At 33.8% G+C, this 72,089-nt stretch overlaps 4 protein-coding genes and 1 long non-coding RNA gene across 6 annotated transcripts; 1 reads left to right on the forward strand and 4 right to left on the reverse strand.

Moving 5' to 3' along the window:
- Nucleotides 1–5,363: 5,363 nt before the first annotated feature.
- Nucleotides 5,364–9,308, forward strand: LOC120121972 (homeobox-leucine zipper protein HDG2-like). Of its 2 annotated transcripts, XM_039141232.1 has the most exons (12): nucleotides 5,364–5,414; nucleotides 5,451–5,606; nucleotides 6,030–6,256; nucleotides 6,348–6,465; nucleotides 6,542–6,730; nucleotides 6,818–7,243; nucleotides 7,331–7,432; nucleotides 7,518–7,893; nucleotides 7,993–8,264; nucleotides 8,340–8,435; nucleotides 8,534–8,929; nucleotides 9,035–9,308. In XM_039141232.1, exons 2-11 carry the CDS (start codon nucleotides 5,502–5,504, stop codon nucleotides 8,891–8,893), a joined length of 2,271 nt encoding a protein of 756 aa, XP_038997163.1. In that variant the 5' UTR covers nucleotides 5,364–5,414; nucleotides 5,451–5,501; the 3' UTR covers nucleotides 8,894–8,929; nucleotides 9,035–9,308. The 2 variants fall into 2 exon arrangements, with proteins under 2 accessions (XP_038997163.1, XP_038997164.1); XM_039141233.1 differs by lacking the exon at nucleotides 5,364–5,414 and having other exon boundaries at nucleotides 5,454–5,606; nucleotides 6,016–6,256.
- A 1,716-nt stretch (nucleotides 9,309–11,024) lies between these two features.
- LOC120121973 (sigma intracellular receptor 2-like) lies at nucleotides 11,025–12,091 on the reverse strand. The gene is made up of 3 exons (XM_039141235.1): nucleotides 11,749–12,091; nucleotides 11,284–11,460; nucleotides 11,025–11,122 (listed from the first exon to the last, which is right to left on the reverse strand). Exons 1-2 carry the CDS (start codon nucleotides 12,070–12,072, stop codon nucleotides 11,284–11,286), a joined length of 501 nt encoding a protein of 166 aa, XP_038997166.1. The 5' UTR covers nucleotides 12,073–12,091; the 3' UTR covers nucleotides 11,025–11,122.
- Nucleotides 12,092–33,862: 21,771 nt separating this feature from the next.
- Nucleotides 33,863–34,549, reverse strand: LOC120122210. Its single transcript, XR_005516059.1, has 2 exons — nucleotides 34,189–34,549; nucleotides 33,863–33,987 (listed from the first exon to the last, which is right to left on the reverse strand). It is a non-coding gene; the product is annotated as an uncharacterized LOC120122210 (long non-coding RNA).
- A 1,997-nt stretch (nucleotides 34,550–36,546) lies between these two features.
- LOC120122042 (septum-promoting GTP-binding protein 1-like) lies at nucleotides 36,547–38,185 on the reverse strand. The gene is made up of 6 exons (XM_039141294.1): nucleotides 37,819–38,185; nucleotides 37,601–37,724; nucleotides 37,396–37,492; nucleotides 37,134–37,173; nucleotides 36,963–37,046; nucleotides 36,547–36,808 (listed from the first exon to the last, which is right to left on the reverse strand). Exons 1-6 carry the CDS (start codon nucleotides 38,059–38,061, stop codon nucleotides 36,644–36,646), a joined length of 753 nt encoding a protein of 250 aa, XP_038997225.1. The 5' UTR covers nucleotides 38,062–38,185; the 3' UTR covers nucleotides 36,547–36,643.
- A 15,052-nt stretch (nucleotides 38,186–53,237) lies between these two features.
- On the reverse strand, nucleotides 53,238–54,077 carry LOC120122219. The gene has a single exon (XM_039141415.1). It carries the CDS (start codon nucleotides 54,075–54,077, stop codon nucleotides 53,238–53,240), a length of 840 nt encoding a protein of 279 aa, XP_038997346.1.
- Between the last annotated feature and the right edge of the window lie 18,012 nt (nucleotides 54,078–72,089).

Raw genomic sequence — 72,089 nt, forward strand, 5'->3', positions numbered from 1 at the left:
TCCTATGACCACATTACTATGCCTATCTCATGTTTGTTGATTTACTTTCACATATTCATGACTTTACACACGGGCATGTAATGAATGCATCTAGTATTGGATAGTTATTATCGTGGCATTGAGCTTGTGAGCTCAACGTATGGAATGCTTTCATGAGCATGTCAGTAAATGATCGATGAGGAGTCTATTGTGCATATATATTCCAGACCCGACGTTTCTCAAAGTATGTCTTGAGTTATTTAGAGGGCATATATTTATGTGAACATTTATCAATGTTTTGCAAATGCTTTAAAGAAATTTTCGAGTTGACCATTTCGGTGGTCCCATGTGACATCGTAATCCATAGATCTTCGGGTCAGATTGGATTAAGGTGTTACAAGAATATTTTTCGATTATACTATAACCTTTTACAACAGTAAATTGATTCCCACCATAGGCCCAGGCAACCACTTAGCCATATGAGCAACCATAATCTTAGTAACACACTTATACAAGACCTGACAACAAGAGATATGCATATATTCTTTACACAACTAGAATTAGTTTTCTTCGGCACAAGAGCAATTGTGGTGGCATTGAACCCCTTCAAAAGAGCAAGTGACCGAAAGTAGTGGATAAAAGACTCACTCATTCCTCTCCCATAATATTTTATGCCCTTTGGAAGAAACAAGACGTGTACCCATCCGGACATGGTACTTGCTTACCATTCAGTGAAAACATAGTAGCCTTAACCTCACCCCTTGTTACCTCCCTTCCAAGATCCTTTCGCCTTATCAACAAGGTCATCCCCTACTAACTCCTTTAATAAAACAACCGTAGGAACAACAATCAAGTTATCCTTAATGCCCAACTGCTTCTGAAAAATGAATTTTTTTCTCATACAACTGTTGCTTAGTTTTCAGCTTGAATCCTATTATTTTTTATAAAAAACCTTGATCAAGTCCTAAAAGAGATTTATACTCTCATTGGCCACCAAAATATATTTATACTCTGTAAGCAAATGACATTCCTTGGTCATATCCTCCTTAGTAGCCAACCACCCAAATTAATAGTTAAAGAACCTAAGTGGATTATGAATGGAAGACTCAACGTTCTTCGAAGAAATAAGCATCAAACAATGATCTTAAACCTCTGGAGCCAGGAACTCCACAAAAGAATGAGGAAACCTAAGATACCAAGGACATCATTACTATATCAAGTTTAATATACAAAGGCTTACCCACCTAATGGTTCGACCAAATAAACAAAGGCCTCGTAAAAGAATGATAATGAATATCCAACAAATTAATACAATCTGGAAAGTGTTGCATATCCCTAGACATATGCATGTCTCTGTTAAAATTAAAGCTCTCCTGAAGATTTAACACAACGTTAAAATCTCCAGCCAAGAACCAAAGAACATCCCTCACCTACAACTCCTACAAAGGACTCCATAAATGCCTTCGACTAATGCCATCAGTGAAACTATAGATAGTCCTAAAAAAACTCAGAATCATCATTGCAACCATATAATAGGATTTTTATTTTAACAAAATAATGATTACTTTTATATGTGATTAATTTTAACAATTTTTTTGTTGAATCTACACATATATGCATATTGTTCACCTAAATTCTCAAACATAATTCATCAACAAGAAATTTTGTAAATGTAAAATATGATGACTCGTCTACTTAATCTTATTCCTTTCACTCATTTACTTTTTCCTTTTGTATTTTCCAATTGTTTTCATCATATTTTTCAAAATAATTATTCTATATATGATCATAGAAATTTTTAGGGTTCGTTTGATACTACAAAATATATGTTATTTTTATTTTCTTAGAAAATAAAAAATGTTGGAGAAAATGTGTGTTTGTGTTGTTGTAAAATTAGAAAATGGTTTTTGGAAAATGAAAACAAAAATAAGTGAAAATATGAAAATATAAAAAGTTGTTTTCAACATTTTCATTAAAATTATTTTGGAAATTTAAAAATGGGAAGCACAAGATCTAAAATTTTAACTTAACTTACATAGGTTCAAATCCTTCTAAAAATATTTTTTTATAATGGGTATAAAAAACCCTCAAACTTTTACAAAAAAAAAAAATCAACGTGGTCCCTAAATTTTTGTATTTTCAATGAGGTCCTTAAACTAAATTTTTTAATAATTTAAATTTTTTTGTATTTTTATATTTAATGTATTAAATATCTTAATAATTGTTTATGTCTTATATTTTATATTTTAATACTTTTTATTTTAAAAAAATTAAATAAGCCCTCAAACTTTCTAAAAAAATCAATTAGAACCTTGCACTTAGCTAAAAAATTAATTAAATCAATCTATCACATCATCATCCATCTTGTATTATCACAACAACATCGTGAATTGCCACAACTAAATATATTTTTTATTTTAATGACACTTTTGTGTGTCTTGCTAACAACAATTTTTTTGTGTATTTTTAATGTAATTAATGTCCAATATGCATTAACATTATATTTTTATTATAGATTAAAATGATTTTTATTTGTGAAATTTCTTATCAATTTTATTATTTTATATTTATAACTCACATGTTCAATTTGTGTAATGAAATAATTATTTATTCATCTATATTTTTAAAAATTAGATAAAAATATATATTTCACTATTTTTATTTCCGAATTCAAATTTTCATTTATATTAACCAAACATATTTTTTAATTTAAAAAAACTGAAAATGAAAATTATTTTCTAAATAAATAAATAACAGAAACAAAAAATATTTTCAAAAAATAAACGGACACTTATTGTTTCACAAATTATCTTACTAATTTATTGATTATTTATTTAAATATCATTTAAGAATATTTAATGATAAAATAAAATAAACTAAGCCGCTAATAATTCTATTTTTCATATATTTTTATTTATACTCAATGCTCGTTTTTGGAAAAATAAAAAGGTTGTTGGCAATAGTCAACAAACTAAGTATTTGGTTTGTAAGATTAATATGCAAGAACAAACTATTTGATCGTATACGATAAGTTAAGAAAGCACATCCATTATTCAATAATATTTATTTAATTTTTAATAAAATGATATTGAGAATTATTATGTATCATTAATTGATATTTTAAAAAAATGATTATATTTTAATTTTTGGGAAATTAAAAAATTCTACTACTTATCTACATATAATAATCCTTGTCTAATTATGATCTAGCTAGAAAAAAATCTTTTTATCTAATAAAGTATTTCATTAAATTCAGTGAAAATAATTTAAAAGAAATTATAATTAATAAAAAAAATTATAATATGAAATGATTACAATATAACATCAGCTAAATTTTTTAACAGTTAATAATGTATACACATCCTACAAATACAACTATTCGAATTTAAGATCTTTAAAGAGAACAAAATTCTCTTTAACCACTGAGATCACTTGATGTGTTCATTAGATTCTTTGTAATATAAGTCTTTCTACAAAGTTTTCTATTATTTAAATCCCTTCCCACACATAAATCATATGATATTGAATATCTAAACATATTTAATTTTACGTATTTTTATATAATATTTCAATAATATATCTGTCGACCTAAACTCAATCAATTATTTATCTAAAATCAAATGAATTCACCATTAAGGATGTGATATTCAAAATACATTAGTATTAAAGGCAATAATTCTCACGTGCATGTGATATATTCAAGACATAAATTAAGCTTACCTAGGCCTCAATCATAATCCATTTTTAGTTTATTTATTGAAAGAAGCATTTCGATAAAAAGAATGTGTCGAGTTATGTTATATAAATTTTTGGGTTAAGTACACAAATGGTCCTCTGACTATAGGGTATTGTTTTATTAAGTCTCTCGACTATTAAAGTTACAATACGGTCCTTTGACTATACAATATTGCTTTGTTGAGTCCCTCGACTATTAAAAGTTACAAAATGGTCACCCGACTATTTATTACGTTTCAAATATGTTCTTTTCTATTAGAAATTAACGGTATTCTCAGCTGAAAGTTAACATACTACTGTGATATGATAAAATTTGATCCCAGAATCTCAAACGACTATCATATCTCAGTGGTCATATTAACGTCGAGCTTAGACGACCACCAATGTTTTAACAGAAAATGACGAGTTTGAAATATAATGAATAGTTGGAGGACTATTTTGTAACTTTAATAGTTGAAGGACTTAATAAATCAACATTCTATAGTCGAAGGACTTTTTTATAACTTTTAATGGTCGGCGAACTTAATAAAGTAGTATCATATAGTCGAGGGATCATTTATGTACTTTACCGTAATTTTTTTTTATATTTTTAAGTTTAGTTCAATTAGATCATTAAGTTTCGATTTCAAATTCATAACCACTTCAATCTATTTCAACAGTGACGAAGTTAGGGTTTGGACTTGAGTCCCTTGATTAAATGGGAGAATTGTATCTTTAATTATTTTAAAAAATAAAAGATGGATTTAAACTTTTTTAGTCGTTGGTTGATTGAAATTTTTACATTTTGATCACTTTTAAAAACAATAATTCAATTATATCCATTTTGATACATTTTTACTTTTAGTCCTTGCAAAATTTAATATTTATATCTCGATCCCTCACCAAAAATACCTAAACTACCTACAACTTTCAAGCCTAAACTATCTATAATCATAGATTGACCTCTAAACTAGGAATAATTGCACTTAAAGACATTGATTTACTAAATGTTAACAATCACAACCTCAAGTAAACTAACCCTAAATCAGCAAGGTGAGAAGAGTAATAGAAATTGAAGGTAAGGGGAGATGAAAAAATAATGAAGTTTGGTAGCCGTTATTCGTTGCACCAAACAATAAATCTCTTCTCTAAGAGAAAAAAATATTAAAGCTTTGAAGACCAAATTCTCTCTCTCTCTCTCTCTCTCTCTCTCACACACACAATAGCATTTACAGCTTACCTCCCCCACCCATTAAATGCAATTGCACCCTCGCAATACGCTCTGCAATAATAACCCTCTTCTTCTTCTTCTTTGTTTCTCCATCTTCTTCTTCTTGATATCTGTCACTTTCTTGCTTGTCCTAAGCACCTACTTCTTACGCCATTAAAGCTCGAGTCCGAAACAGCTCGTTCTATACCTCTTTCTGAGCACCCTTTAGTTGTTTACAGGCAATCGACTCCTTTCTAGAACAGATCCCAAATCCCTTGTCTTGTTTCTGGGGGGAGCTTTTTAGGGTTCTCTGGTAGGTCAATAAGGTAACCTGCAAGATCGAAACTTGAGTTTAAACTTAGTTATATAGATATTAGCACTCAAGAATCAGATGTTGTTCAAGGGTAAATAAAGCTAAAAGAGAAACCCGGGTCAACTTTCGTTCTCTCACATTTAGAGAATCGGAAGAGTCAAATCAAATTATCGAAGAAGACGAAAAAGCTATCTCTCTCTCTCTCTCTCTCTCTCTCTCTATATATATATATATATATATATATATATGAATAGATATCGTTTGGGGCTTTTGAGCTTCTGAAATATGCCGGTCGGAGTAATGATTCCGGCGAGAAACCTTCCGTCGATGATCAGTGGGAACGGGAATGTTGTTGGTTTTGGATCAATCTCAGCACTTACCCTTGGTCAGGTTAGAAATTGAGTTTTATAATCTTGTTTTGATTTTTATGATCAATTTGTTACCCAGATTTTTACCAATTTTTTCACACTCTTTGACCTTCATAGATTAATGGGTCTTTTCTCAAATTTCCATTTCTTCAAATACTCTAAAGCTAAAACAACAGATCTCTCTCTCCTTATACAGTGTTTGGAACTCGAGTAAATGCGTTTTGTAAAGTAATTTTGGTCTTTGTTAGGGTCTTATTTGACTCTTCGAAGCAAAATCCTTCTCGATATTTGAGAAACGTGTATTATTTAGTCAAACTACTATAAATCCCAACACTCAAATGGTTTTCATGGGGTTTGCTTGTTCATTTTGGCGTAGTGGAAAACAAATTTTCCATTAAAACCATAAGCTTTGGAATCTTAAAGATCTGTAGATATAATGTTCCAGCAGCCTAACAACAACATGATGGAAGGTCAACTTCACCCTTTTGAGATGACCCAAAACACTTCGGAAAGTGAAATTGCCCGATTGAGAGACGAAGAATTCGACAGTACGATCAAATCCGGCAGCGAGAATCATGAAGGTATCTATGGGGACGACGATCAAGATCCTAGACCCAACAAAAAGAAGCGTTACCATCGACATACCCAGCACCAGATTCAAGAAATGGAGGCGTAAGCTTAAAAAAAAACCCCATTTGATTTCAACATTTTAATTCAATAAAGAAGCTTATTGTTTGGTAAATTTGTGTTCATTGGGTTTTAGGTTTTTCATTGAGTGCCCTCACCCAGATGACAAGCAAAGGAAGGAACTTGGGCGTGTGTTAGGGTTAGAGCCTTTGCAAGTGAAGTTTTGGTTCCAAAACAAACGCACCCAGATGAAGGTTTTTCTTTAATCTTCTAACCGACCTAGCTTAGCTCATTTATTGTGTTTAAACGTCTGTGTTTCATCTTCTACAGACCCAGCATGAACGCCAAGAGAACTCTCAGCTTCGAGCTGAGAACGAAAAGCTTAGGGCTGATAATATGAGATATAGGGAAGCTCTTAGCACAGCTTCATGCCCTAATTGTGGAGGTCCTACTGCAGTAGGACAAATGTCCTTTGATGAACATCATCTCCGACTTGAAAATGCTCGATTAAGAGAAGAGGTACTATCAAGTTATTGGTGTATAAATATGTGTTTGTGTGTGTTTGTATGTATTCGTAATGGTAATGGTTCTTGAGTACCATTGTAGATTGATCGTATATCAGCAATAGCTGCAAAGTACGTTGGGAAACCAGTGGTGAGCTATCCTCTTCTTTCTTCTCCCATGACTCCTCCTCGACTACTCGAATTCAGTTCACAAGCCGGCTCCGGGGAGATGTACAGTGGCGGGGAACTTCTTCGGTCGATAAATGCACCGGCCGAGGCCGATAAGCCGATGATTATCGAGCTCACGGTTGCAGCTATGGAGGAACTCGTTAGAATGGCTCAAATGGGTGAGCCCTTATGGATGGCTAGTCTTGATGGCTCAACCTCTGTGCTTAATGAAGAAGAGTATAATAGAACTTTTCCTAGGGGAATGGGACCGAAGCCTACCAGCTTCAAGTGTGAAGCTTCGAAAGAAACTTGCGTTGTAATCATGAATCACATTAGCCTCGTCGAGATTCTCATGGATGTGGTAAGATCTTTATGATAATACGCCATTAAAAGGGAGTGTTAGCTCTTTTTTTAGAACTAATTTATGGGTTTTCGAATTGGAATTCAGCACCAGTGGCAAACTGTGTTTGCTGCCATAGTTTCAAAGGCTTCCACTTTGGATGTTCTATCAACAGGGATTGCAGGGAATTATAATGGAGCTCTTCAAGTGGTAAGTATTCAATATTAACTTTCCCAATTTGCTAATTTACTCCATTTTTTTTTCATTTAAATTTCTATGATGTTTAATTTCACAGATGACAGCTGAATTCCAAGTTCCTTCACCACTTGTTCCAACTCGTGAGATTTATTACGTAAGATACTGCAAACAACATGCAGAAGGAACATGGGCTGTGGTTGATGTTTCATTGGATCATTTACGCCCTAATCCGACGGTGAGATGCCGACGAAGACCATCTGGATGCTTGATTCAAGAAATGCCCAACGGGTACTCAAAGGTTACGTGGATCGAACATGTCGAAGTCGACGATAGAGGTGTCCACAATCTGTACAAGCAGCTCGTAAGTTCCGGCCATGCTTTCGGAGCCCGACGTTGGATTGCTACATTGGAGCGACAATGCGAGAGGCTCGCAAGTTTCATGGCTACTAACATTCCAACTGTTGATGCTGGGGGTAACGCTAATCATATAATTCTACAACCAAATATTTAAAATCTCTATGAATAAGTATAAATATTGAGTGCTAGTTCTTAATGGTATGATATTTGGTTAGTGATAACAAATCAAGATGGGAGGAAGAGCATGCTGAAGCTAGCTGAGCGTATGGTGATCAGTTTCTGTGCTGGAGTGAGTGCCTCAACCGCTCACACATGGACCACTTTATCGGGAACCGGGGCCGATGATGTAAGGGTAATGACCCGAAAGAGTGTTGATGATCCCGGCAGACCTCCCGGGATTGTGCTGAGTGCTGCAACTTCCTTCTGGCTTCCTGTTCCGCCGAAGAGGGTATTCGATTTCCTCAGAGATGAGAATTCTAGAAATGAGGTACTACAATGCTTTTAAAAGAGCTTTATATATGATTTTGTATATATTACATGTTGTGGTCTCTCCTGGATGCAGTGGGATATTCTTTCTAATGGTGGAGTTGTCCAAGAAATGGCGCACATTGCTAACGGCAGAGATACAGGCAATTGTGTTTCACTACTTCGAGTCAATGTACGTCGATTTCTCGATTAAATTTATCGGTAATTTAGGTATTTTAACTCGGAATATTATACATTAATCTTCAAAATGTATGGAATAATTAAATGCAGAGTGCAAATTCAAGCCAAACCAACATGCTGATTCTACAAGAGAGTTGCACTGATGCAACAGCTTCGTTTGTAATCTATGCTCCGGTCGACATTGTCGCAATGAATGTGGTTTTAAACGGTGGCGACCCAGACTATGTTGCTCTTCTTCCATCCGGTTTCGCTATCCTCCCCGATGGAACCTCTGGCATGACGGATGCCGTTAGTGGCTCCGGTGGATCTCTTCTAACTGTTGCATTTCAGATTTTGGTGGACTCGGTACCTACGGCAAAACTCTCTCTCGGATCTGTTGCAACAGTTAACAACTTGATCGCTTGCACCGTCGAAAGGATAAAGGCTTCTCTTCCATGCGAGAATGCATGAACTAGCTCAAGCTTTATAATTTAGATAGCAAGGTATGTTAACTCAAAAGTACGACCAGTTCACTGTCCATATTCAATGCGAAAATTCGAGATATCTAATATTATTTGATTTTGTCTTTCTTCTCTTTTCTTTTTGATGCAGTTGAGTAACAGAAGGAAAAAGGGGGAATGTACTTAAATTTAAGAAGAATTTTGGAACTATAGAAGATGGGGGAGAAGTCAAGAGCGCACCTTGCAGAACGTTTTGTTTGGTTGCCTAGAAAATTAAGCTGACCTAAGCAAAATTCATCAAGTGTTCAAGAGTTAGAGGTTCGGGAATTGACTTCCCCAAGAAAAAAATATATTATTTTCGTAAATGAGTGCAAGACTTTTACGTGTTTTAATTACAAGTAAACAAGGATTGTAGTTCCCCTTTATTCCTTTGTGTCTTGTAATTTTCTAGCAGACAATTCCTTTTCTTTTAGCCGATCCTTTTTCAATGGATATTTGCTTCTAAATTATCCCTACTCTCTTTGTTTCCTTTCTATCTATATTTCAACGCCTTATATAGATTTGTCATCTGAATTAACTGATAAAATGTTATTCTCTTGATAGATTTCAGATTTGAATAACTATATTCGTAAGATATGCGCATTAATAATTAATTTTCTTTGAACAAATATTAGGTTTTTAATCACTAAAAGACGGTTAAATTCCTCTACGAAGATTCTTAAAGCACCCATCTTTGATATGTTAGTATCATAATAATTATTGCACAATGATAATGTTTCCAACACATAAATGCAAAGATGGATTCAGATATATACAATTGTTTTCCTGCAAAAACATGAAAATAAAATTAATGGAACATGATATTTATGTTGTTTTCGACATAAATACAACTCTCTAAATATTAAGTACTTGTTTTTGGTTCATCGCTTCATTATTTGTTGACATTTCCAACGACCAAAAACATTGATATATCTCATTGTTTTGTCCCACGATATATTAAGTTAATTGTGCTTGTTTGATTATCCAAGTAAAAATCTGCATAAGTACCTTTAATAACCTCACAAGTTTATATTAAATGAATGATTTCAATATTCCCTATTCTAAAATATAGAAAACTTGTAGACCTTGTGTTTGTCTATTCTCTCTTTCAACATTTTCAAACGTAAACACACAATTTATGAATAAGATTAGTGCCCATAATAGTAACGAGATTAAAGTTGGATGTCAAATTAAAACTTTTCAAGTTTAGTGACTAAAATATAAATATGATAAAAGTTGAGTTCTAAGATTTATAGTTTACCCGTTAATATTTGATAATTTGATTAGTAGTTGGTGAAGACTGAATGATCGATTATGACTAAAATTAATCAGGAAAAATCCGCCAAAATTTACGAAACGAATATTGAATTTATTTGTTTTTTAAATGGTTTTCAAATTTGGGGTACGTATTTTTTTTTCTTTATTTGGTGAACCTTTCAATAAAAATAATTTCTTGGTCTCGGTAGCTTAATCAGTCAGTAGTCGAGAGGGAGATGTTAACAGTAAAAAGTAATTAAAATAATTAATTTTTTAGAGTTTGTATTGAATAAATTGTAAATATTTAAATTTAAAATCTATATTCATTTGCACGAACCAACTTACCTCAGTGGTTTAAGAAATTGTTGTTGTTTTTATAGATCACGAGTTCGACCACTAGCGGCAGTAACATGATGATTGAGCGTTCATTATTTAATGGTTGAGATTATTCATTTATTATGATAATGAATAATTTATTGAGATGATACCGTATATTAATCCATATTGAATTAATACAAACAATATTTAATAATTTAATTGCTAAAATATTAATCGAAATTATTTTCAATGAAAACATATAAGATTTGTGGAAGTTTTTTCTTAGAAAAATTATTTGACTTTAGTATTTCAAGTTCAATTAATTTTATCGTGTAAATTGGATTGATCCTAGATTTATTAAAAGAAATTATTTCACAATTATAATTTAGAAAAGAGAAATGAAAAAAAAAGACAGTGCATTCTCTCAAGTAAACCTTATTATTTTAAATTTGATACAGAAGGTAAAACATTGTCAACATGACAAAGGAACGCTTACAGATATCAATAGATTGATGATACATATGTAAATTTTGTACTTGGAAATTTCAATCCTTATTGAGCTTGCCTTGTCTACATAGACATAAACAGAGTAAAATCCCAGCTCCCACGCTATTGTTTCACCCAAGAAGATGACCATCTTTTCTACGTCGATTCAATCTCATAATGAGACGGACACTGATTTTATATTAAGGAGACGAAAATAGATAGTTTAATGAAAATTATTAAGAAAATATTTAACATATATCAGGGGTCGACTGTCCGATACGCCTTGGTCTGCTCTTGTCCTCAAACTCTCTTTTTCAAAGCCGACGTCAGTCCGTTGGCAAAGGAGGCCTTGGTCGACGGCAAAAGCAGCCCTCGCAACACGGCGAGGAACCCGAGTGCGATGAAAGGCGAGTACATCATGGCTAGTTTATCGGCCATAGGCTTCTGGGATCCAAGCATGTCTCCCACCATAGCCGTCTGAGAATTTCAGCAGAGTGGAACAAATTGTAATTAGTAGAATTGAGGTTTTAAAAACCAAAGCATCCATCGACAAGGGTTGGTTCAAGTGGTGAGCAGCTTGATATCAGTTAAGCAAAATTTTAAGTTTGAGCTATTGTGTATACAAAAAATCCCTACCAAAAGACTCCCTCACCAAAATTAAATGTGCGACGCAGATCAGTCCGGATTAATCAAGACGAAGCCTTGGAACTGGGAGTATACCCCACAAAAAAACCAAAGGATCCAAAGAGTTAGAGATTAATTTACCGTGGAGGTAAGAAGAGCGGAACCGAAGATGAGGCAGGTGGACTTGAACCAAGGCTTGGAGTTCAACAACCCATAAAGGTTGATGACAGCGAGCGGCCAAGTGAAAACAAGCTCGAGCTTCATGAGTGCCATGAAAAAAGCAGGCTGCTCCAGCAGCAAATAATCTTGGTGCTCCACCGTGTACCATTTGTACAGACGAACTAGGACGTCCGGCACGACAGACTCCGGCAAAAGAGCTTGGGCGTCCAACAACGGTGGAACCAGCGACATGGACAAGAATGTTAGCAACAGAATCACATCCACCACTTTACCTATGAATCCCATCTTTCTTCTTTTTCCAGCTGTGCTGATCGACTCCTCTTGCTTCTCCTGGTTTCATGTATTAATAATTTGATTTGCCGAAGAGTGCCATGTTTGACGAGACCAATAAAAAAAAAAACATTGACATATGTGGGGATTCTCTTCCTTTTTCGGCGATGCCGTTTCAATCAAAATACTCGCCAATTTTGATTTCTTGCTCCTACTTCTGACTTCTGCAAAATTATTGTTATTTTTTCAATCAAATTTAATTACTAATCGTTTACAATAAATTAATTTATTTTTTAACCAAAAATAGTAGTAACTAAATATAGATTGTTTATTTATACAAAAAATATAGATTGTTTATGACTTTGAAGTGACAACTCTCGTTATAATTTATATATGACACCATTTATTTTATATGACATATTAATCAATAAATTAAAATTATAAAAATATCAATATAAATTACACGAAGTATACATGGATTATTATCGATAGTGACAAATCCAAGATTTTAATTTGGGAGAAATAAAGTATGACTTTTTAAAAAGTAAGAAGAACAATTTTATAATTATATCATAAATCTTTAAATTTTATATATAAACTAAATGTAAAAAAAAGTTTGTCAAACTGGGGGTCACCGGTCACAGCCCTCCTCTATACTTAAGGGTTGTTTGATTTAAAGAATGTGGGATTCCCATGAGAATGAAATCCACATTCCCATGTTTGGTTGGTCGGAAATCTCATTCCCGGTAATGTTTTATTACCAATAGTATATTGGTTGGGGTATATTACCGGAAATGTCATTACCTCCATTTCCTTAGATATTATTGGATTACCAGCGTTTTGGACTAAAATGCATTTAAAAAAAAATTTCTTCAAAAATATTCTTCTTCTATCATTGAATAATAAAAATTCTACGAAAGTTAAATTACATGGTTAAATTACAAATTTATCCTTAAACTATTTTAGATTTACAAAAAAAGTCTATAATTAAAATTTTATATGAAGTTCATGGGTTAAAATAAAATTTTACCCTTTCATTAATGCTTTTTATATTTTCAATTTTGTAAAAAATATATATATAAATTTTATGAATTTAATTTTTTAAAAGAAAATATATAAATATTTTTCAACTTGTTAAAAAAACAAATATTTAATAAGGACAATTTGGTCAAATATACATTCCAATAATCTTTTATTCCTTTAACAAAATACGGTAATCTTACATTCCTGCTAAACCAACCAAATACAAAATACAACATTCCCAGTAATCCTATTCCCTGGTAATCTTACATTACGTGAACCAAACACACCCTAATAGATCTGTCTCTGATTGCGAGAGATGTTTTGACAGATTTTTTTCTTAAATTTTTATTTAAATTTCAATTTTTTCAATTAAGACAATTGAGTAATTGAATAGCATCGAAAGGGTAATTTGAGGGTGTTCATCCTTCATCGATTGTAAACGACTCTCGAATCTGACAAACTACTAGTAAGATGCAGATATGATAAATGATAAGTTCAAGGTGCCTAATCCACATAATTCGAAAGAGAACGGTGACGACTTTATCACATATCCCAAGTTGAAGCACGAATCTAGGACCACCCAAAGGACCGTTGTGACAGATATCAATATTGAATGGTGGGTATCAATATTAAAAGACATAGTATAGATACCATTGTATTGAATTAGGCTAGAAACCCAACTTTAGCTTAAGGACTTGAGAAGGGGGTCTAGGACCACTAGAACTTCTCCAATAAACCCACAAGTAAGAACATCTAATGAATACAATAAAAACTTAAAAATTTTATGTAGTAAGATTCCATAAGACTTGCACTTGTGTGACGCCCGGGAAACAGTTAGGTCACCCGATTTACTCGTGTACACTGATAACATTCTAAAGAAGGAATGAGCTAGATGGAAGCGAGTGAAGATCAAATGAACTTACAAGTGAGAACATCTAATGAATACAACAAAAGCTTAAGAATCTTATGTAGTAAGATTCCATAAGACCTGTTCTTGTGTGACGCTTGGGAAACAACCAAGTCACCCGAGTTACTTGTGTATGTCGATAACGTTCTAAAGAAGGAAGAAGCGAGATAAAAAGCGAGTGAGGGGATGACTTCCCCTGGTTATGTTGAGTTATGATAGCGAGTGGTCGAACTACCATGTTTGCTCTTGTGTAGCATTGATTGATATGTGTGACCTATGGGAACCCAAGCATAGTTGTGTACATGATGATTGTTTTATTTGCTAGAAATATCCGAATATATCAAAGTCAGTGTCAAGGCACTTAAAATGCTAGTTGGGCATAGACTCTGATATTATGTGATCCCAAAGACGTCTCAAATACTACGGAGGAGTAGATTAGTAGGACGTTGGCTCTGATACTATACGACCCTAGAGACATCCTATGTTCTAGGTCACGAGGGAAGAACTCGGAGGAAAATATTCTAGAAAATCACCTTAATTTTGCTCTAAATTAACTGTTAACATAGATAAAATAATCACTGCAAAATTACAAAAACAACTCAGACAATGACTGGAAATCAACAATCAACAAAACGCTCTAATAATTTTGATAACAAACTCTTAAATCACTAAAACGTTAAAACTAAAAGTAATATATAAATATGAGAGAAATTATTCCATTTGAGTTTGAAAATTTTGGTAAAACACCTTGATTAAAAAAAAAGATTATATACGTGTTATACGCATCAAAGACACGTAATTATCACAAACTATAAATTGGTTGAATGGGCGACGACAATGCAACGTGCGCGTGCTAAGAACATATCCACCAATGATCAACAAATAATGGAGAAAAGGATAGTATGTAAACTACTGCCAAACCCTTTTTTTTCTTGGTTATGAGATTCTCTCTTTGCATTTAACATTCCCCCACAATTGCTCAAGGATTTTATAAAGATAATTGAGAACAAATTTTAAGATAAAAAGTGAGAAGAGCAATAGAGAAATCAATCACTTAAGTACTAATGAACGTTTCTAGAATCAATATACAGTGAAATGAGTGATTCTTTTCTTAAAATAATGAATAAATTTGAAAAATGTTAAGATAAGAGTAACCGTAACAATCAACGTTATTCAAAGAGTGATTGATGCTATTAAATAAGTTTAAAGATAAATTTGATACAAGTAAAATGTACAGATAAAACTATTGATTCAAATTCAAATTATCCCTTGGACCTTAAAGAGATGTGTTTTATGAACTTTGATTGGGTATAATTGTATACATAAAGTTTTAATTTGATTTATGTTTTTACAAATCACTAAACCCATTAACGTTATAACAACATTTTGTCACTTTGTTTTTACACATTGCATACATAAATAATTATATTTATACAACATTAAATTAAATGAATACATTTAATCTTTAAAATCTATACAATTAAATCAAAATTTTATATATACAATTGAACTATATTAATGTTTCACATGGATAATTACACTAAATCGAAATTAGTGTATTGCATTACACGTTTCATCAGAGTTAATGTGTAATTTCTTTACAAAATTAGAGAAAAAAATCCAAAATCCAAAATCCAAAAACAAAAATAGAGAAATAGTATAAAATAAAAATGCAAAGTGTTGAGTGATGAGTTTGAGAGTACTGAGGCGAAATCATTAGTTTATTTTACTAATTTATTATGACAAAAGAAGATATGTAGGATGGTTGAGTCCCCGAGTGGATCAAACCCTCTTCTTCCTGTCCAAGCCAGCCGCTGATCTTTTGCCCAGGGTCGGAACCTTGCAAGATTGTGGAAGAAAAAATCATGGCTAAGGCTCCCACTCCCATGAACACTGCATTCGTTTGCACCAACTTCTCTGATCCCTTGTGCGATGCAATCAACTCTCATAGTACTGTGTAATTACCATTCCATATATATATATATAAAAGGTAATCCCTCAATATCCGAGGCATTATTGCAGTCTGTTACACAGCAACCCCAAGCCATCCCGCTGCCACAGTCACTGTGTCGCCAACTGATCCCAGCTCAGCCACAGCAGATCACATGCAGACAAAAAAATAAAATTTGTAATTTGGGGTTATATAAACCCACAACAGATTGTAAACATTGAGCTTTTCCTTATTTTTTTTATTGAAAGCAGTGCAATGTAAAAAGGATTCCCATTTTTTGAAGAATGAAATACAAACAACATTTTTCATTTTTTTTTAATTTGAAACTAGTAAAGAAACCAGAAGGAAATCGTACGAAAAATAAAATGAGAGACCTCACCTCTCGGTCAGAGCCTCACCGATGATCGGGGCTTCGACTGGTCAATCTGAACGGTGAAAGGCTGCAGTGTATCCCCAAGAGCAACATACTCCAAAGGCAGCTCGATCCAATGGCTGACGGACGACATCGGAGGTAGAAACCGGAACGTTCTCGGCCATTTTAATGGAGTTAGACGTTGGTTTTCGCAAAACCGAGGCCAGATTTGAGAGGCCATTTTCATGGCTCTTATTTGTGTTCTTTCACTTTTTATTTTGGCTTAAATATAAAAAAGGAGTCCAATGTATGACTTTGGTTCCAATTTAATGACTAACGTTTATTTTATTCCAGTTTGATGCCTAAGGTTTCATTTTGTAACTTAGTTTGGGTCACGCAGTAACGGACCATTAATTTCGACCGTTAAATGCCACCTGACATTTTTTTAATATTAAAAAATGAATTTTGTAATTAAAATAACAAGAAATTAATTAATTGAAATTGAAAAAAAAAAAAGTTAAAAACCTTTTTAAACTTTTTAGCATTTTTCCTCTCTTCCCCTTCACTACTCTCTTCCTATTCCTTCTCCACCCTTTTTCAGTAAAGCTAATGCCAGAAACGATGGGTTTTATGGAATGCTAAACATTCCTCTTCTCCTAGAAATAAGCACCTTTAATGGCACCATTTTTCTTAAAGATATTTGTATCAGTTTGACCATAACTCTCATCCATGGCTCTTTCTCCTTAAATTATCCTTTACCTTCTCCTCATTCACTTGAAAGAGGAAAAATGAGAGTTTCAAGAGAGTTTTTGGGTACCTTGGTTCTTTTTTTGGTGCCTTTTCCCACCCTATAGAAGAGATATTACTCACAGGTCAACTGGAAGATTCTGCAATGGAAAACTATCCATGGACTTCACTGGTAAGAACCCATCCTTGTTATTCCCCATTCATTTAGGCTCTTTCTCTGATGGAACTTATCTACTCATGCATGCAAAGCTAAGTACCTTGGGTTCACTTCTTACCCGCTGGCTTAACTCTGTCAAGATCAGAATTTACCTTTCTACAACACCTATAAATTTTCTTTCCTTCACTACACGGCTTATTAGAAATGCAAATGAGTTCTTTCCTTCACTACACGGCTTATTAGAAATGCAAATGAGAGCTTTCATTCCACAATGACATTCCATGGCCTTTGATCAGTAACGAGACATTGGATTTTCACTTAACATCCTTCACTCTCTGCCCGTAGATTCTTGAATTCAAGAGAGTGACGAGAAAGAAAAGGAAATTTATTTAAGGTTAAAGAGTAAAAAGTTAAAAAAAAGATTTTAAATTTTTTAATTTTTCAATTTTTATTAATTAATTTCTTATTATTTTAATTACAAAATTTATTGTTTAATATTAAACAAATGTCAGGTGATATTTAAAAGTCGAAATTAACGGTTCATCATGGCTTGACTCAAACTGAATTACGAAATGAAACGTTAGGCGTCAAACTGAAACGAAATAAACATTGGGTACTAAACTAAAACCAAAAGTATACATTGGGCACCTGTTTTATATGTAAGCCTTTTATTTATCTAGATAGACATAGGGGATTAGTAGGGTTGTTTTTCTTAAAATTTTATATTTTTTATTTAATTTATATATTTTTATATTGTTTATTGAAAAATTTTCGTCCCAAAATTTTTTAAGTTAATTTCTTTAAATTTTATAAGTTTATCTCTTAATATAAAATCTTGAGTCCCTCCTTAAACCATACTTACTACAAAGTCTAAACAATGGCAGATATAGATGGAGTTTAGGCTGGGCCGGTGCTCACTATGAAATATGAGTTTATTTATATTAATTGTATATTTTATTAGTGGTGTCCACCTTAAAATTTTAGATGTACTCACTATATGCAAAAATTTTATCATTAATATATATGTACTTACCCTAAAAAAAATTCTAAATCCCCCCTGACTCTCCGAATGCATGCCAATGAAAATATGAAACGCATTGTTAAAACAAAATCCCTTAAAACAATAGATAAACTATACATTTAGTACCTAGCTATCACTTTTTTTTTCCATTTTGTCTACTCAACTATTTTTTATTTTAAAATCATACTTAATGTTACGCTTTGATTTCATTTTGATCATCCGCCGTTAAAAATTAACGGAATTGCCGATGTACTTTTCTAAAAACATTTAGTGGTGATGTGGCATTATCTTATTGTGAGACATCAGTACTATCGTTAATTTTTTAAAGGTTCATGACTAAAATAAAATCAAAATGTATCATTAGATATGATTTTGAAATAAACAATACTTCAGTGACCAAAAAAAATAAAAGTGATAATTGAGACACTAAACATGCAATTTACCCTAAGATACTTTGAGATAAAAATTATATGCAAGCATTGAACTTTAAAACCCCATCGTTAAAAAGAAAAGAAAAGGCACTTAAATTTCAATATAGATACACTTATGTATACGTTATATTAGGAGTGTTCATGGTCGGTTAATCGTATCGATTAGCCTAAACAGTCAATTAATTGTTATAATAATTATTATATTTTATTAATTATAACCAAACAATTAAGAAATGATTAGCCGCTAATTATTTTTAAACAAAACACAATTTAAAATTTTCAAAATTTTATAAAATTTACGATAATAAAACATATATATTTGTAAATATATTATTTATTTGTAAATATATTTTATTTTATAAAAATATATATTATGAGATATATTATTCTTTAAAGTTTAAAATCTTACGTGTATATTTATTTTTTGACAATTTAAAATAATGTATTTCTTTCATCCATGTTTGATTTAATGTGCTCTTATATAAGATAAACATGATAACTAAAAAATAGAAGGACCCATTTTGATTTTATTTACAATTCTATTTTCTAAAAAAGTATAATTAATTAATTATAATTTATTAACAGTTAACCGATGGTTAACTATTTCTCAAAATTTATTAATCGTAATTGTTAACTGCTATTTTTAGTGGGTCGATTAAAAAAACCCGTTAAACCTTAAAGGTTCAGTTAATTAACTTATAAAATATAATAATTATATCAATTAATGGTTACGGTTAACTGTAACGGATTCATTTAAACACTCCTAACTTTTATATATATATATATATATGAAGAGCACAAATTTTGTTAATATTTACCTTGGAGGTGATAGCAGAGACGCCATAGATAAGGCAAGTGGTGTTAAACCAAAGCTTGGATGCTAAAATCGCATAAATGTTAAGCCAAAGGCCATTGGAAAGTCAGCTCTATGCATACCAACGCCACGAAGAAATGAGGCTTCTCCAACATCAGATAATCTTGGCACTCCGCGTAGCTTTGTTTCAGCCCAACTAACGACTCCGGGAAAACTGCTTCCGGGAAAACCGTCTGAGCGCAGATCAGAGGTGCCGTTACGAACGACGCCGTGAACGCCACCAATAGCAGCCCGTCAACTATCTTGCACAGATTTCCCATTTCATTCAATTCAATTTGTTGTTGTTTTTTTTTATGAAGATTTTTAGTAGAAGAAAAGAATGGGTGAAAAATGGTGGATTTTTTTTATGTAATTTTGTGAAATATTTAGAAGGTTTGAAATGGTACTCGACGGTGCCTTAGATTAGTGCCCATTGCCTCCGATTCCCCGATAATTTCTATGCTATTAAAAGTTAAAATGTTCAGATAATTAAAGTCCATGAATACTATATGTCTGGATCTGCAATTTCCATTCATAATATCTACAAAAAAATATAATTTCGTAAATAATTTCTTGTATACCTGTGGTGGGTTTGTGTTTTCCCTTATGGTGCATTTGGTTCACGGAATGAAATATTATTTTTTAGAATAACTGTCGTAACCGTCCTTTGGGTGGGCCCAGAATTGGGCTTCGACTTAAATTGATCATGTTAGAGCTGCTACTAATCATTTTATTTTTAAAATTAGGTTGACCGGATACCTCAATCGATCATCTTAACTAATATGCGTTTTACCAGAAATATGTCGGGTTCGGGAGTCGGTTACAGTCAAGGAAGGATTAGCGCCCTTGCACTGCCCTTTCGGTACCAATTTCAATTTTTCGATTATCTTAATTTCGAAAATTGAAATTGAAATTGAAATTTAAATATTCGATTCAAATTACTTACCTTTGACGAGCATTAACGATTTAATTGAAGTCCTAAAAAAGTATTTAAAATAATAATAACAATAACAATAACAATAATACTAAAATAAATAATTTTAAAAAATATATATAAAAAAATAATCCAAAAAATAAAACAAAATTAGGGCACCAAAGTAAAAATGAATAAGAATAATAAAAAGGATAAAATTGAAATTAAATTAAAATTAGGAGGTTAAATTACAAATGGTGATCGAATTGAACTATGCTTCAAAACTTGGAAGACTGCGGAAATGATTTAAACTTGTAATTGCACACAAGTCCCTCATATATAAATGCTTACCCCCCCAATTCCCATCTCATTTTCTCATTTCCCTCAAAATTACTCTCCCCTCCTCTCTCAAACACTCTCCCCACCGGTCGAAGCTCCCTCGCCGAACCACCGTCGTTGCCACCTCTCTGGCCACCGCGTACTATGGTTCGAGATCCCTAAGATACCTAGAAATGCTTGTCTCACTCCCAAGAACCAAATCCGAACACCGAATCACCAAAACAAATCCCCTCGATGTAGATCTAGACCCAAATGACTCGTTTTTACCTTTTATCTCTGGCGACCCTTCGGATCTTAAGCGGCCGTTTGCTTTCCTTGACGGTGACTCTTCCCCTCCTCAGCAACGAAGCTAAGTTTTCCTCATCTTTATGCTTTCTTCGGTTTTTATGTTTTTTCCAATTGGTTTCGAATATTGACCTCCTAAAAAACCTCCCCTTTCTGATTGTTTGATGCAGGTATATATAGCCCCTCGACGGGGATTGTTTCCCTCATTCCCGATTTGCTCAGGTTCGTTGTTGTTCATGTTGACCGGGAATCTCGGGAAAATAATTACTCCCAATTTTATTTCGATTTGAGTGTGCTGTCTATTTTTGTGTTAATTGTTGCTTCGGTCAGTGTTTTCGGAAGTTTCCCCTGAAATCACGGTTTGAAAAAAAATATATGGGAATGATATTCTTATCGGCGTGTGGTCTTCACGTGTTGTCCGAGTGCTTGTTGTGGAATTTTGTATTCTAGAATATTCTGGGGCCTTTCTGGCAGTTGGATTGGGTCAGATCCAACGAACCAGATTGATATGCGCATGTATCACATATTTTTGGGGTTTTAAGAAACCATATTTCCTTTGGTTTCTATCGTTGATATGTGCCTTGATCTGAAGATTTCCTATTATGCGGTGCTAGACTTAATGACGAAACCCTAGTGTGGCTTGGGCCTCCCGGGTTGACTGGTTGGGTCAAGTCTGTCTACCCGGTTGGGCTTCTCATTGGACCAGATTGGACTCTTGGACCTGAAAAACAAAAATCGGGAGAGAAAAGAAAAATAATAATAATAAAATAATAAATAAAAATAAATAATATTAATACAATATATAAAAACTAAAAATAATATGTTTTTGAAAAATCATTTTTAAAACTATATATTATATATGCTTTCAAAAATTATTTTCAAAACTATATAATATATATGTTTTCAAAATTTGTTTTTCAAAACTATATAATATATATATTTTTCAAAAATTGTTTTCAAAAGTATATAATATATATTTTCAAAAATTGTTTTCGAAACTATATAATATATGTTTTCAAAAATTGGTTTTCAAAACCATATTATATATATTTTCAAAAACCAATTTTTTAAAAAAGTATATATAATATGTTTTCAAAAACCGTTTTCTAAAAATTATATATTGTATTTTTTAAAAATATTTTCAAAAACTATATTATATTATCATATATACTAAATAAACCCCGGACAAAAATAGGTGTCTACAGCTGCCACTCTTTGTCCATTTTTCGTGTAAGAAAAAATATGACAAAAATAAAAGGACACAAATTTTCGTTCGATATGAAGGGGTCCCTGAGTCTAATACCCTCCCTTGTGGAGTTGAAATTTGATTCTAATATCGCAGTTAGGAATAGCTCATTGTTAAATAGAGTTACGGATGAATCCTCCCCGGAGAAATTGAGTCAGTCTTGAAATGATATCCTTCGTCATGAAATTGAGTCAATCTTGGATGTTTCGAGCATGATATCCTTCACTGTGAAGTTGAAATCTAATTCAAATATGAACTAGAAAGTGGTTTCTTATTGTCAAATCATAGTCAGCATTGCTCTTCTTCTTGGCTTAAAGACATCGGTTTAACCGAAAAGTAGTTCCTTGCTACTACTATACGGTTGATAAGCCCTTGAACTAAATATAATCGAACTCGAAAGTCTTTTTGTCGACAGACAGTTTTTCTCGACTTAAGCTATGCCGTAAATTAGACTGAGAGGTAGTTCCTTGTTGCTAAATCACAGCCAATCTAGGTCTTCTTCTTGACTTAAAGACCTCAGTTTAAACTTTAACTGGAAAGTAGTTCCTCGATACTACCTTGTAGTTGATATGCCCTTGAGCTGAATGGAATCGAACTCAAAATTTCATTGACAGGTAACTTTTCTCGACTTAAGCTATGCTGTAAATTAGGTTGTACGATAGTTCCTTGTTGCAAAATTACAGCCAACCTAGGTCTTCTTCTTAGCTTAAAGATGTCAGTTTAAAATTTAACCGGAAAGTAGTTCCTGGCTGCTACCATGCGATTGATCGAGCTGAATGAAATCAGACTCAAAAGTTTTCATTGATAGATAGCCCTTCTTGCCTTGAGCTATGCTATTAACAGTGCCTTTAAGTGAGGGATACATCTCCTTCGTGGGTCTATGCCAGTCATAATTCCTTAGATGACACCTCTTCGCAAGAAAGCCAAGTGATATGTTCTTCAGGTGAGACGACTCCCCTTCTCAGCTTAAGTCGATCTTGATTCTTTGGATAACTCCACTTCGCGGGCAAGCCAAGTGGCACATTATACAGGTGATTCTCATTTGCGGGTCTGAACAAGGTGAGATGATCTTTTGATGGCTCACTTCGTGAGAAAGTCATATGAGGCGTTCTTTGTGAGAAAGCCAAGTTAGGTAGTCTGTCGGTCGGATATCAACCATCGTGGAGTTAAAATCTGGCTTGAAAGCTTTAACTAGCCATTCGTCATTAAATTTGGTTTTCGAACCCATCTGAATTGGATCTCGAACCTGATTTGAGGTTAATTATAAGATTCGTCGATCTTTCTATAGGTCAGGTTAATTTAGGTGTAGCTCCTCGCCGCTGAGTTAATGAATGACCATCGATTTTTTTGAAGATGCTTTTGAATCGAGTATCCTTCATCGGTAGGTTGAAACTTGACTCTAAAGCTGTAAAAATTTTGTATGAAAAAAATGATAAATGTGATGATCTTAAGTATGTCTAAGATGTATGCAAAATGAATTAATTCTTGTTTTATTTCTTGGACAGAGTCTCATTCTTTGTCTGATGGTCTTGTCCTTGGAATTGATCATGCCCCAACACTTACGGCTTAATAGAAAATATATGTTATTTGCTCATTTGTTAGCTTAATCCAATGATCTTTCACTCTTGATTGTATGGATCAATTTTAATACAGAGATTCTTAAGTGTTCTTTTAGCTTTTATTTACTTGAGGGAGTAAGACTTTTTTGCATTTCGTTTGATGATCAACTACTGGAATAGGTTGAATCATCATCGTAGTTGACACATCAATATCCAATGAAAAACTTCCCTTACGTGGTCTGGAAGCTCAAATGGAAACTTCTTCAGCCAAGGCTACCTCCTCCAATGTCCGTAAAATTATTCTGATTGTCCTGGAAAAAGATTGGCGAACAAGAAGGCATGTTACCTTGATATCAAGCAACCTCAGTTCTTCTTGTGAGCTCTCTGCTTCTTGTACTCATAGAGTACTTTGAATTTCTTGTATGGGAATATTGGCAACAAATCTGGTCTTTTATTCTAAACGTCGTTGAGTTATAAGTGTCTCGCTTTCATCCTTTCACGCTCCTCAAGGCTTGCATTCCTGTTGTTTCTCTTTGATATGTAATCCTTAAGTAAAACAGTAAACTCATGTTTCAGGAGGGACCCGATAGTGAATGAATTTATCGTCATCATAGGCTAAACTCTTTCCATCCAACTCATTGTTGTAGGTCTCTTTCACCTTACTGGATGCCCATCTTCATAGTAAAGAGAGATCATGTGCTGGATAAAGCAACCATCTGTATTGCTTATACTCACTTTGAAATGATTTATTAGAATGATTATTTTTTATCCCTAAGATCTAGTATCACGCTTGGTCATGGATTGTAACACTACTTTCTTCTTCTTAACGTCAAACTCTATTTTGATGGGAACCACCTTAGGAGGCACAAATGGTAGAAAGAGAAGAGAATGGAAACCTGGAGATGCCTCACATCGTTTCAAGTCCTTCAACTAATTTTTCGAGAAACTATGTCTTGTCTGAGATATACCTCCCCTTTTTTAAAAAGGTTTGGTATAAAAATGATGTCAGAGCAATTGAAGCAAAGTATCAGTTCACTGAATATCAAATAAACGAATCAAACAAGTTGTTTTCAAAAGTTGTATCCCTTTGACAAGTGTCAACATCCATGGGAGATATGAGTAGGCAATGCGATTTGGTTTTGATTTTTATTATTTTCAAATAGGATGTAAACAAAATAGTGTAACTTATGCATTCCACTGTAAGGCCCTTTAGAGAGCATTTCTATTTCAGTTATCAGGAATCTTTTATTTGTTTAACTTTCGAATAATCCTTAAGCAGAGATAGCGCCGAAATATCGATCTAAAAACAAAATCTTGAAGTGTTTTTGTGTAGTCAACTATAACAAATATTTCTTGCCCCTCTTAATCAATCTTTCATCGAAATTTAATTTCAAATCCATGTTTATTTCAGGCCTTATCGCCTTTCTTTAAATTATACTTTGTTAAACTTGATGTCCTCGCTTTAGATTTAGTTGGGAGATTCATCTCGACACATAGAGACTAGTGTCATGATATGAATGTACTCGTATTCATAAAGTTAAAGAACTTAACATTGCTCATTACTTTAGCGGAATACCATTAATTAAAGGATTCAAGTGTCAGAACGTCTTCGACTTGACAAAATCAAACGAAACTCACTTTATAAAGCTCAAACATTACCACCATACCTGCTTCAGACATTACCACTGAAGATTAACAATCTACTACTTTTAGCGGAGTGCCCCCAACATTGTTAAAATTATCATTCATTAATAACACATTAATTCTTCAATTTCAAGATTTCCTAAGTTTTTCAGGAAGAATCTGTTATAGTCTAAGTGTTAGTGAAAATCAGGAAATTTCATATTTAGAGATTAATTTCTAAGCAACTGATCTAAGCCAAATTTGTTTATTCCATCATTCCATTTGTGAAAATTGTATATCGTCGTGGAACGTCCTTAACAGACATGCAAACTAACTAGTCTTACATTGTCATGTTTCGTAGGTACCCCATCTTGTTTACTTTCATACTTGAGTGAGATAGCATTTTTCTTTTTTGGGTAAAAGATATAGATCTTGTTTTTTTAAAAAGAATTTGATCTCGGCATATGTCAAAATGCTATAACCTCATTTCTCAAAATGTGTATTTCATTATACTTGATATTCACTGAATTTCAAACAATTATCTATTACTCAAAGAAATGTTATTTTAAAAGAAAGGTTCAAGCATATAAAAGATAAATTCAAACAAGACATTGTTCCATAGGCAACACAATTATGTGGTAATAATGATGACCTCTTCTTGTCTCATCCCAAGATACCATGTTCATTGATTGCGACATTCACATTTCAGATCCATCTTCAGTTGCACAAACATCTGCTTCGGGAGTGTCCTCGCTTTCATCATAAAATTCCAGCTCTTTTCTGTCTATCATTAGCTGGATCAAAGCTCTAAATTCGACACATTCTTGTACACCAAGTCCATCCTCATTGTGATAACAACAATGATTGCCACCTTTGTGATCTGATGTGCTAGGATACAAAGCAAGAAACTCTTCTTTCACCATCTGTCTCCATACCCAGGCTAGGGGAGACTTTATTTCAGTAATACTTGTTTTGAGTCTCTTGTTCATTTCCTCAACAATTGTATTAACTCCGCCTTCTTGGTGGTTAGGCAGAGGGTTCTGTGCAACATTCAGTTCCCCTATGTTGTTGAAGTGGATCCAATTCTTGTTTTACATTCTCTGTATGATCCTTTTGAATGCAAGGCAGTTCTCGATAGTGTGTCCTGGAACATCGCCATGATATTCGCAATGTGTGATTTTCATCATACCACCTGGGGTATGGAGGTTTCATAGGTTCCACCAGGTATGGTGACACTATATGAGTGTCAAAAAGTTGCTGATAAAGTTCTTTGTAGGTCATGGGAATATGATAAAAATGTTCTCTTTCTCTTTCCCTTTCCATTTCCTTCCTATGTTTCCTTGAATCTTGTCTAGAAGTGCCTAACGGTACAATATCATTTGATTTTGGGTTAGAGATTGTAACACCTTTGTTGTTGTAGGTGTTGATGTTGTTGACCTCTCCATCTGTCTTCTTCATAGGAGGTTTCTTACTAGCCTCCCTTCCCTCGATCTTACATTGCTTTATGGTCATTTCTATTATCTCCCCGGCCATAACCAAGTCAGCAAAATTTCCAGATGTGATTGCAACCAGGTGCCCGAAGTAAGGAGCCTTCATTGTCTGCAAAAAGAGCTTCATGATTTCCTTCTCATCCAAAGGTGAATGAACTTACACAGCTAAATACCTCAATCTCTATGCATATTGTATGAAACCTTTGTTATGCTTCTTCTCCATACTCTGCAGCATAACTCGATTTGGTCTCATATCATTTACATGTTTGTATTATTCCAAGAATGACTTGGCCAAATCCTTCCAGGTCTTGATATGAGATCGGTTTAGCTGGTTGTACCACTGGATGACTGAACTAGACATACTCTATTGGAAGCAATGAATCAGGAGTTGGTAGTTTCCTACATATCCTGTCATCTTTCGACAGAACATGGTAATGTGGGATGACGGGCAGTTGTTCCCATCGAACTTCTCAAACTCTGGGGATTTGAATTTCGGAGGAAGAACCAAATCTGGGACTAAACTTAGTTCTGCGGCATCAATTCCATATTAGTCATAGTCTCCTTTAACCACTTTCATTTGGTCTTCCAACTGCTTGATTTTCTCTTCCATTTTCTTTGTCTTGTCTTCTTCATCAAAATCCGATATATAGTAATCACTCGAATTATTCTCAGGGTTGGATATATAAGTATGTACTTTTAAATCATACAATGCCTTTGTTTTTGCAGCAGATGAGTACCCTTGAAGTCCTGGTAGGATTTCAGGTGGAACAACCATTTGCAGGGTAGGTGCATAGTTACCCTTTCAGATGTCCCTGCCCCAGGTGCACTTGCTTGATTCAGGCAAGCTAATTTTGCAACAATTTGATCAACCAAACACTCTTGGCTTTTTGTGATTGACACTAGAGTATTTTGATTATGAGGATGAGGTATGTCCAATGCTTGGGGTGATATGTCCAGTGTTTGTTCCATTTGATGAGACATTTTTTGTTAGTTAATGTGAATGTAAAGAAATGAAGAGAAATAACAAATGCAAAATATGTATGAATGCATGATGCATAAATAATCGAGGCATTGATCCAAAAACATTTTTGTTATTATAAATAATCTTTATTGGGACAAAAGTGTTATTTCTTAAGAGACAAAAACTTCTTAAAGGTACATTTTGACTAAGTCCTTCAGACCCCAAACAACTTCTAATAGGTTAACGAGTCTTCTTCCTTCATCTGTCACCAGCTGAATACCTTGTCGGACCACTCTGACTTCTCTCGCCAAGTCGTGCACGTGGCGTGCCACTTTCTATACTAGCTCTAAGAAGTCTCGAATAACTGCATCTCTTTCCTTTACTATTTGCTGAGTCTGTTTCCTAACAGAAATGTCATTGGAGCCATTCGTCAAAAGGAACTATCTAATTTTATTTGCTTATTTCTTGAATTTGTCAACAATGGCCTCCAATTCAGCTATCTTTTTTCCATCTTGTTCTCGTTGTCTTTGAAAGGACCTCTCCAGGTCAGTAACCTTTTTCTCATCTACCCCTATAACCTTTGCCAACCCATTTTTGAAAAGTTAACTTTTGATGTTCTTGGTGTAAACCCGATCCATTATGATTCTTTCACAACGCAAAAAAGTGGTATACTCTTTGATTGTGGGTACCATGTCTTCTTTATTAAATGTGGAACAACTATACCCCGGATTCCAGAATTGCACTAAGGCTCGAATTAGTGACTCATCTATCTTGACATAGAGTAGAAGTGTGATATTACCATACTACTGGTAACATTTTTGTTTCTGATCGCTTTTCTAGCTGTCCCAAATCCTCCGCAGTTCTCGAATATTGTTTTGCTTAAGGCTGACATAAGCATAACTAACCAGATGTGACACATAGTTGCATTGCAGACTGTCTTCCTTTTCCTTCTGAGTCTTTTCTGACCATAGCCGGACCTTTGCGTTTTTCACCTCTTGTATTACAACCACTTTGTTCATTAATGCAGATTATTTGTATTTAACAAACACTTTTTACGGATCAACACCTCTTTTTTATGATGCAAATGATAAGATAAAAGAAAGAAAAAAAATGAAATGGAAACAAGTTAGTAAAATAATAATCAAAATAATACTGAAAGTAAAAAGAGTAATCCTACCCCGCATGATATCTAACCAGCATGCTTTAATTCCTACCCATACATGATTTTTATCCCGTATGTTGGCTTAATTTTGAGCAATTCCTAACCGCATATTTTTCTAGTTTGCATGCTTTGAACAATAAATAAAGTAGGAAATAATTCGAGCATCCTAGGTTTTGAAATGGAATTTCGGGGTGGGCTCTAATTCCCTGTAGTCTCCCGGTTTAGGTTCTAAAGAATATACATGAGTTCTCCTTGCTGGTGCCTCCTTGGTCTTGCCAGACCCTCAGTCCTAAGCCCATTACAAGCTTATGTAGACCAAGTTAAACTCCATAGGACATATTCACTTATGTCTATATGAAAAATAAATTCACACGAAGACATAAGGTATATGAATCCCGAAGGTTACTTGCTAGGCCTATACGGAGAATAGATTCTCACGAAGGCGTCGCTTTCACCTCCACTTATAAAAGGGTTTGAAGCTCGGGTATAGAGTCTGAGATAAAAATTTAAAAAGCTGAAATCACTAAAAAACGTGATTACAACTATTTAATTGAAAAATAATCAAAGATAAATAATACGAATTGAATAAATAAATTAAAATTTAAACTTGTAATTTTCACTTAAAAAGACAACCGAAAATTAACTTTAGCCTGACTCACTTAACTGTCCCCAGCGGAGTCGCCAAGCTCTTGTAACTGTCATTCGGGTGGGCCTAGAATCGGGCTTCGACTTAAATTGATCATGTTAGAGCCGTCACCGATCATTTTATTTTTAAAATTAGGTTGACCAGACACCTCAATATCATCTTACTTGATCTGCATTTTACTAGAAATATGTCGGGTTCAGGAGTAGGTTGCAGTCAAGGAAGGATTAGCACCCTTGCACTACCCTTTTGGTGCCAATTTTAATTTTTCAGTTATCTTAATTTCAAAAATTGAAATTTAAATTAAAATTTATAAATTCGGTTCAAATTACTTACCTTTGATGAGCATTTATGATTTAATTGAAGTTCTAAAAATATTTAAAATAATAATAATAATAACAATAATAATAAAATAAAATAAATAATTTAAATATATATAATACTGCAAAACAAAAAAACAAAATTAGGGCACCAAAGTAAAATGAATAAGAATAATAAAAAGGATAAATTTGAAATTAAATTAAAATTAGGAGGTAAAATTACAAATGGTGATAGGATTGAACTACGCTTCAAAACTTAGAGGACTACGGAAATGATTTAAGAAACTTGTAATTACACACGAGTCCCTCGTATATAAATGCTTACTCCCCCCAATTCTCATCTTATTTTCTCATTTCCCTTAAAATTACTTTCCCTTCCTCTCTCAAAATTCTCTCAAACACTCTCCCCACCAGTCAAAGCTCCCTCGCCGAACCACCGTCGTTGCTACCTCTCTGGCCACCGCCCACCGCCCACGATGGTTAGAGATCACTAAGATACCTAGCAATGCTCGTCTCACTCCCAAGAACCCAAATCCGAACATCGAATCACCAAAAACAAATCCCTTTGATGTAGATCTAGACCCAAATGTCTCATTTTTACCTTTTATCTCCAGCGACCTTTCAGTTCTTAAGCGGCCATTTGCTTGTCTTGACGGTGACTCTTACCCTCCTTAGCAACGAAGCTAAGTTTTTCTTGTCTTTATGCTTTCTTCGGTTTTTATGTTTTTTCCAGTGGGTTTCGAATATTGACCTCCCAAAAAAACTCCCCTTTCTGATTGTTTGATGCAGTTATATATAGCCCCTCGATGGAGGTTGTCTCCCTTATCCCCGATTTACTCGGGTTCATTTTTTTCATGTTGATCAGGAATCTCGGGAAAATGCTTACTCCCGATTTTGTTTCGATTTGAGTGTGTTGACTATTTTTGTGTTGATTGTTGCTTCGATCAATGTTTTGGGAAGTTTTCCTTGAAATCACGGTTGGAAAAAAATATAGGAATGATATTCTTTTCGGCGCGTGGTCTTCACGTGCTGTCCGTATGCATGTTATGGTATTCTGCATTTTAGAATATTATGGGGCCTTCCTGGCCGTTGGATTAGGTCAGATCCAACGGACCAGATTGATATGTGTATGTATCATATTTTTAGGGTTTTTAAGAACCCATATTTCCTTTGATCTCTGCTGTTGATCCTTGCCTTGATCTGAAGGTTCCCTGTTGTGCGGCGTTAGACTTAATGACGAAACCCTAGTGTGGCTTGGGCTTCCCCGATTGGCTGGCTGGGTTAGGTCTGTCTACCCGGTTGGGCTTCTCCTTGGATTAGATTGGACTCTTGGACTTGAAAAATAAAAATCGGGAGAGAAAAGAAAAAATAATAATAAAATAACAAATAAAAATAAATAATATTAATATAATATATAAAAACTAAAAATAATTTGTTTTCGAAAAATTCATTTTTAAAACTATATATTATTTATGCTTTTAAAAATTATTTTCAAAACTATATAATATATATGTTTTCAAAAATTGTTTTTCAAAACTATATAATGTATATATTTTTAGAAATTGTTTTCAAAACTATAATATATATATATTCAAAAATTATTTTAAAAACTATATAATATATATTTTTTAAAATTGTTTTCGAAACTATATAATATATGTTTTCAAAAATTGTTTTTCAAAACCATATTATATATATTTTCAAAAACCGATTTTTTAAAAAAGTATATATTATATGTTTTCAAAAACCGTTTTCTAAAAACTATATATTGTATGTTTTTCAAAAGTATTTTCAAAAACTATACTATATTATCATATATACTAAATAAGCATCGGACGAAAATGGGAAACTACAATAACATTACTAGAATGTAAGATTACTACATGACTGTTGTATTACCTTGTTTCATTTGTTTAACAAGAATGTAAAATCAGAATGTTTGGTTGGAGGAATATAAGATTACTTGAATACATATTTTATCGAATTATCCCTGTGACATATAATATTTAAAAAATTGAACTTTAATATTAAATTATAAATATTTGATTTAAAATTGATACAAATATTTTAATCGTTATACTATCTAACTTTTGAGAAAAATACATCTAATATATAATTAGTATACTAAATTTATATTTCTAAATAATTTTTATAACTATCATATTTATTTATATAAAATATAATATAACATGAAAAAATAATATTATTTTTCAATGTATAAGATTTATTTTTAATAGCTTAAAGTTATATATTATTTTGAATAATTATATTTTTACAATCATATTATTTTTTACCTCATAAATAAATAATTAATATATTGAATATTAATAATATAAAATAATTTTAAATACTCAAATTTATTAATATTTTACTAAATTAAACTCTTTGTATATTATTATTATTATATTTATAATTTTTTGTAAAGTACAAAAAAAATTGAAAATGATCATTATAAAAAAGAATTCATTATTCTAGGGGCATTCTTGACCAAAACGGTAAAAATTGACTAATACCTAGGGATGGCAACTCAACCCGAATCCGACGGGTTCCGATCCGACCCGACCCGATCGGGTCGGATTTTTTTAAAAAAATTTCGGGTTCGGGTCGGGTTTTTTTTAAATGCACTGGTCGGGTCGGGTTTAGGGTGAAAAAAATCCGACCCGACCCGACCCGAAAAATATATATAATTTTATCCTATATATTTAGGGATAATTACAATAATGTCCCTCCATATATAATTTTTTTCAATTAAGTCACTGTTTTCATTTAATAAAATTTTTTTTATTATTATTTCGGGTCGGGTCGGGTCGGGTCGGGTTTCTAAGTCATATATTCGGGTCGGGTCGGGTGAAACCTTAATTTCGTCCGATCGGGTCGGGTCACGGGTGAAAAACCCTTTCTTCTCGGGTCGGGTCGGGTGGCCCAAAAACCCGACCCGACCCGACCCATTGCCATCCCTACTAATACCTAAAAATTTGGAGATAATGAAATTCCCACAATTTTAAATAAAAATATTACTATTGAGAAAAGATTATTCCTCGGTAATAATATTTTCCGTAAATCAAACATAAAAATGCTATTCTAAAAAGAATATTATCTCCAAAAAAAAAAATTATTCATCCTTAAAAAACATGTATGCATAAGGTTTACGTTAACAAATTTAGAGACGGTAATATATGGGTAAGAGTGCATATGTATGTTCAAGAAAAATATTCATTTTCACTTTATTCAGTTCAGTCAATGATTTTATTTATCTTGATTTTTTACAGTTGTTATTAAGGGTGAGATTGTTTATTGTACACATCGGTATTCGTTATACTACAAGATTATTCATAATTGTTGACGCCGACAACACAAGTTCATACCAACAATATTAAAGATGATGCTGATGAGAATGATGACAATCCTGTTAAAGAACAATCTATACGAATATATCTCACGCAAAACAGACAACCACCATCCTATATAACTCATTACCGAATAAAGCATTACAAGACAATGTCGTTTTTTTCATTTTTATTGTTTATCATTATTTTTTATAATAAAATATTAAATTTAATGTATATATTTTATTATGTTATAAATATTTTTATTTTATTTTATTAATGATATAAATATCTTTAGTTTTATTTCATCTCGAACTCAGACTAGTTGTCTGATATTAAAGCTTTAGGGTCAAATTCTGTTAAACTCGATTTTTCTTAAACTCAATTTTTTTCAAATTTAAATTTATTGAATTCATTTCATAATCATTTGCCGTAGACTAGTTTTTGGGGTCGCTTTTGTGCAACCTTAATGTAATCACCAATTTTTACCACCATATAATAAATAAATAAAATAATAAAAAAAGAGGAAGAGAAAACAGTAAGCCATCCCGTGAAATCCGGGCCTCCCATACCCTACCACCCGGTTCAGGCCACCACCATGCCATCTCCATTCCCTGCAAACTGCTCCAACAATGCCCAAATCAGATAGGGGATTTCTTTTGGATTTTTTTTTAATTTGTAATATGAGTGATATAAACCCAAAGCACACAACAATGTAAAGGGAGGCCCTCCATTTCGAAAGCAATAAAAAAAACTTTCTATATATTTTGTATATTTTTCTTTGAAATAATGAAAAAAGAATAAGAAGAAAGAAGAAGTTACCTCCCGGCCGAAGGATTCGCCGACTTTCGGAGCCTCCATCGCTAAATTCGAACGGTGAGGAGAAGCATTTGGAGGAGGGGAACATCATACTTCAAGATCGGATCGATTCAACGGCGGAGAAGGTAGATTGGAGCATTGGAAGCCGAAGGGTCTCAGCCTTGTTTCATGGCGTTGGAGGCCATTTTCATGTGAAACCGAGCCCCGATCCGAGACCACCGCATCGAGGCGAGCATGCCCTTAAAATTTAGGCTCGAATGGCCACCGACGACGGCGATGACGCGGTGGCCGATGCGACAGTCAGTGGCGGCTCTCATCGCCGACCCTAGATAGAAAAGAGAACAGGGAGGATTGAGGAGGAAGAGAGAGAGTGAAAAAGAGAAAATGAAAGAAAAAAAACAAAAAAGGAGTATTTATAAACGAAACAATGGCGTGTGCCTGAACCCCTATGAAACGACGTAGTTTTGGCACCAAATGGTGTGTTTAGGGCTTCTAGGGTCAAATAACACGCGTAGACACTTCAATTTTCTCTCGTTTTCATTTTGGTCCCCCATTTCAATTTATTTTACTTATTTTTAAATATTTTGTTCTTATTATGATATTTTACCATTTTAATGTTCTTATATTGACATTTTGGCTTATTTTCTTACAGGCCCCCTATGTTTATCGTGTTTTTTCATTTTGGTCACTGGACCTCCATTTTCTAATTTATTGCATTTTATCATTTTTTTTAATTTTATTCTAATTTAGTCACTATTTTATTTTTCCATTTATTTGAAATTGGCCACTGAATTTTGTTTTTATTTTATTTTAGTCACTTGATGTGTTCTGCTTTTTTTGTGTTGTATTTTAATTTATGCATCTTAGTCACTGTTTATTTCTGATTTGGCCACTATTCTTTTATTTTATGCATTTTAGTCACTATTATTTCTGATTTGGCTACTATCCTTTCAATTTACGCATTTTGGTCACTACTTATTTCTGATTTGATCAACTATTTTTTGTTTATTACATTTTGGTCCCTTATTTTTTCAGCAATTTAATTTTAGTCCTTTAATTATTGCACTCTAGTTCCTGTTTATTTTACTTTAGTCCCATGAATATATATATATATATATGCATGTTTCATATTTTTATCACATTGAATGTCTTATTTTTCTATCTTGTATTTTGGTCCTTATGTTATTTATGATTTTATTTGATTAAAGCACTTATATTTGTGTGATACTTATTTGTGGGCCTTTGCATTTTATTGTGTTTATAATTTTGTTATTCAAGTTTAAACTTTCATCATCTAGCATGATTAATTAAATTTGGCTTAAATTTTTATTTTGGTCGAATCAAATTATTTTTAATCTCGAATTCTTGGTGGAATTTATTATATTCTTTTTATTTAAGTTGGAAAGATAAATATTCGTCCTAAAGTATTTTGGGGATTATTTTCTCTTCCATTGGAAATATTGGAATATTTTTTATTTCTCCTTAGAATTTTCTGTTAAATAAAAATTGTATGGTTGAATTTATAATAATAGAATCGTAACTTAAATTTATATTTGAATTATTAGATTTCCAATATTAGAGATAATTTATAATCGATGGAGTACCAATTTTGGACTTTGTGGGGGTGTTGATCATTCCCCACACGTAATCGACTCCCAAACCCTTTTTTATTCAAAAAATAAATTTCTGGTTACATGTAAACTTGTTTATCTTTTAAAATGATGTTTCCTTAAAAACTATTTGAAAAGACAATTTTTAGGTATTCGATCTACCTATCCCAAAAGATCGATGGAGACTCCAAAATATTTCTCCACCAATTTGAATTTTTCACAAATAAAGTAAAGATACATCAGTACAAGTTTTTCCCCGTCGGGGCAAAAATCAGGGTCGACACTTAACTATTAAACTAGGAAGAGCGGTCGAGGACTATAGTCTGTACAAGGCAAAGCTCTTGGAGGCCAGAAGGAAGAACGATCAACCATTGCTTGGGATTTTTATTGGATAAGCTATCAATAAAAAATAACAATAATTTCACGAACAATATCCAAATAATATTAATTGTCTTATTATTAATTTTTTAAAATATATTTAGAAATATAGTTGAAATCATCTGAATAACTTGTGAATTTTTTTTTACTAAAAATGTACCAAAAAACAAATTAATTATAATTATATCACGGCAAGTCAGAATCATACTTCCATGAATACAAGGACTTAAAAATGGTTAGCCCATTGCAGCATTTCATGGTTTTTTTTATTTACAATTATCTTTGTTCCCTATAGTTTTTTTTATAGGGAATATGGGGGTGTCCACAACAGTACTGCTCCATCAAACAACTCGAAACATCGCTAGACCACAATATAAAAAAAAAAAAAAAACATCTGGTGAGCGGTTGGCTTAGGAGGAATCTCTTTTGTAAATATGGGCAGCTTGTTCTTGTGTATGTAGAGAGAAATATTAGAAATCAATGATGGGTTCTCCGATGGTAAGATTTCGTTCAATTGTCCATGGCAAATCAAAGAGCTTGGTCGTAACGAATTTGAAGATCTTGTTCACGTTGATGTTGTATGCAGCACTTGAAAAGAATAGTGTAGCATTTATGGCCTTCGCATATGCTCTTGCCTAACCAAAAGAACAAATGAATATCAATGAGAAAACATCAATAAGATCTGATCTTGAAGCAATAATACCATGCCTGTTGTTCATTCTTCTTAAAAAATTCTATTAAACAAGGGGAGTTTGCTTTGAAAATTTTGAATGGTAAAAACCAATTTACTTGACTGGCTATTGTGAACTGCAAATCAATAGGGAGTTGGATGAAATCATCAAATTTGGTTCCTATCAAAATCAGTATTGCCGTCTGCGTAATCGAAATTTTGCATTATCAGTATACAATGAAGTTTTCAACGATGGTAAATGATAAAAAGCAGAGGAAAATATCAGAAACCTGATTCCATTTCCTTGCTTCTTGATACCAGCTTATGACACTGCATCCATAAAATATAAAAGGACTCCATCAATTTAGAGTACCACCCAGATTTCAAAGTTCAAGAACATATTCAAATTTGATGCAAATATTCACCGCAACAAGAAACAGAGGTAGAATTTTACGTTGGGGATAAACTTCTAAAATTTTAAGAGAGGTGAATTTAATAAATCATGGTACCCCAATTTAAGTCGTAATTGGAGTTGATGGTTGATGATCATACTTGTTTAAAGTACATCTGCTGGTTAGATCAAACATGAAAAGAATTGCCACAGAATCTTGGCAGGCCAGGGGAATGTGGTTCTGGGATTTCTCAGCTCCTGCATTTCGAATTTAAAAGAGTTAAATAAGCAAGTTCTCAGTTATATATATATGGTTTGTTTAATATATACATACACGCATAAAATATAATTAAAAGAATGGCATACCATCAACTTCCCAGATACTGTAATATATTCTAGCTCCTTCTACAACAAATGTTTTATCCATCAAATTCAACCCTTTCTCGTGATTGTCTTCTTGTTCATCTTTCTCATCACCAATATATTTCGCCTTCAAGAAAAGATATACATTTGATTAACAATAAAAATTATAAAGAAAAAGCAATAGTTGGTTAACATTTATAGATTTAGCCTTTGAAACTAACCAGAAAACTAGTTTTTCCAATCTGAGGATCACCCAAGAGGCTGATCTTCAACGGAACCAAATCCGAGTCCTTATGATCTTCGTTGCCGCTCTGATGGCACGCAGGCGGCGACGTGGTGTTAAGGATCTCCGACGGTGTAGAACTGTCATAAGAACAAGAAAAGCACCGTCGCAGAAGGAAAAAGCGACGCTGGAGGCTGAGCCTAAAGTTGTTTTTAGCCATATTGGGGGCAATCTGGGTCATAGTTTCTCAGTTTGGATGGCCTGAATCTGTATGAGTTTCGACCATGAGAGAAATGGAAATGAAATCTAGTAATATATAATTTCTCATAATTTTTTCAAAACCATTTGGATATTTTTGGAAAATGCGCTCCCTCCAATATCCAGTTTCAACGAACGAAAACGAGACTTTTCTAGCGACGAAATAGTGACGACTTTAACGGGACGCTTGACCTCCATTTGGGACGGCATTTTTTTTTATGGCCCAAATTGCCGCCTGGGTTTTGCCTTTCCGTGTGTTCACTATTTTCGGATATTCACCTGAGATTGTTAAATTTTCGAAAATTATTATAGGAGATGTGTCAATCATAAGAGTATCAAGTCTGAGATGATTACCTAAAAATATCTGAAAAAGAAAAGTTAGAGTGTAAGCTAGAAAACTCAATGTGTTATAGTAAGTGCATAATAAAATCATACGAACAAATTTCAAAATTTGTGATTGTAAGATTTTTATTAAAAATACTTAACTACCATCCAACCGTACATAGATATGTAGTTTCTTAGAACTACATCTATAAAAAATTACCTTAGACCCATTGGACGTAGCATGCAATCTAATGGGATATCTTAGGTCCATAAGGACTTACCCTAATCGAAGCGTAGAAGCGAACCAAAGGGAATATTACCTTAAGTCCATAAGGATTTACCAACCTGATCAGGACTATACCAGGAGAGATTTCAAATTAAAAGATAATTAAAAGATATTATCTTTTAGAGTTTAAATATAAATGAATAACACTATTTTTAGTAAATTCTCCTTTGAGAATTCCCTATAAATAGAATGATAACATTCTAGGTTGAACACATCTCAAAATTTAAGAACTTTTTTCCTTAAAAAGTATTTTCTCTTCTTCTTAGTTTTCCGGTGATAGTCGAAGGCAAGGATAGCTCGTGATCTCAAAAGTTTGTCCAACTTTTCGCTGATCATCTAGTTGTTGTATCTTAGGAGACAGACGACCAAAGGATCTCCAACACCAAAAAGGTGGACGAAAATATGTCTTAAGGAAACTGTGTAGTGACAAGCTTCAACTAATTCCAATCACAAGATCAAAAATAAAAAGAGTATTTTATCTTCCTTTTTTTCTTATTTTTTTAAAGAATTTAATTTCTTCTTTTATTTTTCTCAAGTTTCGAATTTCGTCTCTAATTATTACTCTGGTTAACATATATATGTATCAAGTATTCAAAATAGAATGACAGATCGTCTAGTTATGGAGGGTATGAGAAAGTTTGAGCACTTTAAAGCTTGGTGGTTGATAACTCAGTAAAAAGGCTATATTTAAGGCATTTTCACTTAAGTTATGGGTTGTCTTAATGCGCATGTAGGGCCATTTAAATGCATATAGGAGCATATAACTGCATTTGGTAGTCTGACTTTGTCGTGGCATATTATTGTTTAAATGATATTATTTTATGGGGAAGGTTTGTGCTCTGCTGGTTATGTGTATGTCAATGAAGCAAAGGGTGAACATGGAGGAATGTCGAAGTATTTCAGATGGCAAGTAAAGGAGAATTGTCAAGGTAATTTGAGATAACTGAGCATGAGAACGCCATTTTTGGGTGCAGAAAAAGACAGAAATCTGAAGATATTTTATAGTGTTGTCCAGCCCATACGTGAATCTCACCTACTAGCCCGTATAGCCTACACATGTGAAGGGAATATATCATTTTTAAGAGATAAGGATATTCCATTATTAATTATGAGCTTGGGAGTTAGAGAGTTATTGGGTAATTTATTAGCTTCTTGGGAGTTTTTTTGAATTGATGAGAATTTAAGAGTCTCTTAGAAGTTAGATTTGAATTTAAGAGCTTCTTGAAAGTTGGAGAGTCTTTTGTTTTTGAATATAAATAAGATACAAGAGAAGAGGACAAGAGAGTGGCAACAAAAATCAAAACAATGAACTCTTTTATTCTCTATTTTTATTCCTTTCATTTTTTAAGGGTTTCCTCCATAGCCAAGCTCGAGGGAGTGGCGAGCTAGACGTCCGTGAGGAGCTAGTACGCTAAGGTGTCGTTCATGGTAGTCTGAGGACCAATCGGCAGTGCGCGTTGAGAGTTTTCTCTGCACGTATGCTTTTATTTTCATTCAATTACTTGGGTTGTATGGAACAATTTATTCAGTTGGATATTTCGAACCCCACCATGAACTAAACCTTATGTGGTGTGGGTTTGTACAAATGATTAAGTACTTGTTTTAATGAATGTTTTGAGTTTTTATGTTCATCTATTTGTTTTGCTCATTGTGCTTAATTACTTAAGATTGTAGGAGGCATGAGAGTGTCTATTTCTTAAGTAGATTGCTTAGTGTTCGAGAGAAACTACGTTATAGATCCTTAGTGTTCAAGAAAAACTAAGGGAAGATCTACGTGAGCAATGAGTCTTAGCTGCTAACTGAGACCTAATCCACCTTAGAGATAAGGATAAGATTTTAACGACTAAAAGGAGTAGCACTCATTTGATAGGTTCGATGTTACTTTTCATACTGAGAGGTATTGTCGTGGCATTTTTATATATCAAGTCCCATGACTAGAGATAGCGTAGGGGCACTCTTAGTAAACTCGGGTCAAGACTGGTTTGGAATTAGGTTGAAAAATACTCAACACGATCCGACCTGAAAATTAATATATATATAATTTCATTAATACCCCTATATACATTATTTTTCAGATATCTATTTTAGCGAATAAAATTATATTTTATAAATATATATGTGTCGGATCAGTTGGGTTCAGGTTTTATCTCAAAAAGATGGATCGGATGAAGTCACCTAAACATAAATCAAATTTCGAGTGGAAGGTATATTTTTTTTGAATCAAGTTAGATTAGTCGAAACTTGACTCAACACGATTCATGTCCATCCTTACCTGGACCAAATGCACATTTTAATTAATAACTTATTATATTTTTAATGTTATATTTTTATTTATTTATATGGTAGCCTGAGATTTGAAAAATCACCCAAATCTATTTATTTATTTTACATGAGGAGGAGGAATCTTATCTTTGATTAATTAATTTACAACTTAGACGCAGATGGTTAAATTGATGTAATTCCAAGATATAATCATATAAAATCCAAATCAGGTAAGTCGGTATGTTGGATTTGTTATTAATTTTTTTTATAAATCCAATTCATGGAGGTCGGTCTCTCGAATTTGTTATTAAAAAATTATAAATCCAAGTCAATGATTTTTAGGACGGATGATTCTTCCTTGCTCGACATATAATGATGAGTACTACTAATAATGATTATTATTAATTTAATTTATAAAATTTTAATTTCTAAACAACTCAACATATAATTATAAATTAATTAAAAATTAATTAAAAATTTAAAGGTAAATTATTTAAAATAAAGGGTAAATTTTATCAATAACCACCTAGCTATTGTCCATTTTTATTTTGACCACCATTTTTGAATTTTTTCAATCAGATCACTCAACTATTTAAATGCATTCAATTAAGACATTTTCTGTTACTATTTAACAGAGAAGTTGATGCGGCAGTTAAAATATTTGGTATAATTCCACATTTGGTCGCTATTACTTATATATTCTATCAATTTAGTATTAATTTTAATAAATTAAAATAAACTTAACGCTCAAATCAAATGACATCTTCTAAAGTTTGGTCGGTACCATATCATAAATTAAAAATGACCACCACAATAATAACATCACTGAAAAAAATCCTCAATCAACCAAAATTATTATACATATAATTAATGTTTTCCGATAACAAAAATTTGCACTAGATTATTACTTCATTTATATCATTTTGATATTTCATTTATTCGTTTAATTGATTTACACGTTTCCAAACTTAATTTAATATTTTAAAATTTACTTTAATTCAATTGAAATTACTGTTATGAAAAAAAGTCCAGGGATATGATAGCAAAGTTCCATGATTCCTACAAATATAACTAATTCAAGTTATATTTCCTATTAATTGTTTTATAATATTTTGAATAAATTTACTGAAACAATTTTAGATTCTAAAATTAATATAAGTTACATATTTTAATTAGGCACACAAATGGAATCAAAGAAGTTTAACATTGATGGTAAATTCCAGTGAGACACCATTTGATTTGAGGGTTAAGTTTATTTTAATTTATTCAAATTAAGACCAAATTGATAGAATATATAAGTAATTTATACCAAATATTTTAACTGTCACCATCAGCTTCTCCGTTAAATTATAACGACAAGTGGCTTAATTGAATGTATTTAAATGGTTGAGTGACCTGGTTGACAAAATTTCAAAAATGGTGGTCAAAATGAAAAGAAACAATAGTTAGGTGGTCATTGATATAGTTTACCATTTATTTAAATAATTTACCTTTAAATTTTTAACTAATTTAGAATTATATGTAGAACCTTTTTAAAATTTTAATTTTTTATAAATTAATTTAATAATACTCATCGTACTCGTCGAACGTCGTAGAATTTTCCTTTTAGGAGCTGAAGTCTAAGTTTCTTTTGGTTACAGAGATGAAGTCTAAGTTAAACACTCTTTAAATCCCGTTATTATTGTTTACATCCCATAAAGGAAAGCAAAGATGAGTTCAGAAACTCCTGTTCCCGATTATAGATTTCCCAAAACACGACCTGAAGCTAGGCAGTCTCGAATGGGGCTCGGTGAAAGTTCAAGTCGTCGAGGCACTGGAAGAGTACGGTTGTTTCCAGGCTATGTTCGACAGAGTCCTGGATCTTTGAAAGCCGGTACTCGGGGCCCTAGAATATCTGTTCGATCTGCCTTTACCAACAAAACAACTATACGTTTCCAATAAGCCTTTTCGTGGCTATTATGGGGTTGCATTAGGAGTTGGGTATTTAGGGGTTAGATTTTATTGATATAAAGTATTAAATTAAAGTAGTAACAAGGAAAAAATTATGGACTAAAATGATTGATTTTTGAAGTATGATGGCTGTTGTGAAAACTTGATGATAGTGGAGGGACCCAACCCTTAAATTGTTCATCTTTTTCAGCTTAAAAAATGAATAAATGAAATAAATGTAGCGGGGGGCTTTCAAACCCAGACCACAAAGGATGGAAAGCCATACTATATGCACTAGGCTACGGCACTGTTTGGGTAATAAAATAATAAAACTTTCTACAGTAATTGTGGGGAGGGATTACATTGGTTCAAACCACTTACCCCCTATTGTATTTGAAAACAAGAACCCCAAACCATTTTCTTTTCTCTCCAACCAGATCCACCCCCGTTGCCCTTCGGTCAGCCTCTAATCAGTGGTGGTGTGCCCCGTAGTTACCACCGAGCTCAACAGCGACCAACGATCTAACTCTAGCCCTCCGATCGCTCGATCAGGCATTCATTAGGCGCAAAATTGTGAGAAAAACCTCCTGTCACCCTTCTCCAATTCGGCGTCACCCAGTCATCGGTGGTGTTCACCGTCCCGACCAATCGAATCGCCACCTCGCTTTGACCAAAACCCCTCTTATCCCTCACCGACATCGGCCGCCATTCGCCGGGATCTAACATTGGAAGCTTCGTCAAAACCATCTCTCGCAGCCTCGATTAATCATTTTTTTCCGACCGCCTCCATCGTCGTCTTGTCTCACTGTCACCCTAGGAAGACTCCCCAGCTCCCTGTGATAAAAACCCAACCGGTGGGTCGTATCAACATCATCGATTTCCCTCTATCGCCGGCATGTGTAAGTCCCAAATGTTTCCAGCTAATTTGGCTCTGTTTGGTTGATGTTATTGGTCTGAAATGATGTTTAGATGCTAGTGGAGTGGTCGACCGACCACCTCGAGCCTGTCGTCGTTGCCACGCGCCGCCACGCTCCTCTGCGTGCACGTGGGCTTGTTCTTCCTACCCTAGAAACCTTCTAGAACCGGTCTAACCAGTCTGGACAGATCTGAACCGGCCTAACCCGACCCGAACCGAGTCAACCCGACCCGACCTGTTGACTTTGACTTGACCCGTTGACCGGTCTAACTGTTAACTTTGACCGCCCGAACCATTGATCGTTGACTTTGACTTTGACAAAAAAATGTCAAAAGTTTTGAAAAGTTTTATTTTATGTTTTTCGACGTCATGAGTCCGAATCCAAAGTCCGTTTTTCCAAATTCGCTCCCGGTAAGCTGTTTTTTAGTGTTTTACATTTGGATTCAATTTGGTTTCTCAATTAAGTTCAATTTCTAACGTAAATCCGGTTGCTATGTGTCCGAGTAATTAATAGACTTTGAATTCAAGTTCTAAAGAAAGCGAATGAATCGGTAGAGCACGAAAATTGAGGTAATACTCTACTACATTTTGTATGCTTTCCGGAACTTAATAATTGGTAAATGCATAAATGAAAATAATTGGTCTATGAAGTGTTTTTAATTATCATTGGGCTCAAATTGAATTTGGAATAAAGACAGAACATTGTATAAGACTCAGACGGCTCGTAAAAGAAATTAGTAGACCGGTTGAAAATAAATCTAAATTTAGAGATTTAATTTGTAAATCAACCAATCTCGAGACTCTTAAATTCTGATTAATCTCGTTAAATGTTAAATGTTGGAAATGTTTGGATAAGAAACAACGAAAATACCGGTATGATATAAAAGATAAGGGTTTTCCCGGAAAATGAAAATAATCATGTTAATTGATCATGTTCTTTAAGATGGTAAAATACTTAAAATTTTTAATTCTTGAGCGAACACCCAGAGGCAAAATTACCGAAAGTATCTTACATGTATGAATTGATCGAAATGACAAATTGGAATGAATGAAAGTGTTGTACTGTTAAAACGATAGAGTTACTCTGGAAACTCCGAAGTGACCGGATAAACTTGAGTACTAATTGATTTAAGTACCCCAATGATCTTGAATTAAGAGAATAACTTGGACAAGTCTGGAAACACCGATGATCTTATATGTTGTATCATTCATAAGGGTTTTGAACCATAAATCAATCATATTGATATTTCCTGATATCGTTGCAATGTAGAAATGAAAAAAAAACCATTGGAATATATGTTCGTCTCCCTAAGATCCATTCAACGATGATTCTGAAGATGATCAATAGACAATAATTGTCTGTATTAAAGAGTGAATACCCTTGAAGTGCAACGATTGGACCGATTGACAGGTATCATTGTTGGAATTTGTATTGTTTGAGTTAACTCGATATTCCTATAGATCGACACAAATCGTAAATGCCTTGAATTTTTGTTTCTCCCTTATAGGCTCAAATCACTAAGAATTCTCCAAAAACCTAATGCCAAAATGCCTTTAATTTCCTGGATAATGAAATTACTCATGTCATATAAACACGAGTAACTTTAATGCAAAGGATTCTGAATACCTTTCTGATTACATAATGTTTCCAAAAAATATCTGAATATTATATAATCCTGATAAATCATGTTCTGAATAATTGGTGAATCTATCAGCTATCAAACCCTTTTATGGGGATCTTATCTCTGAATTTAATCAGTTTAGAGAAGTGTCATGACTCTCTATATGATAAATACCAATCATCTCTAAATAATATATGGAACCTCTAGTGTGTTGCCTGAGCAAGCGGATGTTTTCTTTGATTTTAAAAGTATGTCTTTGTTATCTGAAATACAGTCTGAACTCTTATTTATGTCATGAACTCTGATATCTATTAAGATCTCTTATCTGATTTCTGATATCTCCATTTACTGACTGAACTTTTTTATACGAGGTACTCCAGGACTCTGGTGTGACTGAAGACTCTGACAGATTGAGTCGTTGCTGGTAATTCCTTATATAGGTTTAGCATCGACTGATAATTCCTTATGGATCTAAGGTGACTCTTGGGTGGGTTTTTGGGCCTCATGGGCCTAGTGATAAGACCTTATGGACCCTAAGGAAACTATCGATATCAGTAAAGGAGTTCCACTGGTGTTACATGTGGAGTACAGTGTATGTGTTTAGGGGGCATGTAGGTGGTATTATGTTTTTATATCCGATTCTGAATGTGTATGATTTTAATTCTGTTGTAGTATATGAATGGTTTTCTGAACTTATATTTTATTTACAATTTCTTTTATGATTTTACAATATTTAAGAGAAATTTTAAAAAAAATTCCAGGATTTTTATCATGGGTCACTCTGATACCACTAAATGTAACACCCACAGATGATGTGGGTGACTCGATCCGATCTGAGGTGTCACATGAGGGCTACCGGAGCGACCCACATTAAAAATCCTGGAAAAGTTTTAAAATTTCTTTTAAAATGTGTAAAATCATAAAACAAATTGTAATTAAAATACAAGTTCAAAAAACCCTTCATATACTACAACATAATTAAAATCATACACGTTCAGACTCGGATATAAAAACAAAATACCATCTATATGCCCCCTAAACACATGCACCGTACTCCACAAGTAATGCCGGTGGAACTCCTTTACTGATGTCGATAGTTGCACTGGTTCAATCATTTTAACCTGAAATAGTGAGTAACAAAGTGAGCTTTGGAAAACTCAGTAATACAAAACTACCAAGTGATGCTGAAGGACATGCATATAATAGGTAAGCATAATTTTCCTTATTGTTTCAGACATCTATAGATTTTTTTATGCTGAGCTGAGGTCCCACTAATATCTCCGGTAGTAAAAGACATAAAGCTTTCAGTTCAGAGTAAACGTTTGAATGACCATATTCAGGAGATCAGAATAGGGTGTCTAGTGTGTTCCCATAAAACCAGTGAAAAATACATATCTTTTTAAAACAGTAATAGTTTAAAAAATATTTTTAAAACCGTAGTAAAACCCTCCAACTGAACGCCAATATGCAGTTCCCCAGAACTGCATCTTTAAGGACTTACCTTAGGCCCAAAGGGCGTAGGTGCAAACTAAGGGATCACTTTGGGTCCCTAAGGTCTTACTCTAGCCAAAGCGTAAGTGCCCACATGAGGGCAGCGGCCTCAGGCCCATAAGGACTTACCCAATGCACACAGCAGATGAGTCATACTAAGGGAGTACATTAGGGTCCATAAAGTCTTACCACTAGGCCCATTAGGCCCAAGATCCTACCCAAGAGTAGCCTTAGGTCCATAAGAAATTACCAGTCGATGCTAAACCTATACAAGGAATTACCAGTAGCGACGTACCAGAGTCTTCAGTCATATCAAAATCCCAAAGTAACCCGTATAAAAAAATTCCATTCAGTAAATAGAGTTATCAGAAATCAGAGCAAAGATCAGAGATCATAACAGAAATCAGAGATCAGAATAGATATCAAAGTTCAGGACATAAATTAGAGGTCAGACTGTTTTTTAGATAACATAGACATACTTTTAAAATCAGAGAAAACGTCCGCGTGCTCAGGGAACACACTAGAGGTTCTAGATATTATTTGGAGGTGATTGGTATTTATCAGATAGGGAGTCATGAAACTTCTGTAAACTGATTAAATTTAGAGACGAGATCCCCATAAATAGTTGACAGATTCATCAGTTATTCAGAACGTGATTTATCATGATCATATAGTATTCATATATTTTCCAGAGACACTATGTAATTAGAAAGGTATTCATAATTCTTTGCATCAGAGTTACTCGTGTTTTCATATATGACAAGAGTAATTTCATAATCCAAGAAATCAGAGGCATTTTGGGCATTAGGTTCTTGGAGAATTCTTAGTGATTTAAGCTAATAAGGGAGAAACGAAGATTTAAGACATTTAAGATTTGTGTAGATCTATCGAAATATCGAGTTAACTCGAACAATACAAATCCCAACAATGAAACCTGTAAACCAGTCCAATCGTTTTACTTTAAGTGTATTCACTCTTTAATATAGACAACTCTTGTCAATTGATCATCTTCAGTATCATCACTGAATGTATCTTAGGGAGATGAAAAAAATATTCCAATGGTTTCTATTTTATTTCTACATTGCAACGATATCAGGAAATGTCAACATGCTTGATTCGTGGTTCAAAACCCTTATGAACCGTACAACATATAATATCATCGGTATTTCCAGACTTATCCAAGTTATCCGCTTAATTCAAGGTCATTGGAGTACTTAAATCAATTGGTATTCAAGTTTATCCCGGTCACTTCGGAGTTTTCAGAGTAGTTGTATTGTTTTAATAATTCGAATACGTACAATACTTCCATTCAGTTCAACTTTGTCATTTCGATCAATTCAGACATGTAAGATACTTTCGGTAATTTAGCCTCTGGGTGTTTGCTCAGGAATTAGAAATTTTAAGTCTTTTACCATCTCAAAGATCATGATCCATTAACATGATTATTTTCACTTTCCAGGAAAATCCTTATCTTTTATATCATACCGGTATTTTCGTTGTTTATTATCCGAGCATTTCCAACATTTAACCTTTAACGAGATTAATCAAAATTTACTAGTAACGTGATTGAAGTTATCCGCTTAATTCAAGGTCATTGGAGTACTTAAATCAATTGGTATTCAAGTTTATCCCGGTCACTTCGGAGTTTTCAGAGTAGCTGTATTGTTTTAATAATTCGAATACGTACAATACTTCCATTCAGTTCAACTTTGTCATTTCGATCAATTCAGACATGTAAGATACTTTCGGTAATTTAGCCTTCGGGTGTTTGCTCAGGAATTAGAAATTTTAAGTCTTTTACCATCTCAAAGACCATGATCGATTAACATGATTATTTTCACTTTCCAGGAAAATCCTTATCTTTTATATCATATCGGTATTTTCGTTGTTTATTATCCGAGCATTTCCAGCATTTAACCTTTAACGAGATTAATCAGAATTTACTAGTAACGTGATTGATTGATTTACAAATTAAATCATTGAACTTAGATTTTTTTTCCAATCGGTCTACTAATTTCTTTTACGAGTCATCTGAGTCTTATACAATGTTCCATCTTTATTCCAAATTCAATTTGAGTCCAATGATAATTAAATACACTTCATGGACCAATTATTCTCATTTATGTATTTATAAATTATCAATGTGTTCCGGAAAGCATACAAACTGTAGTAGAGTACTTCCTCGATTTTTGTGTTCCACCAATCAAACATTTAATCTCCAGTCGCTCACTCTCGAACTTGAATTCAACACCCATTAATTCCTCGGATACATAGCAACCAAATTTTCGTCAGAAACTAAACTTAATTGAGAAACCAAATTGAATCCGAAGGTAAAACACTGAAAAATGACTTACCGTGTGCGAATTTGGCCAAACGGACTTCGGATTCGGACTCAGGACATCGAAAAGCATAAAATATGACTTTTTGGAAATTTTGACTTTTTTGTCAAAGTCAATGGTCAGACCGATCAACGGTCAACAGGTCCGGTCAAAGTCAACGGGTCGGATCAGGTTGACTCGGTTTAGGTGGGGTTGGGCCAGTTCAGATCGGTCCAAACCAACTGGACCGGTTCTAGAAGATTTCCAGGGTAGGCAGAACAAGCCCACGCACACGCGGAGGTGCGTGGCAGCACGTGGCGATGGCGACGGGCTCGGGGTAGTCGGTCGATCACTCCACTAGCATCGAAATATCATTTAAGACCAAAATCAGACCAATAACATCAACCAAACGGAGCCAAATTAGTCAGAAACATTCGGGATGTACCCACGCTGGAGATGGAGGGAAATCGGTGACGTTGACGTGACCTTCCGGTCAGGTTTTGATTACACGGAGATGGTGAGTCTTCCTAGGGTGGCGGTGAGACGAGACGACGACGGAGGCAACCGAAAAAAGTGATTAACCGAGGTGGTGGGGGATAGTTTCAACGAAGCTTCCAACGTTCAATCCCAGCGAACGGTGGTCTATCTCGGTGAGGGGTAAGAGGGTTTTTGGTTGGAGCGAGATGGCAGTTCGATTGGTCGGGGCAGTGACAACCACCGATGGTTGGGTGACACCGAATTAGAGAAGGGGGATAGACGGATTTTCTAAAAGTTTCACGCCTAACGATGGTCGGATCAAGCGATTGAAGGGTTGGGGTTGGATCGATGGTCGCTACTGAGGTAGTTGGTAACAGGGGTGCACACCACCGCCGATCGGAGAAGGCTTGTCGGAGGGCAACAAGGGTGGTTCTAGTTGGAGAGAAAAGAAAATGGTTTGAGATTCTTGTTTTTAAACACAGGGGAATGGGGTAAGTGGTATGAACCAATGTAATCCCTCCCCACAAGAAGTGTAGAAAGGTTTATTATTTTATTAACCACGTAGTACCCAAACCTAGTGGCTAGGGCATGGTTTTCCATCTTTTGCGGTCTGGTTTCCAAACCCACCAGCTACATTTATTTCTTTCATTCGTTCATTTTTTTAAGCTGACAAAAGATGGACAATTTAAGGATTGGGTCCCTTCACTATCATCAAGCTTTCACAACAACCATCATACTTCAAAAATCAATCATTTTAGTCCCCAACTTTTCCTTTGTTACTACTTTAATTTAATACTTTATATCAATAAAATCTAACCCCTAAATTGGGGAGTGACCAAGAGTGCATGGTCATAGATGATGCAAAGGTTGTCGAAAATATCGAACCAAGCATCACTAACACTCTGTGGCCTAAAAGAAACGTAAACTTCAGGTTTAGAGTAACAAAACCCTTTTTTTTACATCAAAATTATGAGATCCTTTAAAAAAATAAAATAGTTTGGTTTATTGATTTACTATTTTGGGATTAGCAGTAAATCTATGATATCTTTCACTGAGATAGCATGAGAGTTGGAGAAGATAGTCAGAAGGATGATTTTGGAGACTTTTGGTGTGGAGAAATATACGGATGAGTTCATCAACTCCACAAATTATCTTCTCAAGGTCATGAAATATGAAGGGTCTCAAACTAACGAGCCAAGCCTTAGGGCTCTCTCGGACCAGACCACTATTTTGTATCAAAATGAGGCTGATGGATTGGAAATTTTGAGCAAAGATGGCGAATGGATCACTGTAAAACCCTCACCGAGCTCTTTCATTTTCATCGTTGGAGAGTCCCTCAGCGTAAGTTTAATATATTACATATTTGTTTTTGAATAGTTTTGTGTTAATATTTGTTCATAATTTTTTAATCTATTTACAACACAAACATACTTTGCAGATATAATTAATCGAATCTAAGTTTTTTTAGAAAGAATAATATCCCATTTTACTATTGAGGTCAGTAAAGATCGTAAATTCCATATTAGAAATAATATATATTGTTGCATTATAGGTATGGTTAAATGGTGGATTGTCTTCGCCATATCATCGAGTTGTGATGAAGGGGAACAAGGTAAGATACAGCATTGGATTGTTTGTAATAGCGAGAGATGGGTATCAAGTAAAGGTTCCAGAAGAGCTCGTGGATGACAAAAACAGTTTACTCTTCAAACCTTTTGATTACGAAGAATTCTTGGGACTTTATTCTGCCAAGGTTGCTGGAGGCGCTCTTCTAGGATATGGTCTTAAGTCTTATTTGCAGTGTTTGAAACTTCACCATAATAATTCATGTATTAAATATTAAGTTGATCTTGAATTTCATTTTATAAACTTAAAAAATAAATTTGTTTAATTAGTTTTTCTGAATTCGATTTTTATATTTAATAAATATTATAAAATTAATATAATTGAATAATACTAACAAACTTTTCCGTTACATTTGAAAATTGATAGATGAACAATTATATGCAGTAAATTAGTTAAAATAAGTAATCTATATACATCAAGTTATGATAAAATTCAGTAGCTTAAGTTCATTTCTTTTAACAACTAGATTAATTTTGAAATAGGCATGATAATAATTATTGTAAAAAAATAGACATGATATTAATTGACTCGTCGAACGGATTCAGTAGTTAAAAGGTGTGTTTTCTAGGTTTAAGCAGTTGTATCTATAGAATGTGTATACGCTATCAATAATTAAGAAAGATTGTAAACAAATACTACCTTAAAATCATCCTAGATACAACTATTGATAACAAGATTAGTAACATGTTTAGCTCAGATTTGAGTTTAAAATTTTTCCCACATATCAGTCCAACTCGAATTAAAAATAAATAATTAAAAATTTTATTTTAATTATAAAATATATAGATATTGATATAAAATTATATTTTTAATGTTTTAATTATTTTTTAATCAAGAAAATATGTAATTTGGGATGCTTGGGTTTTTAATTTTTATAAAACACTGGACTTTGATCGTCCCACCTTATAAACAATCCTATTTCTAATTTTTTTTATATAAAACACAAAATTAATTATGATGTTGATCTATCAAAATCGAGGGTATGACACGGATCGATCCAAATTAATTATGGTGAATCCGTAGAATCGAAAATTCAAAAAAAAAAGTTAGCCTCTCAATTCTTCTAATGAGGTGAAAATTCCTCCAACTTTTTTTAAAAAATAGATTGAACCCCTAAATATAAAATATGCGTAACTATTTATATTTATTTAAAATATGCGTAACTATTTTATCAATGAAATTATAATTTATTTCTAATAATTCATAAATATAAAAAATCTAACTTTTTTATTATATATAATATATTTTTTATTAATACACGATGATTACAATGTAATATCTATTTAAAAAACTCTTAATATTTGATAATGAATGCTCAAATACTCTTATAGACGTAGTGCTCGAAATAGAGACCTCTACAGATATAATACTTAAGGGATCACTTTGTCCCTATAGCAAATTTAAATCATTAATTTTAATTATACATTTTTATGTTGACATTCCGGTTCAAAGCTTTGCCCTGATTAATTTGGATCAATCTGCGTCACACACCTGACTTAAGTGAGTGAATCTCCCAACAGAGATTTTCACTATACATTTTAGTTGCATCAATTTTACTCTCAAACTCATTTAGTTACATTAATTCACCTTTTAATCTATATTGATTGTTGCTTGTATCAGTGAGAGATGGTCTAAAATTTTCGATGAAAATATTTAAAATGCTTATTACCTTATAAATATTTTTAAATTCTAATATTTTTAGTATTAATAACTTCTCTAATTTCTACATGCAACTACCTGGAAAAGAAAAGAATCTAATCACCAGTGAACATGATGATGCTTTTTTGTTTAATAGCCAATCTACCAATAATGAATATTACATTACTCTGACAAAAACACAAACAAAAGACACATAGATTGAAATATTTCAGGGATTGAGGCTATTCCTTCAATTAATAAGACGGATTTTCATTTTTCTGATGCCTTGAAAATCCATTGCCATCCTTTGAAACTTCTTCTGCTCTTTTTACCGCCTCTTTCATCCATTGTTAACGGACATGAACTTGTAGGGATATACCCTTTAGATTCTTCTTCAAAACCAACGTGTAAATCAATAAAACCGGAATCGTAGTCTCCCCTGGTAAAATTACTCCGCCTGTTTGCACCATTGAAACCATTATCACCGGCACCCCAACTGCCATTAAAACAAGAGCTCCGAGCAGCCGAAATGGAGCTCCTAGCGCCGGAAAAATTCATCGAATCGATTCCATCTCCCGATTGGAAAAGCCCACCACCCTTGAAGCTACAAAGAGATCTCGACCTTGAGACTCCGGTGCAATTAACGACCCACAAATCATCACTTTTCTCATCCGCACCACCACAGTTATTACAATCTTTCTCTCTTTTCTTCTTGAACAATCTTATAATCCTCCAGAACCCATTCTTTTTCTTCATCCCAACGCGGCTACTATTGCTTCTTTTGATTAAAAAGACCTCTTCTGATTTCTCAGTTTGTTCTTTGTTTTCATTCTCTATCAATAACGAGACACGGCCACCAACGCCGTATGAACTTCGAGTATCGGAGGCGATTTCCAAGCAAGAACAAGTTGAGAGGTGCTGAACGCCACAATCCGAGCAAACCAAGTTGAGCAAACGAGCCTCGAGACAATACGCGCACACACCGAACGGGGATTGTTGTGGATGTTTCTTACATCGAACATCCGACGCTGTTCTGTAATAATCATGGAAACGGCCAACATTATCGTTGTACACTTCCACTGCTTTGCCTCTTTCATGGCTCATCTTCATCATCATGAAAAACCCTTGAACTCCAAGTGATTGGACAAAAACAGAAAACTCATAAAATATCAAAACGATTTGCGTAAAGAACTTATAAGGAAGTGAAACGCAACAGTAAACTGTTAAACAAATTAAATATTATCTGATCCTATTCTCATATGTAATGGGTAAGGGGAGGAAGGATAGTAGGCTGCCATCAATATCAAATTGAGAGTAGCTTCCGTGAAAGACCTCTGTTATGAATTGCCCTCAGTGAGATTCGATCCTACGATCACAAGATTAAAAACGTTGCGCAATTGAATTAGATGGTCAATTTTGTTAAACAAATTAAGATGGCAGATATCTTTTCTAGCTTTGATTTTATTTAACACAGTGGGACTGTTCATGCAGTAGTGGAGTTCCATTTGAGTCTTTGAAGTCCCACATGGAAACAAAAGTCTTTTGGATCATTATAAGGTCCAAGTCCATCAATCTGTCTTATGCTTTTGTCAACTTTTTTCTTTTCCTGGATTTTTTTTCTTCATCGTCTTTCTCTCAGTATAGACTTTTTTCCCATGCTAAATGCTAACTGACACACACTATCTTCTCAATGTTTCTTCATGTTCTTCTATTATTGGATTGATGGAAAGTTCACTCGGTCCACTTTCCGTTTGCAATTCGTCCAAGGTTCATGAAACCAACCTTAAATTATTTTTAATATCGTTATTATTTTTCATTTGTTTATGTATTTATATCTAAATTTTGCATATGATAAATATATTCTGAAATCATTAACGATATTTTATTTTTATTTTTTTCACTTATAACGCTTTAAATTCGTTAAATCCATATTCTCAAACATGACATGGTAAATAAAATCTAAATCCATATTCTCAAACATGACATAGAATTCATTTAATTTTTTTTAAAAGTATAACTATGATATATTTATTTCTTGGAAGCATCATCAACATCGTGCTAAATACAGATTAAACGAATACTATCATGACTATAGTAAGTAAAATATAATAATGATCAATTAGTGTAGCTTGCTAAGCAAAAACATAAACAATTGAGGTAACGACATACATAATAAGATCCCTTCAATAACCCCAAGCATCAAATATGGAAGAGAAAACTTGAAGAAGATCCAAAACGAACAAATGAAAAAGTGATCTCCTCTTAACGACAATCTCGTCAGACATAGCTATTCGCTAACCAACGGACCGTCATGAACAAACGAACAAAGAAATCAAACATCTAAAAATCAACCAACCATGAAAACATGAAGAAGCACGGATCTAGAAGAAGACTAATAAAAGAAATATGCATAGTAAATATAAAAATACTGGTAGTCATGATACCTTTAATGAAAAGAAGCAAGAGAAAACGTCATTATTAAAATATGTTAAACTATAATTGAAACTAGTAAAAGTAGATAAGAATTAACGGAAAAGAGAAACAACGTGACAGGGAGATAACCGTGTAAGGCCAACACCACTGCCTGAGAGGGAGACACTTGTGTAACTAGCGACCAAGGAAAATAACTCCTTCAGAGAAAAAGTTACTGCAGAAAAAATCATTTAAATTAATTTTAAATAATAATATAGGTAGGTAAACTAAAAATTAAAGAGTAATATTTTTAATGCTAAAATTAATTTTTTTTATTATGATAAGATGGTTATAAAATAATATCTTATTTATATAATTTTAATTATTTGACGATGAAACTCAATCACCCTATTATTGTTATTGATACTCAAACTCATTACCTATAATAAAAATAATAATTTATTTAACTACTTACCTAAGTTAATTCATGTAAAATTTTATTTTATCCTCACAAACGGCTATCAAATGTTATCAGAGGTAAATACGTAACTTGCATAATTGATTTACCAAATTAACCCCGTGGCCCGATGTATAAGGCGCTGGTACTCTAAAACTGATGCTCTGGGATCGATCCCCACCGGATCCATTTGTTGATATTTATTAATTGTGATAACTTTTCAATAGGAAGCAAGTGTTTTTGAAAAATTGTTTTCAGCCCCTTAAAGTTTTAGAAACTCTCATAAGTCCTAATTTTTTGAGTATGTTTAATTAGATCACTTCCAAAAATTTTGAAAATTATCTCAAACACCTCAAATTTATGGAAACTCTCATAAGTCCCAAATTGTTTTATTAATATATGTTATTGTATACGAGTCGAATTGAACGATTAATTTAATTATAATTATTCTGTTTATTTCTTTAAATTTAACACTTTTATATTTTAATTTTTTATGCTCAAAATGACATTTTAAAAAGACAACAAATATAAACAATTACATTAATTTTTTGCCCTTTATCATATTTTAAAGATTAAGTTACACCATTAGTAAATAACTATTTTTTTTATAAAACCATTACTAATATTATTTTTTTATTTTGCTCACGTATCGTTAAAAAATTAATGATAACTCTGATATGGTTATTTTTTATTTTTCATATCATTTTCTCTCTCTTTGTCTACGTTCCCTTTTTTTTAAAATAATTTTATTTGAACTAATACATTGATAACATGGGTCACAATCTTATTCAGTTAAAATAAAAAAAAAACTACATTTTAACTTTGGGGAGGCTTAAAACCCAGGACCCCTTGAATAAGGGATTAATATTAAACCTAAGCTAGGCCAAAAAAAATAGTATAGTTTTATCAAAACAAGTATTTAAGTTAAATTGATCAAATATTCAATTGTGAAATAATTTTACAAAATAAATAAACACTTTTTGAATTTTACCAAAGTTGACTTGTTTCCTACGTTTTGTAAATCAATTTTAAATCCTGCTTACCGTTTGCTGGCATTTCTTTGAATTGGTTGATGTTCATGTGTATGTGGTGGTTCCAATTGGTTCTCCAATCAGAAAATGATTCTCCAGTGTCGCAACCGTCTTTCGGTTGGACCCCGGAATTGGGCTTCGACTTGAAAAATGTGGATTGGAGTCGCCACCGATCATTTATTTAAAAATAAATGGGTTGATCGGATACCCTATTTCTTACTTGATCTGCGTCTTACCATAAATATGTCGGGCTCGGGAGTCGGTTACGGTCAAGGAATGATTAGCACCCTTGAACCGCCCTTTCGGTACTACGTAATTTCCAGTTGTCTTAATTAAGAAAATTGTAATTTTAAATTAAAATAAATTGATCATTAATTACTTACATCTGATTAATTGACGAAAATACCCTTAAAAAGTCATAAGATGTGTTAGAGGGAAAAAATGAATAAATGAAAAAAATGAAGAATAAAAATAAGTAAAAATAAATAAAAATAAAAGGAAAAATAAATAAATAAATAAAAATAAAAATATATATATAATATATATATATATAAATGAGTAAAATAGAAAAATATAATCATAACAATAATGATAGTAATATGAAAATATATAAATATAAATAAATAAATAAATAAAACCAGAAATAAAAATAAATAAATATATAAATCAAATATAAAAGTATACATATAATGATAATTGTCTATAAATAAACTATTAAAACATACATATACGTATAATGATAAAGTAAAAAAAATAAATAAAGATAATTACAATATATATAATATATGGTAATAATACGCTTATAAATAAATATTTTAAAAAAGTATATATATATATATATAATAATATTAAAAAATAACCAAATAAATATAAATAAATAAAAAATATATGTAATAATATATATGTAAAAAAATCAATTGAAAATCATTAAAAAACATACGTATATATTTATATAATGACAATAATGTAAATAATAAAAATAAAAAAATATCCATATAATAAATAAAGGACTAATATAAAAAAATAAGATTGGGGCCAAATTTGAAAGACAATTAACGTTGATATTGCGCATTAGGGGAATAAAAAATGAACACTCCTCGGGGTAGATCTAGGTTCGAAACTTCGAAACCCCACCCATTTTTGGTCATCGGCGCAACCCACGTTTTGGGTTATTTGAACCAAAACTCAAGAAAAATAACGTGCACATGCGAAAAATGAACGAATCAAAAAAAATGCTACCTTTTATTTCTTTTTCGAATCGTTTACAATAGCTTTGCCTTTGTATTTTCCGTTTTTTCCTCTGTATTTTGTCTGTAAATCGTGTGTTACAATAGTGAGTTACAATGGCTATTTATAGTGATTGTGGATCTTATTGTGGATCCTATCTTTAGGGGTTTAAATTATAGTAGAACTCTATCCTATTTTTAGGAGTTTAAATCCTAGCAAAATTCTATCATATTTTTAGGAGTTTGAATCCTAGTAGGACGAAAATGTGTGTTGCCAGCTGCCCCTCTTTGCCCATAGTCGTGTAACGGGGATAGGGTAAAGATTAAAAGACACATTTTTCGTTCGGTGGAGTTGAAAATTGACTCTGATGTTTCAATAACTCCATGTCGAATTGAGTTACGGATGACTCATCCATCGTGAAGCCGAGTTCATCTTGAAATGATATGAAATTGAAGCCGTAGTTCAGAATTTGAATCAGCATGTGGCTTCTCGTTGCCCTTCGGTTTTCTTCTCGGTTTAAAGACCTTGGATCGGAATCGAACTCAGAAATCTTCATTGACATATAGCTTTTGCTTGAAAATGGTTGCTTGTCACTAAAGCACGGTTAACCCAGGTCCTCTTCTCGACTTGAAAACCTCGACTGCAACCGGAAAGTAGTGCGATTGATGTGTCATCGAGCTGAATGGAATCGAACTCGACAATTTTGATGGCAGATAACCCTTCTAGCCTTGAGTTATGCTGTAAATGATGTGCCTTGGAGATGAGCGTAGTCGAACTCGAAGGTCTTTATTGACAGATACTCCTTCTTTGAGTTGGATATCTTTCGTCGTGAAGTTGAAATCCAATCTAAAGATGGATGATGCTTGTGTGCACGATTCCCTTCGTCGTGAAGTTGAAACCGCAGGTGGCCCCTTCGTTGTGAAGTTGAGCATGAAATTGGATATCCTTCGTCGTGAAGTTGAAATTGGCTCTGGAACCGAGAAATTATTTGTTGACAACCAGCCGCCCCTTCGTTGTGAAGTTGAACTTGTGTTGTCTCAAGTCCAATATCCTTCGCTGTGAAGTTAAAATTGACTCTGAATGAAATTTTGTTGACAATCAGCCGCCTCTTCGTCGTGAAGTTGAGCTTGTGTTGCCTTGGGTTCAAGATCCTTCGCTGAGAAGTTGAAATTGGCTCTGAAATTGGGAAGTTGTTTATTGACAACCAGCGGTCCCTTCGTCGTAAAGTTGAACTTGCGTTGTCTTGAGTCCAATATCCTACGCTGTGAAGTTGAAATTGGCTCTGAAATTGGGAAATTGTTTATTGACAACCAGCGGTCCCTTCGTCGTGAAGTTGAACTTGCGTTGTCTGGAGTCCAATATCCTTCGTTGTGAAGTTGAAACTGGCTCTAAAATTGAGAAGTTGTTTGTTGACAACCAGCGGTCCCTTCGTTGTGAAGTTGAAGTTGCGTTGTCTGGAGTCCAATATCCTTCGCTGTGAAGTTGAAATTGACTCTGAAATTGGGAAATTGTTTATTGACAACCAGCGGTCCCTTCGTCGTGAAGTTGAACTTGCGTTGTCTTGAGTCCAATATCCTTCGCTGTGAAGTTGAAATTGGCTCTGAAATTGGGAAATTGTTTGTTGACAACCAGCGGTCTCTTCGTCGTGAAGTTGAACTTGCGTTGTCTGGAGTCCAATATCCTTTGTTGTGAAGTTGAAATTGGCTCTGAAATTGAGAAGTTGTTTGTTAACAACCAGCGGTCCCTTCGTCGTGAAGTTGAACTTGCGTTGTCTGGAGTCCAATATCCTTCGTTGTGAAGTTGAAATTGGCTTTGAAATTGAGAAGTTGTTTGTTGACAACCAGCGGTCCCTTCGTTGTGAAGTTGAACTTGCGTTGTCTGGAGTCCAATATCATTCGCTGTGAAGTTGAAATTGGCTCTGAAATTGGGAAGTTGTTTATTGACAACCAGCGGTCCCTTCGTCGTGAAGTTGAACTTGCGTTGTCTGGAGTCCAATATCCTTCGTTGTGAAGTTGAAATTGGCTCTAAAATTGAGAAGTTATTTGTTGACAACCAGCGATCCCTTCGTCGTGAAGTTGAACTTGCGTTGTCTGGAGTCCAATATCCTTCGCTGTGAAGTTGAATTTGGCTCTGAAATTGGAAAGTTGTTTATTGACAACCAGCGGTCCCTTCGTCGTGAAGTTGAACTTGTGTTGTCTGGAGTCCAATATCCTTTGCTGTGAAGTTGAAATTGGATCTGAAATTGGGAAATTGTTTATTGACAACCAGCAGTCCCTTCATCGTGAAGTTGAACTTGCGTTGTCTGGAGTCCAATATCCTTCACTGTGAAGTTGAAATTGGCTCCGAAATTGGAAAATTATTGTTGACAACCAGCCGTCCCTTCGTTGTGAAGTTGAACTTGTGTTGTCTTGAGTGGCAAGATATCCTCCGTCGTGGATTTGAAATTGTGGATGTTTGGCTTCGAGCTAGATATCCTTCGTTGTGAAGTTGAAATCTACTCTCGAGCAAATTGTGAGTTCGAGAGAAACTTTCAATCTGTCAAGTTGGTCGAAGTGTAGCTTCTTGCTTCTGAGTTAAGCAACCAACATGAATCTTTAAAGGTGCTTTTGAATAGAGTATCCTTCGTCTTGAAGTCGAAACTTGACTCTAAAAGCTGCAAAAAATTATGTATGTGGAAAATAAATGATGCTCTAAAATGTATGCATAAGATGCATGTAACATGAATTGGTTATATTTTATCTCTTGAAAAATGTATGATAATTTGCATTAGGATATTGAATCCTCAAATGATGCCCCAATATCCAAAAATGCCCTAATATTTGATGTTGAATCTTCAAAGATGCCCCAAATATTCCTCATTTCTTGCTTCAGCATTGATTCTGAGCATGAGTTTTGTGTCTAAAAGTCACATGTCATTTACCAAGATCCACTCTAGAGAGACTGTCTTGTTTGAAAAAAAATGTTTTTCTTTCTCTTTTATTTTCAAAGTTATGAAAGTATCAATTAAAAGAGTTTTGAAAAATGTTTGATTAAAAGTTTTGAAAATATTGTCTCTTTCACAGTTTTACAATTGAGACGAATCATAAAACTAGAGTTCATTGGATATCAAATGTTTAATTACAATGTTAATCCTTCAGTAAATTATAGCTATTTGACACGTGCCAAGATCAAAGCTATCTTTGGGAAATGGTTAAGTAAGGAAAGGATAAAAAGGTCTCAGGTTATTGTGTTTGGTCAAAGGTTTGACATTTGATGCTCAAAGGTTTGGCATTTGATGCTCAAAGGTTTGATGGGGTAGCTTGCATGCTCCTCTACTGGAAGTGTTCTCCGACTCCCAACTTTCATAGTCATATTTGGATTGTGCGATGCCTTATAAAGGAATTTGTGTGATCGCCTCAGTTGCACAATTTTTATATTCGAGCCACCTTTTCAGGTTTTCAACTCGAATCCTCATTTAGTTTCAAGACGTTATTCATGATTTACGTCTTGAACCCCCCCTTTGTTATTTTTCTCTACCATTCATTAATTACATTGTTTTTTGCAAACAAAGATTAATCCTGATAGGCGGGATGAAATCTGAAGATATTCTCTTTTGTTTAGAAATCCATGTATGATTAGAAGGGACTTTTAAGGCACGTAATGTAGGCCAGTGTTCATGGTTATGAAAGAAAAGGATAAATAGGCCTAAACAAGTGTTTCAGGGTGTTGAACCAAGGATCAATTCATTCTGATGCCTTCAATCTTGCTCAAAATGTTTCTCTCTCTTGATGCTCTATGATCTTCAAGTGAAGTGATTCAGAGATTCGAGAATGATTGTGCTTGATCAATCTCATAGTTTGAAGCTTGATGTGCCATTTGTCTTTAGGGAATCTTTGTATGTGCTTTTTGTCCCTTTTTCTTTCGATTTTTGTTCTTTCTTTTTGTTCTTTTGTTTTTTCCTTTTTTCTTTTTGCCCTTTTTGTTCTGATTGAATCTTCGCACTTGGCGTTTGGTTCACCTTTCGGTACCTCATCTGAATCAATGTCTTCACTCATGCGAGCAGATTTTCTCCACCTTGCCCCCCAGTGTGGAGGGTGATCCTTGATTAGGGTTGAATCAGAAGAAAAATACTACAGGCTCAAAAGGGGACACAAGGGATATATTTTTGCTCTTGTTGTGAAGGGATAAAGAAAGAAAGCTGTTCATCATTTCATACATGGAAGTCCTCACAGAAAAGGTATCCACAGGGGGATAGATTTTCAGGATTAATTCTATTCACATGAAAACAGTGTAATTAATGCATGATAGAATTATTTCGAATGAATTCTTCTTCTTTTTTCCCAGATGTCTCAATGTTCAGGATCCCCGCGAGATGCCCCAAGTTGGTTCTTTAGAAGAATGCTCATGTTAAAATGAACAACTCAATGCCTTGGGTTTTAATGGTAAGAAAGGTTATTTTTGAGTCTAAAAAAGACAGTGGTGTGATCTTATTGACTCAAAGAAAGGTATGGGTGTTTCGAAAAGATAAAGGCAATGTTCAAGAATTTGATCTTTTTGGTAATGACCATGAGTTATTTTGGGTAAAGAATCGATGTATTTTATTTTAGGGTTTGAGACATGATAAGAAAGGTCTAATCTTGTCATATGTAAAAAATCTGTAATTCTTGAAGAATTAAAAGAATCCTTAATTCATTTAATATTCGAAGAACTAAAGATTAAAATTTGTTCAATTTCTCCACCTTAGAAAGTAGCATAAATTCAATCCTTTAAAAGATTAAGCAAACATGAAAGATCAAAGACGTGTTCAAACAAAGCAATCCTCTAAGTGCAAATGATATATGACATGCCCCCTTTTTCGGCAAGCGCCTTACAATTTTCAGATGAATGTTTGGGGCTTCTTATGTGGCAACTGCAAACAACTTCAACATCGTAGTCCTTAGGATATGTGGACTCTTTTTTCAGATCATCCTGGCAGGCTTTGTCCTACAATCAGCTGATCAGGTTCCCACTGTATTGATTTCAGCTTTTTCTTTAATTGTTAAAATCTTGCTTCAATGTGGTGTCATGTGGTTAAGACCACTTCAACGAATCCTCCATGACTTAATTTTATGTTAGTAAAAATGCTTAAAAATGTAGATGAAGATGCAAAAATGCAAAAATGCAAAATGCAAGAATGCATGAAATGTTCGAGGCATTGATCCAGAAAAGTGTCTATTATTATAAATAATCTTTACTTAGACAAAAATGTTTTATCTTGTAAGAGACGTAAAAATAATCAAAGGTACATTCAGACTAAATCCTCTAGACCCCGAATAACTTCTAGTAGGTTGACAAGTCTTCTGTCTTCATATGTCACTGGTTGTATGCCTTGTCGGACCATTCCAGCTTCGCTTGCTAGGCCGTGTAGATGACGAGCTACCTTCTGTACTTGATCCAGGAAGTCTCGGATGACTGTGTCTCTGGCATTCACCCTTTGTTGTGCTTGCTCCCAACGGAAACGCCACTGTAAACATCCGTCGAAGGGCACTATCTGAAGCTTGCTTGCTTGCTTCTTGAACCCATCTACAATAGCTTCTAACTCAGCTATTGTTTTGCCATCTCTCTCATGTTGTTTCTCCAGATCAGCCATCCGGATTCTCAAGCATTGGTTTTGATGTTGACTGCCTGCTAAGCGCCTCTGGATAGTCTTCATATGTTCCTTCCAAGCTCTCTCATTCCAGTATTTAGAAGCCACTTTCAACTTGGAGTTATCCTTGACTTTATCTTGATACCCCTTTATCAAGTCTTCGAGCTCTAAACGGACTCTTTTTTGTTCTCTTTCTAGTTTGTCTGCTCGATCTTTCTGAAAGTCGGCATCTAGATTCCACTGATAGCGCTCAGCCTCAAATTCTTTTATCCTCTTCCCCAGCTCATTGTTCACAGCTTCAAGCTCTGTTTTGGCTATCTCAAGTCCAGAAGGGACATGCCTGAGATGCTCCTCCATGATCCGTGTGTCCTCACAGTTTGGCACCGGGGTGTTGTCGTTTTTTCGCAATCTTCACCACTCTAAATAGTCTGGGGTAAGCATGTCTTTAGCAGCCACAATATCCATCCGTAACACTTTCTTCCATGAGTCGGCAATCTCTTTGATCCTCTTCTTATAACTGTCACCGTGATACTCAAACTCTGATTTAGCTAGTTTACATGTTGCTGGGACAAACTGACGTGCCCCATACTGTCTAAGTGCTAACAATGGAGCATACCCAACTGCATCCCAAAGTTCAGATAAGGTCATAGTGTCAGAGTCCCCACATTGGAAAAGAACGTCACTGAGGAACAACCAGGGGGCTCTCCAAGTAATATCTCGGTCTTGATAGATGAGTGAAGACTTTCATCCACTTCTCTTTTGAAGTTCCTTCATGCCATTTCATGGTGATGAACTCTCTCAAAGGTGAATACATAGTGCTAAATCGGCGGTAGGCAACCCCATTATTCTTCCAGAAGTGGCTATGAATCCAGACTTGAAGGAGCTGAACGCATCCAATGAATCTACCTCCGCTAGCTCTTCGACAATGGTTGAGAGACCGAAAGGTCTCGGCTAAGATGGTTGGTGCTGGGTTGACCCGTTTCAGAAGTTGCTCAAACAGTTCCACCACGGCTGCGTCAATGCATCCCAAAATCTTCGGAAAGATGATCAAGCCATACAAACCTAGTGCAAAAAAGGTATATAGTCTTTCATTCATCAGGGTCGTCATTCATTAGTTTCCTTATGTGAATCCACTCAATTCCCTGCCCGTTACCTTTGTTTCGGAGTCGGTTAGTCACCCACTTTTCATCAACTCCTGCAATCTTAGCCAGTCTATTCTTGAAAGACTGACTCTTGATGTGTTTGATGTAGGCTCGCTCCAGTTTAATACTTTCACAGTGCAATAGTGTAGTATACTCCTCAATGGTAGGTACCATGTCCTCCTAGTTAAAAGTGAAGCAACTGTATCCCGGGTTCCAGAATCGAACCAAGACTCTAGTTAAGGACTCATCGGTCTTAACATGAAGCAAAAGTGCAATGTCACCATATCGCTGACTGAACTTCTGTTTCCAATCATTCTTCCAACTGCCCCAGATGTATCGAAGCTCTTGCACGTCGTTCTGCTTTAGGCTAATAGAGGCGTAGCTAACCAGTTCTGACACATAGCTTCCTTGAAGACTGTCTCCCTTTTCCTTCTGAGTCTTCTCGGACCATAGTCGTACCTCAGGGTTTTTAATCTCTTGTATTACAACACCTTTATCCATTAATTCAGATTATTTTGTGTAACAAATACCTTTTTAGGGATCAATGGCCTCTTGTTATGATGCAAATGATGAAAACAAAATAAAAGAGGACAAAATAAAAAGAATTAGTGAGGTAAATCAAAATAATAAAATGAAAAATCCTACCCCACATGATATCTACCCGAACATGCTTAGTATTCCTACTCGGACATGATCTCTATCCCGCATGCTAATTTCAAACAAATCCTAACCGCATATTTGTCTAGTTCGCATGCTTTGAACAGAAAGTAAAGCATGAAATAATTCTGGCATTCTAGGGTTTGAAATGATGTTTTGGGGTAGGCTCTAATTCTTTAAAGTCTCCCAGTTTAGGTGCTAAAAAACGATACCCGAGTTCTCCTTGCTGGTGCCCCATTGGGCTTGCCAGACCCTTAGTCCTAAACCTATCACAGGCTTGTGTGGACTAAGTTAAACTCGAGAGGACACATTCCCTTATGCCCGCACGGTGAATAAATTCACACGAAGACATAAGGTATATGAATCCCGAAGGCTACTTGCTAGGCCCGCACGATGAATAAATTCACACGAAGGCGTCGCTTTCACCCCCACTTAAAGCAGGGTTTGGAGCTCGGGTTTAGAGCCTTAGATGAAAAATCTTTAAGGGCTGAAATCATTAAAAAACGATCAGTACACCTATTTACTCGAAAATATAATCAAAAGTAAGTAATAAGGATCGAAATGTTACCTTAAAATTTAAACTTATCATTTTCATTAAAAAGACAACTGGAAACTACCTTAGCCTGACTCACTTACTTGTCTCCCCAGCGGAGTCGCCAAGCTGTCGCAACCGTCTTTCGGTTGGGACCCGGAATTGGAATGTGGATTGGAGTCGCCACCGATCATTTATTTAAAAATAAATGGGTTGATCGGATACCCTATTTCTTACATAATCTGCGTCTTACCAGAAATATATCGGGCTCGGGAGTCAGTTACGGTCAAGGAAGGATTAGCACCCTTGAACCGCCCTTTCGGTACTACGTAATTTCCAGTTGTCTTAATTAAGAAAATTGTAATTTTAAATTAAAAGATAAAATTTGATCATTAATTACTTACTTCTGATTAATTGATGAAAATACCCTTAAAAAGTCATAAGATGTGTTAGAGGGAAAAAATGAATAAATGAAAAAAATGAAGAATAAAAATAAGTAAAAAAATAAAAATAAAAGGAAAAATAATAAATAAATAAATAAAATATTAAATATATATATATATATATATAGATATAATATAAATGAGTAAAATAAAATAATAATCATAACAATAATGATAGTAATATGAAAATATATAATATAAACAAATAAAAACCAAAAAAATAATAAATAAATATAAATCAAATATAAAAGTATACATATATGATAATTGGCTTATAAAACATACATATACGTATAATGATAAAGTAAAAAAAACTAAATAAGATAATTACAATATATATATATATATAATATATGGTAAATACGCTTATAAATAAAATATTTAAAAAAAGTATATATATATATAAATAATATTAAAAAATAACCAAATGATAAATAATAAAAAATATGTATATATAATAATATGTAGAGTAAAAAAATTAATTAAAATCATTAAAAAACATACGTATATATATAGAATGTAATAATAAATAAATAAATAAAATATCCATACAATAAATAAAAGGATTAATAAAGAAAAATAAAGATTGTGGTCAAATTTGAAAGACAATTAACGTTGATATTGTGCATTAGGGGGATAAAAAATGAACACGCCTCGGGGTAGATCTAGGTTCGAAACTTCGAAACCCCACCCATTTTTTATCATCGGCGCAACCCAAGTTTTGGGTTATTCGAACCAAAACTCAAGAAAAATAACGTGCACATGCAAGAAATGAACGAATAAAAAAAACGCTACATTTTATTTCCTTTTCGAATCGTTTACAATAGCTTTGCCTTTGTATTTTCCGTGTTTTCCTCTGTATTTTGTCTGTAAATCGTGTGTTACAATAGTGAGTTACAATGGCTATTTATAGTGCTTGTGGATCATATCTTTAGGAGTTTAAATCATAGTAAAACTCTATCCTATTTTTAGGAGTTTAAATCCTAATAAAATTCTATCATATTTTTAAGAATTTGAATCCTAGTAGGACGAAAAGGTACGTTTACATCCAGTAATTTCCATTATGGAAGGCAATATCTCTAGCTCATCTAAATTGCTTTTTCTTTCATGTTCTTTTCTACTTTTCAGTTGCTTGTATTCACGAGGCATGTTAACTTGGTCCAATCAAAATATTTCTATTTATCACAGTCGAAATGTCACTATCTATTCTTAACTTGGTCCAATCTATTGGGCATCGTTTAGTGAGTTAAAATTACTAATTCGGGATACGAGGTGTTACAACGGTAGCTAAAGTAACGACCGGCTTGAATAGAGTATTGAAATTAGGATTCTCAAAGTTTTAGGTTTTTTTTTAAAGATTTTCGGAAATTTTCTGTTTTCTATAATAATTGTTTTTAAGTTTTTTCTAATTTTAAATAAAATTTTGAAAATTATCAAAACTCGACTTGCATCACTTAATAAAATATTTTAATGATCATTACGATCAAGACACCTAAAATAATAAAATTTGTGATGTTAAACACCTAGATTGAGTGAAAAAAAATTTAAACATTACTTTAAAATATCATTTAAACACCTATTTTTATATTAACCCTAAACAAAAATATAAAATTACTCAATTACCTAAAATCATAACATCGCAAGGCCACAAGCTCGTCAAATTATGCGAATCATTTATTACCTAAAACCGACAGCTATCATTATTTTTTTTTTGCAAAGAACCGTCTAAATATTTCAAGAAAAAACAATATAATTTCCTTATTGCTCTTATTCAATTTCTATAAGTGATATATAGTTCAAATTTTACAAAATATTTCCATTAATCAACCATATAATGTAATACCCTAAGACCGATACGGGTGACCCGACAGATCTGAGGTGTCACATTAGGACCACCAAAGCGACCCACAGTTAAAATCCAGGAAAAATTAATTTTTTGTTAAAACGTGTAAAATCATAAAACAATTTATAATTAAAATACAAGTTTAGAAAACCATTCATATATTACAAACGGAGTTAAAATCATACCAGTTACATACTCAATATATAAAAATATCAAATATGACCTACATGCCCCCTAATTACACATCGTACCGTACTCTGCAAGCAAACTGAAGGAGCTCCCAGTACTGAAGTTGATAGCTGCATTGGATCGATTCTCTTAACCTGAAATTGCGAGTAAATAGTAAACTTTGTGAAGCTCAGTAATACAGAACTACTAGATGCATGCAATAGGTCTCGGTATAAGGTAAAGTATAATTCCTTAGCAGGATAGTCATCATCAGATTCTAGCGGTGAATTCAATTCCATTAGCTAAGTCTTCAGTTACAAACATGAATTTACGGTATGAAGTAAGTATTAAGAGAGATACGATTCAGAAGATTGAATTAGGAGTCTAGTGTTTCCAACAAAAAAGAGAAATGTATGCAGATCCTTTAAGAACATTAGTAGTTTAAAACATATTTTAAAACCACAGTAATACCCTCCAACCTAACACCGATATGCAGTTCCCCAGAACTGCATCCATAAGGACTTACCTTAGGCCCATTGGGCGTAAGAGCCAACCTAAGGGAATATCTTGGGGGCCTGAGAGCCTACCCAAGACAGTACCTTAAGGCCTAAGAGCCTACCCAAGGAAATGCCTTGGGGCCTCAGAGCCTATCTAAGGTCACCTTAGGTTCGTAAGGAATTTCCAGCTTGATCAGAGTTGAACCTCCATACTCCAAAATCCTACCCAGACAATATCTCAATAATCAGTTCATACAATACCGGTAGATTCATGATCCATAAATCAAGAATGATTATATTTTCCAGTGAAAATAGGTAACCATAGAACCCATATCATGTAGCCATAGTTCATAAACAATGAATCAATACATTAGTAAATCAGAATATCGAACAGTTAAAAGATTCAGTAAATCAGTAACTTCAGTAATCACATTTTCGGACAGATAAAATAATCATATAGCACATAAGGAACACACTAGAGGATCTAATTATTTTCCATAACAATTATCAAGCGAGGAAAACATGAAACTTCTGTAAACTGTTGAATTTCAGAAAGGAGATCCCTATAAAAAGGGGGTTTGATAGCTAACGACTCATTAGTCATTTAAGAATTGATTATCAATATCATAGTATTCAGATATAAAAAGGTATTCCGAATTATTGCATCAAATTTATTTAGGATTCAGACATTCCTAAAGTGATTCCATCAATCTAGCTTATAACGACATTTTAGTCATTTAATTATTGAGAAATTTTGATAAATCAATTTAATAAATGTATGCAACAATTTACATAATTCTAGATTCCAAGCATCTTAACATGTTTTTAATTCCGATCGCACTGTACAATTCCCAGCAAAGGCGACAGTTATCAGTTATGCAGGTAGAGAAACTTCACGAATATTCATTTCTTAAAATTGGATGCACTGCATAATTGAACTGATCACATTCAGAACCATCTTTAGGTGGATTATGAGGAGACAAACAGATATTTAAGAGGTATTTATTTACTTCTCGTATTGTAATAGTATTAGGGATGATCAGCCTACTTAGGTCGTACTCTAAAAACCTCAGGGGTGTTACAGCATTTAAAGCTTCACTGATATCTTCAGAAGTTATCCAAAAGCATTTTCTTAATCTAAATCATGAGGGTATTTAAATCATTCTGGTATTCGAGGTAGATTTATTCATTCCAGAGCTTAAGGGTATTCAACCATTCCAGAGCTTGGGGTATTTTAGGTTATTTCATACTTTAGGGGTATTTTGGTCATTTTATAGTTCAAGGGTATTTCAATCCTTTCTTTCCGTCCATTCTTCCATTTAATTCAAACTTGTTATTTTTTTAGTCATTTCAGATAATTCAGACATAAAAAATACTTCAATTGTGTTAGTCTTTAAGTACTTGCTCAGAAATAAAAATCCTATGTTTTGAGCCTGTACGGAGGTATGAACTGATTATCAATGATCTTCAAACAATCATGAAATTATAGGCGAATCAATAATTTTATCAGGTTAAAAACCAATTCTCATGTAAAATCTACTAACAAGAGCAATTCCATGTCATTGTAAATATCAGGGTAATTTCGTAATTTCTATCTAAGTATTTTTGGTATTACAACTTTTATCAGGAACAATCAGAATTTAAGGTTTATGCGGTTAATCGCTGCACTCATTAATCACTGAACTTGGAATTATTTATTACCAGACTTTTAATTTCTTATAGAGTCATCCGAGTCTTATTAATTGACATACATTTTACTGCATTTGGATCGAGTTTAGAGATGATTGACTACATACATGTGACAAAATATATTCATCCATGTATTAACCAATGCCAACATGTTTCATAAAGCATGCAAAAGATAGTAAATGTATTACCTCGATTTTTAATCCACATCAGTTAACCAACTAAACTACATTTGATCGCCATCGAACTTTAATTCCACATCCTATAATGTCTCGGATACATGGCAAAACCAATTACATTAGAAAAGAAACTTAAACATGAAAATTTTGTATTGAATCAGGAGATAAAATGCCTAAAAACAGCTTACCGTGATTTAATTTGGCGAAACGAACTTTGGATTCACACTCAGTACATCAAAAAATATAAAATATAAATATTACTTTTCAAATCATTTGACCTTTTGGTCAAAGTCAACGGTCAATGTTAAGGCCAACAATCAATGGGCAGGTCAACAATCAGATATGTTTAGGTTGACTCAGTTCGCTCTGAGTTAACTCAGTTCAGTCAACCAGACTCGGTTCAAACCGGGTTGGGCCGATTCGGTCCACTTGGACCGTTTCTAGAAGGAACCATGGCTGGAGGAGGAGCCCCACGCATGCGACAGCGCGTGACGGTAAGGATGTGGTCGGGTCGGTCGGTCGAGCATCTCACAAGCAACCAAACACCAATAACGACCAACAACAAGCCAATACTTAGCCAAATCCATGATAAATCAATCGAAAAAAGCTCGAAACTTACCCCCAATAGCGGATGACGATGATGCAACGATGGGCAATAGTCTCGGTTGAGTTTTGAGCGCACGTAAGTGGGGAGTTCGGTGGTGTAGGCTGGTGAGGTGAGCTGACACCTTGAATGGTTGGAATTAAGGGAGAACCAAGGTGACGAGGATTGGAGACAACGAAACTTCTTCGGTTTTTTCACGATGATTAGCAATCGATTCCAGTGAGGGACAATAGAGGTTTTGGTCGCCGATCGTTTACGAGCACAATGATGGCGGTGCCGAGCTGAACAGTGGACGGACGATGGAGAATCAGGGAGACGATGGGGCGACTAGGGATTTTGGGAAATTGTGGATGTTGACGAAAACGGGTAAAGAAAACAAAAGAACACGAGAATTTTACGAGGTTCGGCAATGTGCTTACGTCCTCGGTGCCTAGGCGGCGCTAGAAGCTTTTATTCAATGATATTTTAGGTCTAGGTTACATCTCTATTTATAATAGAAAACCCTGGTACATAATTACAAAATTAACCCTGTACCGTACCGCGGGGGCTGCGCCCCCGCACCCCCAACCCACATAATTCTAGGTTACAACGAGACTTTCTTTGTAAGGACAATTGATGTTCGCTTCGCTCACTCCGCTC

The sequence above is a fragment of the Hibiscus syriacus genome, unplaced genomic scaffold, assembly GCF_006381635.1.
Source record: "Hibiscus syriacus cultivar Baekdansim isolate YM2019G1 unplaced genomic scaffold, ASM638163v2 tig00110384_pilon, whole genome shotgun sequence".
Taxonomy (NCBI): domain Eukaryota; kingdom Viridiplantae; phylum Streptophyta; class Magnoliopsida; order Malvales; family Malvaceae; genus Hibiscus; species Hibiscus syriacus.

What these genes read in the sequence shown, in the direction of transcription:
- LOC120122219 (XM_039141415.1), bottom strand. Translation starts at nt 54,077, where the DNA reads ATGAAGATGAGCCATGAAAGAGGCAAAGCAGTGGAAGTGTACAACGAT.
- LOC120122042 (XM_039141294.1), bottom strand. Translation starts at nt 38,061, where the DNA reads ATGACCCAGATTGCCCCCAATATGGCTAAAAACAACTTTAGGCTCAGC. An exon ending in CAGTATCTGGGAAGTTGATG is followed by an intron (nt 37,493 to 37,600) that starts GTATGCCATTCT and finishes TTCGAAATGCAG; the next exon opens with GAGCTGAGAAATCCCAGAAC. An exon ending in AGTTCACAATAGCCAGTCAA is followed by an intron (nt 36,809 to 36,962) that starts GTAAATTGGTTT and finishes TCTTTTGGTTAG; the next exon opens with GCAAGAGCATATGCGAAGGC.
- LOC120121972 (XM_039141232.1), top strand. Translation starts at nt 5,502, where the DNA reads ATGCCGGTCGGAGTAATGATTCCGGCGAGAAACCTTCCGTCGATGATC. An exon ending in TCCAACTGTTGATGCTGGGG is followed by an intron (nt 7,894 to 7,992) that starts GTAACGCTAATC and finishes ATATTTGGTTAG; the next exon opens with TGATAACAAATCAAGATGGG. An exon ending in ATGAGAATTCTAGAAATGAG is followed by an intron (nt 8,265 to 8,339) that starts GTACTACAATGC and finishes TCCTGGATGCAG; the next exon opens with TGGGATATTCTTTCTAATGG.
- LOC120121973 (XM_039141235.1), bottom strand. Translation starts at nt 12,072, where the DNA reads ATGGGATTCATAGGTAAAGTGGTGGATGTGATTCTGTTGCTAACATTC. An exon ending in CCGCTCTTCTTACCTCCACG is followed by an intron (nt 11,461 to 11,748) that starts GTAAATTAATCT and finishes TGAAATTCTCAG; the next exon opens with ACGGCTATGGTGGGAGACAT.